This window comes from Benincasa hispida, chromosome 12 (assembly GCF_009727055.1).
Source record: "Benincasa hispida cultivar B227 chromosome 12, ASM972705v1, whole genome shotgun sequence".
NCBI classification, from domain to species: domain Eukaryota; kingdom Viridiplantae; phylum Streptophyta; class Magnoliopsida; order Cucurbitales; family Cucurbitaceae; genus Benincasa; species Benincasa hispida.
The window spans coordinates 60,826,189-60,898,277 of NC_052360.1; the positions used below are offsets into that span (position 1 = coordinate 60,826,189).

Here is a 72,089-nt window from a genome sequence, read left to right on the forward strand (position 1 = left end):
AGTAGACGATCGAGTAAGTGGAAGATATGAACACTATCTTGTAGGATTGTTTCAACAACAGCGGAAGTACAAGGATCATCTAAGCATTCAAATTCACTAATTTTGGCATAATATAAAGCATGCTTCTGTAGAAAAATGGGTTTCAAGACATACCTCTTGTAGAACTTCTTCAAAGCTTCTTCTTCAGCTGCAATCTTCTCCATATCTTGTTGTAGACCACCTCAAGATCTTCCCCACATTTCTCTTGGTGCTCTAGATTGAGTTGTGGGACTCAAAATAAGCTTGAATCAAGGGATGAAGGAGAAAAACTCACTGCAGCAACGTATGTTGAAGAACCTTTCTTCAAACCAAATTTTCTCTCAAAATTCTGTAGATTGCATGCCTGATTTTCACTCCAATCTTCTCATTATATTGCAGATCAACATGCAAAGAGATGAGCTGCATGAGTTGCAACTCATGCTTGGAGAAGACAAAGCAAATGATTTGCTATATGTGTGAGCTAGTTCAAAGATAGATAATGGAAAAATCCATTTTTCCAATTTGTGTTTTTTGTTCTTTTCCTTTTTCAATTTTATCTAAAAATAAAATTTTGATTTAAAAATCTATTTGACTTTAAAAAATAAAAAATTAATTGATTTCATAAATTAATCATTAAATAAACTTAGTTAATTTAATATCAAATATTAAATTAATTTTAACACATATCCATCTTTATATATTTAAATCATAAATATATAAATTCTCCTATTCCGTTTAATTCTAAAATTAAACATAATTATATCTCATATAATCACTAATTCCCTTAATTCTAATTTAAACTTTTCAAATTAACTTATCACGCTATTTAACTAGGTCCGTTACGAGCTAGTAGGGGACCTCGCGAACCTACAGATCATGGGCTCCAATGATCCGAGATTAATTGGCTAAACTTATTAGACTAAATTAATCTCCATTTGTTAACTAATGGGTCATTCCACTAAAGCTCACAGTTGTACTCCCCTCACTGTAGATATATTATGTCCACATGATTTAACCATAATCAGCAAGTCGACCCTTCACAGGTTGTTTATAATAACGGCTGGTCAAATATCTGTTTTACTCCCAAGATTACATCTTATTCCTCAAGTCCCTACTGATCCTCTAATGAACAACTGGTTTGTGATCCAATTACCAAACCAAACTCTCTCAGTCTAGTGAGAGGGTGGGGCCCCTTGTTCAAGACCTGGATTCAGTACTTAAGAGAACAACCTTTCTCTTACTCCTAAATCAGGTAGGCGTGAACTCCGTCTTGCACACTATATCCCTAGCTATCTATCCGGTCTTACCCCTGAAATGGGAGTCTTATTGAGCCGACGCTATTGAGCCAATCCTCAACTATGCAAATCTAAGGGCAATCCCGAATAAACAGGAGTTCATAGTTAGCTCAGGATTAAGATCGAGTTACCTAGGTCATCTAGGTGAAATAGTCAGTCTTAAATAGTAAACAACGTTATAAAGTAAGAGTGACTTATTTCTTAGTCCTGATCTTATACAAACTCATTGCATAGGACGCCCCCACTTCTCATGTCATAACATGTACAAATTAGGATTACATCGTATGTAGCACTTTACAACTCTTTGTAACAATTACAGAGTAGACCCTATCCAATGGTGTTACCAGAATAAGGTACCCAACCTCATTCATGTACCATAGATCATTTTGACTATTTACTCGAACCCGATCCACTCTTATGTCTCCACATAAAGTTCAAGTACTCATGCAATAGTCATGGGTCTTAGTTTATTGAATTTAGACTTTCATACAATTTATGAGATTAATAACAAGTATATTGATAATAGAAAATATTTATCATTTTACAAACTGCGAGTTTTATGACATAAAACCCAACATGTCTATCGTATAGACGATGTACTCGATCGTTTAGAAAATGCAAGCCTATTGCATAGAGTTTGCTAATCGGCCGTGTATCAACGATCAACTGAGTAACTATCATAGAGTCAACTCTAAGCGATCGTGGATGCTCCCAACGGCTATCACTTGGTAAAAACTATTTTTACTTGATAGCCTATTCCCATGAGAATTTCCCAAATGAATTAACTCTCTAAATTTGAAAAACTATTTTTCTTTTTATCTCACAATACTATAAAACTTCCAATAACCTCCCACTCAAATCAGTTAGAGAAAAAGAATTAATTATCATATAATTAACATATTATAAATAAATATGATAATCAACTTATCATATTTTATTTATAACCTATAGTTTTAATATTTCATCATATGAAACATATAAACAATAGTTCTTTTTCTATTTTATGGTACTTAATATAAATCATATTTATACTAGTTCCTCCAATTAATGTATCTAATACATCACATTAATTATATCACATATAATTGAATTTCCTCTTGTTAATTTGAATACTTCAAACTAACCCAAAATCTGATTTTCAACTTGAACACATTGAGCTACCATGGGGACCTCATGGACCTGTAGCTTGAAGCTCCAATGGTACGTGAATAGCTGACTAAACTCATTAGTCACAAGATCCAACATTCGTTAACTACCGGTCACTCCACTAAAGACTGACAGTTGCACTCTTCGCACTACAGATATATTTATGTGTCCATATAACCAATCAACAGTGCGATAATACTTCACAAATCGCTCTAAGTACAATTGGGCTAATTTACCGTTTTGTTCCTATAATTACATCTAACTTCTTAAATACCACTGATTTCTCTAATGACATAGTCCTACTATGACTGAGTCCTCTCTTCCAAAGAGAGGGTGTGGCCATTATGTTCAAGACTTAGAATTAGTCCTTAAGGGAGTAATTTATCTACTTACCCCTGCTTCATGGAAGAAGTGAATTCCATCTTGTGTAACTGAGTTCCCAGCTCCCAAATCAAACGAATCCCCAAAAAGGTAGGCTTGTTGAGTTTGTAATCTGGCCTCTATCACCCATACTAATCAAAGAACCGCCCTCATAGGCAGGAGTTCCCAAAACACTCAAGATTAAAGTCATGTCACCTATGGTCATCTTAGTGAAATGTAAATCTCAGTTATCAACGACCTTATATAAAGTGACTAATCATCTCATAGTTTGGTCTTATAAAAAATATTTGTATAGGACACCCCTGCTCGCAAATCTCCACATGAATGGTCAGGATCAGACCATTTATAGCACTTTACAACACTTGTAAATATTAACAAAACAGATCGTATCCGTAGTGTCACCAAGATAAGGTATCTCTCCTTTATCCTTATACTATAGACCATTTAGGTTATTACTTAAGGCATGATCCACTTGTATGTCTCACATACATGCTTAAGTTACAATAAAACCACGGATCTTAGTTTATTGGACATGAGTAAATGCAATTAAAATAACACTTATTCTATTAATAACAATGTGTGTACATAATATTTCCAAACTATGAGACCACCGGGAGAATTAGGACACCAATCCCAACAACAGCAACTTCAGGGGTCATTGAATTATATAACCAGCCGAGTAACAACTGGTCTACTGCCATCTAGGCCTCATACTGAGGATTTACCTCAGGAAACAACGTAGAGCTCGAAGCTCTACCACTTCCACTTGAGCCTCCTTCAGGCGTGGATGCTCCAGCTGCTTCGCTAGTGCGAGTATTCCTAGCTCCTGTAGCAATCGACTTTCCTCCCATGGTAGTCTGAAGGTACATTGGAGGACTGGCTTTGGGCCGGTCAAGTGGCCTTCAAGTTTGTAGCTCCTCAAAATAGGTAGGGCAAGATTTTTCCACAGCAAAAAATTGCTCCGATCCAACTTTATAGAAGTAATTTGGTTGAGGAGCTGGTTTAAAGGAGGGCTACTAAAAAAAATTTTGCTAGGGTTCAAGGGAGAGCTACCGTTGAAATTGGCGTTGACCATAATAGCTCTAATACCAAGTTAATGATTGCGGAGTAGGGAAAACGAAGAGACGAGAACACTTTAATGAAGAAGAAAATGAAGAGGCAAGAAATCCTTGGAATTCAATAATCATATTCAATCAGTAAGGCCTTAATTTATATACACCAGAGCCCTAGAATAATGAGGGCAAAATAATAAAGAATAAAGGAATATCTTGAATTTACAGACGACATGAGGAGAGAAGTGGTCCTTGACCAATCAGACAATTTCCTAACCAATTATGTTAGATAAATTCTTAACCTATTTACCTGCTGACTGTATTCAGCTATGGCGCCACTATGGCTTTACTGTTGCTGACCTAGACTTCTCTATTCTCCTCTTTAATATACATGTTGAAGGAAGTGAAAAGGGGAGATAGTATATTAGTGGACCAAACGACGATATAGGGGCTATATGATTTTCCCCCATAGGATATTGGGTCCTAAAACAGATCCTCCAAAACATATGAACTCTAGACATCTTATCTCAACTCAGTGCCCTAAACAACCCCTAAAATTTAGTTATTCAAAATTAAATTTTGTTGAAATTGGTCAAAGAATAATTATAATATTTTTTATATAAAAAAAGGATATCATGTAAATGTAATTTCATAATTTCTAAATAGGATGCTCATAGAGAATAAATTATTTAAAAAAACATTATCAAGAAACTAACTAATTTTAAGATTTATAAAAATATGAAGACTAAAATTAAACAATTGAGAATACAAAGAAACAAAATACAACATACTAAAATAATAGTTAACCATGTTTCAAGTTGTTGTTAGAAAAATACTTCTATTATAGATATGTACATGGTTGTTCAAATATATATATGAATAGAGCGGAAAAGAGACATGAGAAATTTGTTAAATAACAACAATAATTTTTAAGTAAGAAAAAAATATTATGTTATTGTATTTTCACCCATTTATAAAGGGAATGTTAGTAGAAAATAAATTGTGATTTGAAAAAAAAAATTGAAAAAAAACTAACTGCATGGACTAATATTAAAATTTAGGTTTAAATACCATTTTGATTCATTTATTGTTAAATTTGTTCAATTTTAGTCATTATATATTCAGTTGTCCAATTTTAACATCTATATTTTTTAATAAAATATTTTAGTCTCTACGTCTAGTTTATTATTAATTTTTTTAAAAAAATTGTTATCTATTATCATTTTTGTTACAAAATTTTGAAAACTTGTTCATATATTGAATTATTTAATCAATTTCGGTAAAAATTAACTTTAAGAGATTTAATTTAAAATTTGTTGAAAGTATTGTGACTAAAGTTAGTCAATTGATAGTATTGAGGCTAAAATTGAACAAACTTCAAATCATGGAGACCAAATTGATTGAAAGTATGAGATTAAAATTGTATTGTTAAAAGACCAAAACAAAATCCAACATAAATTACATAAACTAAAATAATATTTTAAGAATATTTTTATTATAGTTATGTAAATAATTGTTTAAATATTGTAAAAAAAAAAAGAGTTGTTTTCAAATATAACAAAATAAACCAAAACATTTACATGACATAACAAAATTCCATTGTTTATCTGCGATAGACCACAATCGACTACTATTTATGTTTATGTGTGTCATGATAAATATTGATAGTAGTCTATCGCGATCTATCATGATATTTTGCAGATAGACTATGATATTTGATTATATTTGTAAATATTTTCAGTAATTTTGTTATTTAAAATATTTTAAATAGAATAGAGGGGAAGGACGTTTATATAAAAGTCTCCAAGCTAATTAAATGCAAAAAACTGATCCTAAAATGGTGGATCCAAAAACACAGCCTAAGCAACAAATTGAACTTTAGCTTCAATTATTACATGCACATAATCTTCATTCATTTTCAAAATTAATTCCGAAAATGCCAACTATGTTTTGTCAACTTAATTACATAATTACACATCATATTTCTTATTTTAAAATCATGAGTTTATATAATTAAGCATAAAATAGTTTAACGTTTATAACATGTCTACTATTTAAATATCACTTCGATGGTACTGAAAAAAGTAGGTTAAAAAAATTTCATAATGAAGGAAAGAAATAGAAAAGTTTACCAAAATCTTACTAAAATTTAAAATTTAAAGTTTATGTATGAAAAAAGTTAGAATGTACAACTTTACTTTTATAAGTATATATTTAATGGGAAAATTAATTTTGATCCTAAATTGTCCATTTATATCAATTTTAATCTTAAATTTTTATTTTCATCAAATTGAATTTCAGACTTAGATAAGTGTTGCAATACTGACTATAAACATTAAACAACATAAAACATTAAAAAGCATCGCAGTTTTTATCTTCCAATAAATTTTTCTCCAACTATTGTTAAAAAAAGTTCTATTATGTGTTGAATGTATTACAGAAGCATATATGCATTACAAAATTGATAAACAAAATTTGGAGGCCATTAGAGTTGTTTTTCTTTTTTTTTTTTTGAAATTTATGAAGGTTGACCAAATTATTCCACGACTAATTTATGGATTGATCGATTTATTTTTGTGCAAAACTTTATTTTACTAAAATGAATGAGTTTATAAAGATTTTAACATTACTTTCTTTTACAGTTAGTGGTCGAATTAGTGGAAATTAAATCGATACAACCTGACAAGTTTAGAGCTAAAATTGCATCTTTTTTTTAAGTTTAGAGTCTCGTTAATGCTATTGTAAGTTTAGAGCGAAAATTAATACAACTTGATAAGTTGAGCATGTTTGGGAGTGATTCTAAAATGATCAAAATCCTTTTTGGTCATTTTCAAATTCACTTTTAAACATATTTTTAATCGTTCAATCCAATTTTGATGATATGAACATTGAAAGTTAAATTCAATTGGATTAAAAAGTGTAAAGTTAAATATTGAATTAATTTTGAGTGATCATAGATGTGTCCTAGAATGATTTTGAACACAACAAAAATAATTTTACCCATTTCAAAAGCACTCTGAAACATATAATTAAAAGTAAAAAGTCATTTTTACTTATCCAAAGTGATGAGGAAGAATCATAAGATAATTAGTATATTTAAATTTAATATTAATTTAGTGATTAATTTAGATTAATCAATGTTTAATTATTATTTTATAATTAATTAGTTATTCATGTTGTTTCTTTGTAAGGTTATAAATAGTATCTTTAGGTTTATAATAGAAAACTTATGATCATTCACTTGAATAGAACATTGTTCTTTATAAAATATTCATCCTTCGGAATGAATTTTCTTTATTTGATATGGATTTGACCTAGATAACTATTTCGCTGCATCAATTGGAATATCCAAATAAAATTATAATGTGCTCTTTTAAATATAAACTTATTATATTACTAAAAAAGAATTGGATTGATATTATTACCATCTGTTTGGCCTTATTGAAACTGTTTGTTCTCTGATACCAGCTAACTTACTAAAAGGTTAATTTATACAACAAATAGATGAATTAAACAAGTAATACTTTTTAATTTGAGATTATTTATTAGAAAATTAAAATGTTAATGCATCACCATCATATATTGTGGGGTCATGAACCTGGATTCATTCTCCCAAACACAAAAGAACCTAAATTTATTAATTTTTAAAAAATAAAATCAGTTTAAAGTATATAAATGACTTTAATTTGATTTGATATTAAATTAAATGATTACATATAACACAATGAAATGTTTTAATGATTTTTTCTTTTTGAATTTATTTTGTCAAATAGGATTTTGATTTTACTTTCGCAATTCGCGATGCCTAAGCAAAGCAAAAGCAGGGGATGCTAAAGCAGAAAAAAATATAAAGTTCACCGTGAGGTATGAAAATTTGTGTGCTTTCTAGTCCTAGCTATTCCGAGGGTTAGGCACTGAAACGTTCACGAACTGCCACGTCACTAATCGTAAAGACCGTTATCCGGTTGAGGTAGGTGATTTTATCATTGCCTTTCACCACCAATCACTTGATTCCAGCGTTTTGAATTTGAATTCTCTCTCTCTCCACAATCTAAAGAGACGTTACAAAAACTCTTTCGATTCTTTAAAAATGAATAAAAATATATAGCTTTTGAATTCATGTATTTTTTAATTAAAAAAATTAGATTTTGAAATTTGTAAAATGAAGTTAAATACCATTTTACTCCCTATTTGTCCAATTTTAATCCGTGTTATCAATAAATCTTAAATTTGATGCACGTCTATTTTGTGGTCGATTTTTAAAAAATAATTTGGTATCTATTGTCACTATTATCATAAATTTTGAAAATATATTTATTTACAATAACTTTGAAAATATATTCAGGTATTGTATTTTTTTCATAAAAAATAATTATTATATTTAGACATTTAAAATTTATTATTAGAAGCATAAGATTAAAAGATGAATATTTGAAAATAAAAAATATATGGTATTGGGACGAAAATAAAGAAACAAAAATAACGTTCTTATTTTATCCGACTCATTACTTCGGAGACCCACTTCCGCTGTGCGTCTGTAGTAACAATTAAGAGAGCTTTCGCCAATTCTCTCTCTCTCTCTCTCTCTCTCTCTCTCTCTCTCTCTCTCTCTCTCTTTTTCTCTCGCTCGCTCGACTGTAGCCGATCAGTCTCCATTTTTTCCGGCTTGCAAATCTCTGAGAATCGCAATCGTTTGAAGTACATTCTGAGGTCAAAGAAAGAGATAATAGCTAGAAGAAGAGCGCAAAGCTTTTCTGATTCGGCTCCTTATTTCTATGTAAGGTTTGGCTTTAAATCTTCTTGTTTAATTTTCGGACTGTAGATTCTCATTATTCGATTTCTATTATTCTACTGTATTATAGAGTAATTCTGTGAACAAAAACAAGAAACTTGATGGCTTAGTTTATTGATTCCCTCGTTTTGTTGTTTACCTTGAGTTTGGTGATAATATTCTATTCGTTTTCTGCATTTCTTCCTTTTGTCTTTGAATTTTTCTGACTGTTTAGTTTCTTTGAAACATATAGGTACTGGAAGTTTAAAATGATTAATCGACTTCAGTTTCCATCAAATTGGATTAAGAACCTGTGAGTCTGGAGTTTAGATGAATGTTATCGTTGTGAGTAAATCGATGAATGCATTAGGCAATAAGCATTTATAGGAGAAAGAAAGAGATAGTAGCCAGAAGAAGAACGCAATGCTTAACTGATCTTTCTTTTATCTTTAGGTTTTTGTTTCGAGATCTTCTTAACTAATTTTCGGATTCTAGACTCTCGATGTTTGGTTTCTCCGATTCTGCTGTATTTTAGGTCAACTCTGTAAACTGTAACAAGAAGTAGAATACTATTCGATTAAATCTCTCGTTTTGTAGTTTACCTTGAACTTTCGTCGGTGGCGTTATATTCCTTTTCTGCGTTCCTTCATTTTCTTTGTGATTTTACGGACGCTTTACCCTTTGAAAAAGGTAGTTAGAAGAATTTGAAAATGATTAAGTCGATGTCAGTTCCCGTCAATTTCGGATTTATAATATTGTGGTTTAGTTGAGATGTTACCCCTATGTCTATATCGATCGATGCAATAGATAACATCTTAACAACCATATATCAAGAAAAACGGGGCGCGTTATGCTCCCGATTTATCTCATCTTTGACTTTGTTTTCATCATGGGTTCGTGGATTATTTGAAAGGCTAAACCTAATGAAATTTTGGATTGGTTCAATTTTGACAGTTGCAGGACTGAATTGCAATTTTATATGCTAATTCATTAAGAAATAAACAGCTTGCAGATGCAGATGGATAGGTGGATAGAACAGTCGAATACTTTATCCTGTCTTGTTTCTTTTCCCCGTATCTGTTGAATGACCTCTGTTTTCATATAAGAAAATGGGAGTTGAGAAAGAAGGTTTGAAAAGTGGAGGAAGTTATGTTGGGGGATTCTTTCAGTTGTTTGATTGGACTGCTAAATCTCGAAAGAGATTGTTCTCTAGCAAACCGGATGTACAAGGTACAATATCAGTTTCTCAAGTGTAGAGTACGCATGTATTTAAATAAAGAAATAAAAAGTATAGAGTACGCATGTATTTAAATAAAGAAATAAAAAGTATAGAGTACGCAGAAACTAGAAAGTCTTTTCTCCTGGTTGTGTTCTCACACTCCTGTATATGTTATACTGTCTATGAACTTCATTTTTGCTTCTCTCCACAGAGCGTTCTAGACAAGGGAATAGAAGTGCTGGAAACTCGCCATTGACACAGGTTCATCTGGTGAGTGGAACAACATTTTTATTTCGATTTCTTTTCCATTTGTCTAGATATCTGGTTGATTCCTTCGAATATTTCCAGATTGATTTGGATGAATGTGGAGGAAGGCAAAGTATTAAAGGAAGCAGTGATTATAGTTGTTCTTCATCTGTAACGGAAGATGAAGGATGCGGAGTTAAGGTCCCAGGGGTAGTTGCTAGGCTTATGGGATTAGATTCATTACCGTCATCTCATTTTTCAGACTCGTACTTTACCCCATCATTTGATACTCAATCTCTTCAAGATGCTCACAGTCATAGGGAAAGTTTCAACTACCGTCATGACTGCCAAATCATGTTCTCTAGTAATTTGCTTGATCAAGTTGATGACCGTGCACCTGCCCCTGCCAGGAAACCTTCAGAACCAAAACCTCAGAAGACTCTGAGCAGGCCAATAGAGAAGTTCCAAACAGAAATCCTCCCTCCTAAATCAGCAAAATCAATTCCAATTACTCACCATAAGCTATTATCCCCTATTAAGAGTCCTGCTTTCATACCAAGTAAGAATGCTGCTCACATAATGGAAGCTGCTGCAAAAATAATAGATCCTGGACCTTCAGCAACTACCAAGAGTAGGATGTCACTGATTGGATCTTCTTCAGCACCCTTGAAATTTCAAGCTCCAAAAGAGAAGATAGATATACCACAAAAACTGCCTCCAGTTAGGTCCTCTTCAGTTAGCTTGAAGGTCAAAGAATTAAAAGAGAAGGCAGAAGCTTCTCATAAATCAACCAGGTTTCTTGAAACTTCTAGAAAGCCTATTGAATCAAATGCTTCCAGGCTTTTGAAGGGACAGTCTATGAACAAAAGCTGGGATGGATCTCAAGATGCATCATCATACAAGGTTTTACCTGATGTGGAATATGGTTGTAAGAACAAAGGAAAATCCATATCGCTTGCAATACAAGCAAAAGTTAATGTACAAAGACGAGAAAATGTGAATACCGATAGCCACAGAAATTTGACTGGCCAGAAACAACAGACTGAGGTCAAGTCAAGCCAATCCTTTAAAACGCTGGCAAGCTCTAAGAAAAATCTGCACGTGCAATCCACTGTTTGCAATGCTTCTTCTAACCAGCCACTCAAGCAGAACAACCAGAAACAGAACTGTCATGTTGACAGGGTAAGATTAGCATCAAAGAACTCAATTTCCAACTCTGAGGGCAAGAAACCGCTAATGGGAGATTCATCTTTTGGACATCGAAGAAATGCAGGAAGAGTAGTCGTTGGCTCAAAAGCTGGTGCTAGGAAGTCTAGCTTAGAAATATCTGACAGGGAAAAGGAAGACTTGCATTCTAATGCAAAAAATCTTCGTAGGAAGAAACGGTCAATAGATAGGGATCAGCGCTTTGACAAGAAACAGGCAACGGATAATATATTAACTGACAAAACCCAGATGCCAGTTCATTCAAGTAATATCGTTGACAGATCTTCTAGTACTTTGGCTCAAGAATGCAGAAAAAAGGGCACAGATGTTGTTTCTTTTACATTTACTGCACCACTTACAAGGAAGGTGCCTGGAGACACCTCTGGGCACATAGAATCAAAATTTAGAGAGACGCTTGGGTCAGATAGTTTGAAGTCATCCTCTATAGAGTGCAATGTTATTGGAGAAAATGCCTTGAGTGCTCTTTTAGAGCAGAAGCTAAGAGAATTAATTGATAAGGTCGAGTCCCCTAGCTTTGGATCTATCGTTGGAGGATCTGAGAGTTCTTGTATATCAACTTATGATCATCTTTCACCCTCTCTTGATACATTCGATACAATATCATCAGAGCTGAATGAGAAGAACCAGCACAGTTCTGTTAGCGGCAAGCTGGTTAGCCAATACAATTTTGATTGCTCTTCAGCTGATTCTTCGTCACAAGGATTAAAGCATGAATTCCCGGTATGTGAACTTTGTTCTCTACTTTTTAAAATACATTTGTTAATTTCATCCAATGCCATTTAACTAAAAATTAAAATTATGTTTCTTTTGTTTTGTTTTGTTTTGTTTTTTTTTTCCTTTTTCTGTTTTTGGTAACAGATGTCATGTTTTATTTGTTGGATTTTCCATTTTTGTAGTTCGATGGGTCTTACTTTAAAATGTCCTTGATATGTTAAAGCTCGTCTGTGTACTCTGAAACATTTTTTTTTTTCAGTTAGAACATGGGATTGAAGAATGTAGCAGTAATAGTAAGGATCCTGATGCTGGGCAGTCACTCCAAGTTCGAAATCCGAGTCCCGTCTCCATTCTTGAACATTCCTTTTCTTCAGAAAGCTGTGACTCATCAGATAGTAACGGCAGAGAAGGTAGATTATTTTCCTGCACTAGGAAGAATTTTCTCTTATTTGCATTACTCTTCACTCTTAAGTTACAGAGTCTTAAGTATTCCAATTACCAGGTAACAGGCTTTGCTCTTCGGTCCAAGGCCAAGATGTTATTGGCATAGGTTTATCTAAGTTCAATTCAGTTGAAGTTGATACAGAGTTGCTAGATTCTGCAACCTCCATATCCGAGGAAGCACCAACGTTCACTAGTTCATCTATCTTGAGAGGTTCAAAAGGACACATCAGATGGGAACTAGAATACATAAAGGATATACTCTGCGATGTGGAGTTGATGTTTAAGGACTACATATTGGGGCGTTCTCATGAAGTTATAAACCCTTATCTATTCAATATATTAGAGAATCAAAGCAAAGGATCGGAACGAAGCCGTGGTAAATCCAGGCTTAAACGGAAGGCATTATTTGATTGTGTGTGCGAATGTTTGGACTTGAGATGTAGACAATATGTGGGTGGAGGGTATAAAATGTGGGAGAAAGGAGTGGGAGTTTTGAGAAGAAAAGAACTGTTAGCCAAAGAGATATGGAAGGAGGTTTCAGATTATAGAGGAATGGGGGATTGTATGGTGGACGAACTGGTCGATAAGGACATGAGTTGCTGGTATGGAAGATGGATGGACTTTGAAGTCGATGCTTTTACGATCGGAATTGAAGTCGAGACTCAAATTCTGGATTCTTTAGTTGAAGAAGTGCTTGCTGATATTGTGATTCCTTAAAAGAGCCAACCAACCATATTTTCCAGGTATTCACTTTCCTCATCTAAATTAAATTGTATCTTGTGAAGTGTATTTCGGCTTGGAATTCAAATTATTATATCATCATTCAAGTTGTGCTCGAATGCGAATTTTGCTAAGTTAAGCACTTTAACACACGTGCACAAATAGGGATGTCGAATGGGCCGCCATTTGTGTACTTAATCGAGCCATCATTATTGGTAGTTTTTGGGAGGCACAGGTTACTGCAATTTCATTTGTATTTTCTTTTCTTTTTAGTTGGGAAACATCATAGGCCTGAAAATTTATTGAGAATGGATATGCTCTTTTCCCCTGGCTTCATCTGTCAGCTGAAAATTTTTAAATCACCACCAAACCGAAGAGGTTAAAGCCTTTTTAGTTTAATTGGTGATCTAGTATAGTATAAGAACACAAGGTCTTTGTGTTCAAATTTCATTAACGTCGTTTCCTTTCTAATTAGTTTTGATATACTTTTTGGGACTTATAAAAGACTGCAAGTAGTGGAGTGTTTAAGTATTGGCAAACTCATCTGGTTAAGCTTTTTAGAATCAACATTATTCGAAGAAGGTGGTTGCCTCTTAATAAGTCATCAAATATGGGTTTTCTTTTATAATTTTTTAATCGATGCTCAATTTAGGAGCCCTTAAACCTAGTAAAAACTTGTTATCATAGATTCTATGACATTAATAATTAAAATGACAAAAAATTAACTGTGGACCTCACGACGAAGCAACTCTATTTCTTGCTTCCAACGACTCAAGAAGTCCACAAGAAACTTGATCTATGGTGGGGTCATAAGAGATGGCTATGGTTCTGACAAAGATCCAAGTGCAGGACTCCTTTCAAATTGTCGATTAGCATAGCTTATCAACTATAGCCCCTAGTTTGACGCCATCTTGTCTGGCTATGAGAGTGATTCTACTATAGTGAGAATTTGGTGATTTAACAAAATGATTGTCCTCTAGGAAAGGACACAGGTCATTTTCAAGTAGAAAAAACAAAACTCCCATTCAATTTTCAGTACACTATAGACCTTATTACAGCAGATTTGGGAGATCCTATAGGAATAATTTTTTATTTTATATTTTTTAACGACATTCTTCTCCTTCTCCATTAGTATTATTATTAGCCCAGAACCAAGACGATGGCTCTTTGAAATTCTCACATACATTCTGACCTAAAACCCCATCACCTTCCCAGTCCCAATTCATCCATTCATTATTAAAGTTCGATGAAGAAGAAGGCCAAGCAGAGTAAAACCATTCCCCACTCTCAATAATTGTACTTATCACTCCGTTTTGTCGTTTCTCAACATCAGTCGTCAATTCCCAATTTTCTTCCTCTATTTTTGGATCCTTCGTTGTTGAATTATGACCACTTTTACTTGGTTCCTGTTCTTCTTTAGGCATGGTCGTTTCAGGTTCTTGTTCTTCCTCAGCTATGGAATTAGATTGGGAACTTTCTTTTGGTATTGTCGTCTTATTCGTCTTGTTCTTCTTGAGTATAATAGTTAGTTTGTTGTTTGGTTGGCCTCGGCTGCTGCAGCTTCGCTTTGAACCAGATTTTTGGGGAGCATCCTTTTTGGTGGTGTTGAAGATTTTCTTACTCAAATGAGAATTCCAGTAGTTTTTTATTTCGTTATCTGTTCGTCCGGGTAAATGTCCAGCAATCAGTGACCACCTATACACCAAACATACACACAAATGCATGAGCACATAAACTCTAGGGCAACGATCCTTAAAAAGAAAAAGAAAAAGAAAAAGGAAAAAAAAAAAAAACAAAACCCAGAAAAGTTCGAAAACTCCGATACATACATCATGGTACATAAAGACTGGGGCAACGTTTTTTTTTTCTTTTAAAAATTGGGGTTTTTTTTTATTTTTCTTTGAAATGTGTCCAAAGAATTAATAGACAGCAATTTGCCAATGCAATAAATTTTGCAAATTTTCGAAATCCTTGGCTTACTCTATCCCTAATAGGGAGTAAGATATATTCACAAATTCTTTATTAGTCTTAAATGTACATAACTAAATTTACCATCACTCAAAACCAGTGATTTAAACACAAGAAAGCTTAAGGAGAGAAAATGTTGTTGGAACAATTAATTATTTGGGTTGGTTTTTAAAATCATGTTCGCCATATAGCAATTTTAATCATATCTTTTAAGAAAACAAAACCTGCCAAGTTCAAAGGATCATTTTCACCCTTTCAAGGATGGATATTTCTAATTTAAGCCTAGTTTAGTGTGTACAATGAAAGGAAACGTTAAACAAGCCCGAGCTTGTTTGATTTGAATGTAGGCCATATTTAGAGACCTTTAAAACTGATTGGGTTTAAACTCCCGATGGGAAAAAACAGAATATTGATAGTTCATGTAAGCGTTTATTTCATTTTAATAAAGGGGCAATTATAGAAAACGAAACTAATTGACATGTGTCATATTAAATTTTAAATTTTAAAATGAGCTATATTGAGGATTTAAAAAAATACGTTTAGTAGAAAACAAAAGTCAGTTTGGTAACCATTTCATTTGTTTCTATTTTTGAAAATTAAGTCTACTTACGCTATATCCACATCCAAATTTCTTCATTTGTTATTTTTCTTTTTTACCATTAATTGAAAAATCCAGAGCAAAATTTGAAAAAAAAAAAAAAAAAAAAACCTCAACATTTTACTTGAAAAATATGCAAATTAATAAGAAATAAAGTAAATATACTTAATTTCTTATTAATTTGCATATTTTAATAAGAAAAGTAAATAAAATTAATTTTCAAAAACAGAAATAAAAATCGAAATGAGTACATTTTCAAAAAACGGGTCAAAATAAATTTAGTTTGATGTATGGTTTGGTAACTACATTTCTCGACCGCTGGAACTCTACTCAAAATGGGTAGGAAAAAGACCCTCTCAATTTACATCAAACAAAGGTACAGTTAACAGTATCTATAAAAAATCCACATAGTCCAAGAGTGCTGTGTTATGTTTCTAAGCCCAATTTACTAACTTTTACGTTTCGTTTTCTTAGCTACAATAACACTAAGACACGTTTCAAAAAGTCTCCACCTGAAATTAATACACTTTCATCAGAATTGATTTTATAGTGATTTTAAAATTGACAAAAATGATTTAAACCATTTCTATCCCTCTAAAATATGCCCTAAAAAGCATTATCACATTAAAAAAATTACTTGAAGTTTGAAACGTATATATGCAAAGTACATGTATCATGAAATTGATATATAGCGGTCAATCAGAAAAAGGAAGGATAAATTATAAAAACTACACTTAAAAATATAATAATAATTATAATTATATCTCAACCTTCAATGATAAAAACTGAGTTCCCAAACTTATATACTTCTAGAACTCAAAATTTATTAAGAAAATAAAAGATAAAAGTCTATGACTTCTAGATCATTTACTGAACTAAGTAATTAATTCAACTGCCCCATTACTCTATAATTAGCTGGCATTCATGAATGAGCTAGGCACTAAATGACCAAAGACTAATTAATAAAAGAGAAACTTATGGCCTCCAATATAAATAAAAATACGAAAAGTCTTAATGACATGTTTGTTTATATCTAAAGGTGGATGATGGGACACGCAAAGTGGAAAGAGCATGAAAATGATGTATTCTTTCTAGCTCTAGGCCCGTGAGCCCAACAAAAAAAGGAAAAATAATGCCATTACAGGGAAAATGTGTTACACGTGTTTGTGTCCTTTTAATTAAAGTAATTTTTATTATATTTATTCGATATCGTCAGTCTGAAAAGAAAATACTAATTAATTGGGAAAAAAAAACGGAAGCAAATTGTTTTAGAGGAAAAAAACTGAATATTAAGTAGGTGTTTGGAACAAAGACGCAAAAACTTTGTTACATTATTTACTATTTGTTATCATTTTTATTACTTTACATTTATCATTTTTTATTATTTGTTACAATGTTTACTATTTTCTTCTCAAACTAAAATGGTTTACACCTCAAACACATATTATTATAACTCAAACTAAAATAATCTACACGCCAAACACAACCTATTATAACTCAACTATAATAATCTAAAACTATAATAACTAACTCCTTCTAAGTTACAAATTTAACCCCTCAAATTTGTAAATTTTCAACTAAAATCAATCTACTTCAAGCGATATAGTATTTACACAGTCAACTTCAAAATCAGAAATTCGATTCTCACATAAAGTACTACAAAATAAAAAACTAAATAAATAAAAACTTACCAATTTTAAAATTTAATCTATAAACTTTGATTTTTTTTTTTTAAAAAAAGTTTACAATCTGTTAGAAGATAGAACACAAAAATTGGAAGTATGAGGTTCCAGTAAACATAAAATTCGTACTCTTATGTTAACTATTTTTTTTTTTTGGAATTTATGAGGCGAAAAATTGAAAGTTTCTTATTGGATACAAAATTAAAAGCTTATAAATATATTGAAAAATGATAAAATAAATGAAAATTTCAAAGTCCAAAAACTAAATTTGTAATTTAAACATAAGTAAAATACTATTTTAGTTAAACTTTAATCTCATTTCAATTTTAATATTCAAATTTAGTTTATGTATTAATAAATCTTAAAATAAGTCTTTTCTTATAAGGTTGAAGAAAACTTTTGAACTTTGTAAAACTAATAATAATAATAATACTTTTTATTTAAGAAAAAAGTAGGGAATATATTTTTAAAATTTAGAAGATTAATAGAGCATGTATTTTTTAAAGTTAAAAATAAGCTAATACGTACTAGTTGTGAGATTTAACGAAAGAACTTTAAAATAAAAAAACAAATAGAATTAACACACCAAAGCACGGTAAGCAAATTGTTCTTTAAAAACTGAAAACTGAATTAAAACAACTCGGTTACTAGACAGAGAAAATAATCTCTAAAACAGTATATTTTTATCGTACACTTTCAATTTAATTCAAAGAGTTATACATTTTTATAGTAGTTTTTTTTTTAATTACTTTTTCGATTTTTAGTTTGGAATCTTTTTCAAATTGTGTTTGATTCTCATTCTTCAAGTGTAAATTCATTTTTGTTGTCGTTTTCTATTGCTAGGTTTTAGAATGAATTCTATGTTATTATTCTCAGATGAATTTCTTTAAATTAGTACTTGGGGATACCAGGATACCCTATGAGAAATTATGAAAGAATATGTTCTATAAAAAATTACATAAACATTTTTAAAATGTTCCGAATAATTTTATCGTTTTCTGTTGATAACTTTGACAAAATTCTTTGATACTATAAGTATTAGCGATGGATTTTTTGTATAATAGTATTATAGAATCACAAATGAAAAGGAAATTACAAAAAAAGAAAAAGAAAAAAAAGAAAAAGAAAAAAGAGCGAGATCAAATGTGCCAAAAGAAACTGATTATGATGATCAAAAGACGAGAACGATGTGGACAAGAAGCCAGTGAAGCTTGAAATGATCAGAATCTCAAAAAGAAGGATAAGGAGATAAAAATTAAAAAGGTTGGAATGCGCCAAAAAATTGATTATAATGATCATCAGGAAAATAACGATGTAGCCAAGAACGACAAGGCTGAAATCAGTCGTAAAGCTTGAAATGAAAATCAGAAGTGGAAAAATGTATGCAGAAAAGATCATAAAAAAATGAAATTAAAAGTTCTAGCAAGAGGAAAGCGATGCAGACTCAACGAAGCAAAATGTCGGTTGTGAAGAATCAAACGGTGATTTACTGATACAAGTGCCATTTATTCGAAATTATATACTCCAATTAAACCTTAAATGATGCATTTCGCCGATAATTAAAAACCGAGGAGCATAATTATTTTGAAAACGAATGGCGAAAAAAACTGCCCGAAATTCCATGCTATGAAAGGGGAAAAAAAAAAGAAAAAAGAAATATGCAAGACGAACCGATTTCCGAGAGTCGTATGCAATTTGAGAATAGTTTCGTCCTCTTGAGGAGTGATATTCCCTCTCTTCAAATCTGTTCTCAAGTAATTAATCCATCTCAACCTGCAACTCTTTCCGCACCTCAACAGCCCTAGATTTTCACACAAACACCTTCAGATCAATTCATATCTCAGATACATAGAACTAGAAGAAGCAAATTCAGATCAATTCGTAATCTAAGATAGAACTAGAAGAAGCACAAATTCAGATCAATTCGTAATCTCCGATAGAACAAGTAGAAGAATCGCAGCATTTAATCGCACAGAAAACAAATCAAAATCAATCTCACCAGCATTCTTCGGTAACGATCTCCATGAACCTTCGCCGTTCGCTTCGATATACTTCTTGAGTTTATCGTCTTCCTCCGCTGTCCAACGGCCTCTTCTCAGTCCCTCCTTCTCACAGCACGGCGTTCTCCCCATCCTCTCTTAAACAGAACACTGCCTTCAAAGGAGATCGCAAAAACTTCCTCTCAACGCCTTACATAGACTCCTCCTTCAACTTCCTTCACAAACCGCATTAATGGAAGATCCCTCCCTCTCCCTCTCCCCCTCTCTCTCTAAATTCTCTGTGTAAAATAGTGGAGATGCTCGTGAATGGCTGAGACGGCAGTACCGCTGTACGACTAAGCTTGTGCGATAAAAATGGCTACGCTATGAGTCTATGATTCTATAAGCCTATTTTTCTGTATATATATCAGTTTTATTTGGCAGCGCCAATAAAGCTGTGAGAGCCTTATTTCAAAAATAAAATTAAAAATAAATAAATAAATAAAAGTTGTAACGTGAGAGAGCCTACAAATTCCGGATGTCAAATTTGCCCTTCTATTCTAATTTAATTCCAATCTGACATTGGAGAACCCCTCTCCACGTAATCACTGTAATCAAATTGCTTCCACTGTAACGAATTTATTTTATTATTCATAATTCAAACAATATGGTTAACTTGTACTATTTAATTAGACCGACTTTTCATATTAGGATTGATTGATGGATTACGTTTAACATCGAAGTAAACATGACCTTAGCCTCAATTTAGAAGAATATGTATTTTTTGTTTCGTATCTTTAGTTTTCTTATTTTTTTTAAATATGTATATTTGATTTCTTAATTTTCAAAATATATATTTTTAATCCTCTAATATATTAGAGTAGGTTTAAAATATATTTAAAAAAGTGTTTGAGCAAGGTGTGAAGTTATGAAATCATAGGTCTACATTCTTGCTATAAATACTGTTTTGTATTATCCAATTAATTATAGTCAACACTATTTAAAAATCCTCATTTGCTATTTTTTTCTACAGTGTTTACTATTTCCTTCTCAAACTAAAATATTTTACACCTCAAACGCATACTATTATAATTCAAACTAAAATAATCTACACTAAAAAACACAAGTTATAATAACTCAAACTAAAATAATCTACACCCAAAACACAAATTATTATAATTCAATTATAATAACTTATGACTATAATAATCAACAACTTGTCCAAACGTACCTTAAATGTTTGAATTTTTATTTGTACGTGTTTTTTTCGCTGAAAAAATATTTTATGTATGTGTGTGAAATGAAGCTAGATATATTAAATAGTCTAGAACTTAAGTTAAGACAATTTTAATATAAGTAGAATTCAAAATTTCTAAAAGTGAATTAAGACTTTTAATAACAATTAACGACCATTGATATATTTGGAGTTGAAATTATGTGAGATTTTTTTTTTACATTTTTCTTAATCACTCATTTTCAAATACTTTTATGCGTTTTTTTTTTTTTTGTCATCTTTAATTTAAATTTTTTTAAAAAAAAAACTAAGGAAGAAGAAATAAAAAAATAAACTTATTCTTCTTTACAAATCGTGGAATGGGAAAATAGAATCTCGTACTTCAAGATCGATGACATAAACTTTATATGAATTGTGTTATATTCATTTTGAAAAGTAAGAAGACGATTAATTAAAGTTGATGAGTGAAATAAACATCCATTTTAATTGTCATGGTATGTATTTTGGAAATAATTAGGTAATATGAGATTACATTTTTACAAGCATGTGTATTAAAAGCAAAGATGAAAATACTCATGGATATATCAATATATTCGTAAATCAAAGGGTTTGATATCAATATTAAATATCCATGAATATCTCCAACATCTTTTTTAAATGTTCATAAATATAAAATATGTCAAATATTTAGTCCAATATGAATATGACTACTAATGACAATATTCATAACTTAGTTTTGGAGTAAAAACAACTTAATTATTAATCTAAATAAATTTTATGCATTTCGTGTCTTTATAGAAATATCCGTCGATATCGATATTTTATCCATATATCCGTAAAATTGAAATTTTTATATCGATATGGACATCAATATTTTAAAACCTTGATTAAGAGAAATAAGGAAAAAAATCGTTTTGTTCCCATAAAATTTGCGTTAGATAATTAAATCATAAAGGAAAAAAAATACATTTTTGGTCTTTAGGGTTTGGGTCTAGTTTCTCTTGAGTTCCTAAGTTTCAAAATATTACACATTTAGTCCTAAAGTTTTGAGCTTGGTTTCAATTTAGTCCCTAGGTTTTAAAATGTTACAAATTTACCCTTAACATTTAAGTTTTACTTCAATTTGGTCCCCTATGTTTCAAGATTACACTTTTAATCTCGATTATTCAGTAAATACTCATTTTCTGTCTTTAGTATTAATTTATGTTAATAAATTAAAAATCACTAAAAGAGTTATAAATAATTAAGTTTCATTATTTTTTATCAATTAAAAATTTCACTTTATAATTATTTTTAATTAATCAATAGAAATTGACGTCAATGATTGAAAGTAAGTATTTAATTAAAAATTAAGGTTGAAAATATAAAATCTTGAAACCTAGAGACCAAATTGAAACAACAGACAAATCTCAAGAGTAAAATTATAATATTTTGATAAGGTCTAAATTGAAACAAAACTCAAAATTTAAGGACCAAATATGTAACATTTGAAAACCTATGAACCAAATAGAAACTATACCCAAAACTTAGAGACCAAAGACATTTTTCTTTAAAAAAAAAAAATAGTTTTATGTATATATCTTTTACTTAAAAAAATATAAAATAAAAAATAATGATTGTGTCTTTGTTTGTGATGATGCCATGTTTATCACCCATATTAATTTTTCCCCCAAAAAAACCCTATATAAAAACAACAACAAAAATCTAGAAAACGTGCAAAAGTAGCATTAAAGTTATTTTCATAAAAGAGTACATAAATTTATAATTCTAGAGTCAAAAAAAATTAAATGGTATTAAATTGAGTTATTAACACATCTAACCTACTATATATAAAATTTCGTGGATTTGAAATATGCAACAAAGATACTACAATAAAAGAATTAAAGTTATTTTAGATTCACAAATTTTATACAAAATTGAAAATCATTTCTAAATTTGTTCATTCAAACGACTTTCTTTTCTTAAAAAGTTAAATACAGAAAAAAGTTAAATTAGGCAATAAAACCACTCAAGATAAGAAAAAATGAGAAGAAAAGAAATTTATTCTTCCAAAACCTTAGTTCGCAAAAGAGTGCACGGATACATTGTAACAGAGATGTATGATAAATAGAAAAGCAACTCTACATCTTGCATCCAGAGCTTAGCTTTGTTAATGAAGAATGATACTTTAGAGAGGTCCAATGATATATCATTAAGTTAGTCTAGTCAATCTGATTCGACTATGATATGTTTGAAGTTACATAACTGTATACTAATAAGCCCTAAACGGATGGATCATCGCTTCTAGGATCTTAAGTTCTCGACATCTGGGAACTTATTCCAAACTAGCAAAACACATCCGTTCCAAGTGCTCGCAAAAGCATCCAATTCAACCTACAGGCTTCGCAACCCAGAGTCCAATTGAATCCTTACATCATTTTGACCATTTTATCTCATAATTTAATTATCTTTTCTTTTATTATAATTACGATTATTTTAAAACTATTCTTAACTGTCATTCAATTCATTAGAAAAAAAATATATATTTTTCAATAACAATTACACTTTTCTGCTCATATTTCTTTTCTAAAAAAATGCAATATTCAAAACCTGATCCTCATTCTACAATTTTTTTGGTTCCATTTTCTTCTATTTTCATTCTAATTAAACTAAATGGCTTTAAAATTGTGGACTACAAGCTTTAACCATTTATGAATAATTGCGTATTAAATTATGGAAGTAATTGGACAGCTGTCCAAAATTACTGGTGCCACGTCCTCCATTGGTTTGAAGATCAAATTTCATTATTGAATTGAATTCCCATTAATCTCGTAAGGCGGTTTGGATCGTGGATATAGATTTATGGGTGTGAATGTTAAATACCTTAAATTTAAATGTGAATAATTAATATTTGTGTTTGAATTTACTGAATAATCAATATCTTGAAGTTAAATGAATTTATTTGATTGATCAATTTTATATATAGAAATTAAAATTAAATAATTATTTAGTCAGATGTATGAGAACAAGTAATAGTTATGATTAAATTTAATTATTATGAATAATTTTTAATTAAATATTATTTAAATTATTTTATTTGATTAACAAAAACAATTAAATAAATATAAATTAATAGAATATTAATGAATATTTTATATTAAATAGTTAAGATAGCATAAAATATCAATGATAAATGTAGTAGTTGAAATTTATTAAGTCTAAATAATATATATAGATATATCCAAACACAAATAATAATAATAATAATAATAATAATAATAATATTATTATTATTATTATTATTAAAATTAATAGTAATTATTAATTGATACTAATTTATTAATTTAGTAGGCTAAAAATCCAACATGTATAGAGGGTATTAAAAAAAATTCATGTCATATGGGTTTTAAAGTTTCTTGGATAATAGTATCCTGAATTTTAAAAAATAAAATACTGTAAAACAAACAAAGGTATTAAATATCTGTCTAAAATTCCATCAAATTATCTATGAAATAAATACGCAATTATAGATTTATTATTCCCACTCGTCAATATTATTATTTTTTTCAAATAATCCATTCTTAGCTACTCTTTAGACATTAGCTTTTCATTAAATATTATAAGAAAAGTTAATCTCAAAGATTAATTTAAAATGCCAAGAGATGAGCCATTAAATATAGAGCTCATTTGATCTATGATAAATCACCAACATATTCAAATAAGCATCAAGTGATACATTCAAAATAAAATTGAATTTTATGTCTAATACAATTCTTAGTCTCATATGTCCATGAATTAAAAAAAAAATGTTGAATAGACTATATTTATTGAATACAAAATTAAAGTTCATGAATCTATTTAATACAAAATTGAAAGTTTTAAAGACCTTGTTTGACGAGATTTTAGAAGAAATTTAGTTCGCTACATTTGAACTTTGTATTTGTATTGATTTGTTGTATATGTAGGTACAATCTCTAATATATGTTCTTTTGATTCTTTCTCTCGAAAGTAACAAGAAGTTTAAGTCTTCCAAATCTTCTTAGAGCTTCAACTTCGAAGTCTTTAGGAGCTTGGAGTCTTAGTCTCCTAAGTTCTCAGTCTTCAAATCTTTAGTGTTATTAGGCTGATGACCCTTCACAAGTTCTAAATACTCAAGATCAACGTTGAAGAGATGAAGAAATGGCTTAAAACAATTCTGCCAAATCCTAGATACTCGGAACTCGATGCTGTTAGGGATGATGCCCTAAACTCTCGTGTCTTGTAGTTTGTAAACACAGTTTTGAACAAATGCTTGTAATGTATGATATATGATATTTTTTTTCACTTATTGTCTATGAACATTGGATGTTTTATTTGCTCTACTACAAACCAATAAACTAAAATCTTTAGTTGTCATTATGTAACTTAAGCATGTATGTAGAGACATACAAGTGAATCATGTCTTAAGTGATAACCAAAATAATCTGTAGTATATGGATATAGGAGGGAAACCTTATCCTGGTAACACTACGAATATGGCCCGCTTTGTAGAATAGTTATAAGTGTTGTGACTTGCTATAGATGGTATGATCCTGATCATTTATGTGGGGACATGCAAGCATGGGCGTCCTATACAAAGATTTTGTATAAGACTTGATCAGGAAGTGTTAACGTCACGTCATATAACGCCGTTCATGACAGAGACTTCACTTCACTAGAATGACCATAGGTAACATGACCTCAATCTTGAGTGAGTTGGGAATTCTTGCCTTCGAAGGGGGTCCTTTGATTTGCATGGGTGCGAGTGGCAAGGTCGCCGACTCAAACCTACCACTTTGGGGATTCGTCTGATTTGGGAGTTAGGAACTCAGCTACACAAGATGGAATTCACTCCTTCCCCGAAGCAGAGATAAGTAGATAGATTGCTCCCTTAAGGGCTGATCTCGGGGCTTGAATGATGTGGCACCACACACCTTCTCATGGCTCGAGAGGTGTCCACACATAGTAGGATATGTTGTATTATTCATTAGAAGGATCGGTGGTACTTAAGGAGTTAGATGTAACTATAGGGGCAAAACGGGAAATTGGCCCAGCTGTACTTACGAGCATCTGTGAAGGGTTATCGTACTGTTGATTGGTTATATCTGATGGACACAGACGAGTGGCAGATTTTGATGGAGTCTCTCTTTGATGCTGGGGAGATCCATAGACTGTGGTAAGAAGAGTTCAGTTGTCGGTCTTTAGTGGAATGCCTAGCAGTTAACGGATGGTAGATCTCGTGACTAAAGAGTTTAGTCAGCTATTCACATACCGTTGGAGCTTCGAGATAGGTCCATAAGGTCTCCTCAGTAGCTCAATAGATTCAAGTTGAGAATCGTTTTTTTGGGTCAGTTTGAAATGTTCAAATTGACAAGAGGGAGTTCGATTATATATGATATGATTGAACTAGTTAATTATATATGTTATGGTTGACTTTATGTATGAGATACATTAATTTGCAGGAAAATGGATATAAATATGATTTATATCTAGTGGAGGAGAAAACACTATGATTTATATGTGATATTAAACTATAGGTTAATAAATATAATATGATTATATTTTTTTTAATTGGGCAATTATGGGATAAATGGGCCGGCGTTTTCTCCATAACCATGTGTTAGTGGGAGGTTTCAATAAGTTTTCATAACTGAAAAATAAAATGAAAATCGTTTTTATTTTGCAAAAGATCACGTAATTTGCTCACGAGTTGTATACAGCCTATCGCATAGCAAACCAAGAGACTACACGATAACTCATCATTGCTACACAATCATATACACATGCGTCTCTTTCTAAACGATCACCTAAGTTTTACAAAATGATCATCTAGCGCCCGAGCATTTACTAAACGATCATTTATACGATCGCAATCTATTTACTACATGATCGTGTACATTCTTCTAAACGATCAAGCATTGGCTATACGATGTTCGTGTGGAGGTCATTGTATACAATCTTCCTTCCTCCCACCCTCTACCAAATTCCAAAAGAACCCACAGTTTGGATTCTCACACCGAGAATACCGAGGGTTCTAAGTAGTGGTGTCATCCTCATTGTTGCGGTGTTCGTGTAGAGGCCATTCGTGAGTAGACGACCGGAGATTTGGTGAACGACTGCTTGGACGTTCCAACGAGAGCAAGAGCAGTAGTTCGTATGGAGAGAAAGAGTTTTTGGTGAAGGAGTGTTCTTCAACTGGTACGTATTTCTTGTTCTCTTATTGTTTAGTTTTAAAAGCATGCCAGTAATTTGTAGTATATTGCATATATGTTCTGTTAGAATGTAAATGTGGTAATTATGTAACAATTTATTTGGAACGATCCACTTCTGCTCAGAGGTACTCTTGTATAAAAGATCCTTTAGATGCTCGATTGCTTGCTACTCGATCCTCGATCAGAATTCCCTTCTTCGTCTGACTAGTCTCTATTAAATCCTCGATGCAATTCAATGACAATAGAACTAATACTCGATCATACTCGACGGTTCTTGAACGATACTCCGTGCAACTCAAAAGTGAAAACTACTCGGATTAGTGTCCTAATTCTCCCGGTGGTCTCGTAGTTTGTAAACATTTTGTACACATATTGTTATTAATAAAATAAATGTTATTTTAAAGCATTTACTCAAATCCAATAAACTAAGATCCGTAGTTATTTCATGTAGTTTAAGCATGTATGTGAGACATACAAGTGGATCATGCCTTAAGTAATAACCTAAATGGTCTGTATTAGATGGATAAAGGAAAGATACCTTATCCTGTTGACAATACGGATACGACCCGTTTTGTAGATGTTACAAGTTTTGTAAAGTGATACAAATGGTTTGATCTTGACCATTCATATGGAGACATGCGAGCGGGGGCATCCTATACAAAGAGTTTGTACAAAACCAGACCACGAGATGATTAGTCTCTTTATATAACGCCGTTGATAATTGAGACTTACATCTCACTAAAATGACCATAGGTGATATGACCTTAATCCTAAATGAGTTGGGAACTCTTACCTATAAGGGCGGTCCTTTGATTTGTATGAGTGAAAGTGGTCAGATTGCCAACTTAACAAGCCTACCATTTTGGGGATTCGTCTGATTGGGGAATTGGGAACTCAGTTATACAAGATGGAATTCACTTCTTCCCCGAAGTAGGGGTAAGTAGATAAATTACTCCCTTAAAGACTGATTCTGGGTCTTGAACATAGTGGCCACACCCTCTCCTGGTCCGAGAGGACTTAGTCATAGTAGGACTATGACTTATTGTTCATTAGAGGAATCAATGGTACTTAAAAAGTTAGATGTAACTACCCGAGGCAAAATGGTGAATTGGCCTGGTTGTACTTATGAGCGATTTATGAAGGGTCATCGCACTGTTGTTTGGTTATATGGACACAAAAATATATTTGTAATACAAAGAGTGCAGCTGTCAGTCTTTAGTGAAGTGACCAACAGTTAATGGATGGGTAGATCTCGTGATTAAAGAGTTTAATCAGTTATTCATGTACCGTTGGAGCTTCAAGCTATAGGTCCATGAGGTCCCCTTGGGAGCTCAATGGGTTCAAGTTGAGAATCAGATTTTGGGTTAATTTGAAGTGTTCAAATTAACAAGAGGAAATTCAATTATATGTGATATAATTGATATGATGTATTAGATATATTAATTGGAGGAATTAATATAAATATGATTTATATTAAATACCATAAAATAGAAAAAGAACTATAGTTTATATGTTTCATATGATGAAATATTAAACCTATAGGTTATAAATATAATATAATAAGTTGGTTATTATATTTATTTATAACATATTAATTATATGATACTTAATTATTCTTTTTCTCTAATAACTGAATTGAGTGGAAGGTTATTAGAAGTTTTATGGTAACTTTGAGATAAAAGGAAAATGGTTTTAAAGAAAAAATTAGATTGATGATTCATTCGGAATGATCTCACAAAAAGGCTATCAAGTAAAAAGGTTTTACTAAGCGATATCATAGAGAGCATACATGATCAAACTACGAGTTTACTATACGATAGTTACTTGCTTAATCTTTGCTACACGATCGAGTAGCAAAGTCTATACGATAGGCTTCCATCTTCTAAATGATCGAGTATTTTGTCTATACGATAAACAATCTTCATCTCCCACTTGCTCGATCGTCTACTCAATCGTCTAACTCCTGCTTTTCTCAATCCAAAATCATACAGAGCCTACAACTTCTAAATTCTCACATCGAGAATACCAAGGTAGCCATTGTGGTGGTGTTCTAATTTCGTTCAAGGATCGAGTTGGATTCAACTGGGATCGAGGTTCATTCAGACTTTCGTTGAGATCGTGTTCTGATCACTACGTTCGAGTTTGTGCGAATTGCACGATTTGCTAGATGATCAAGGGATACTTGAAGAAGAGTTGTAATTTCTATCCCTATTTGTTCCTTTATAAGGTTTGCATACTCTATCCCTGTTTGTTCCTTTATAAGTAGCATGTTGTAATTTTTAATTATGCATAATCGGTTATTCTTTCTCAATGGGATTTGGAATGATCCGCTTTCGCTCATTAGACGTCTATTTAGATTTCCTTAAAAAATGATGTACTCGGAGTTACTCGATAGCAATGAATCAATGCACAATTGACTCGATAATCTGAATACTCGATACGATTTGAAAAGAAAACGATTGATGCGCGATTTGCAGTAAAGAATTACTTGATTGAATAAGAAAGATAAGGGAAGAAGAAAAAGACACAATGTTTACGTGGTTCGGCAATAATGCCTACGTCCATGGGAAGATCTGAATTCTTTTTACTTAATGAAGATTGCTGACAGATTTTGATGTTTGTAGAAAACTAAGAAAATGATGATAACTCTGTAATTTGAATTTGAAATCAGTGGTATTTATAAGAGTATACCAGCTGACCGTTACAAATGTTAGTTATAACAAACAAAACCCTGAGATATATGAGTCAAAGTTTCTTCAAATTCTCCACCTTGACTCCAATGCCTTGCAATCTTCATGATCTTCCTGATTCTGACTTGTTTGTCTAACCCGTGTCTGGAAGCTCAAAACCAAACTGTTCTAAACATTTAAACAATTTAAGCTTCGTAACAGGTTTTGTTAACATATCAACTGTATTGTCAGAAGAATGGACTTTTAAAATTTTTATCTCCCCTGTCTCAATTTTATCTCTAATGAAGTAATATTTGATATCAATGTGCTTTGTTCTAATATGGAATTATAGATTTCGAGACAAACATATAGCACTTTGGTTATCAAAGTAGAGTTTCACTACTGTTTGATCTATTCCAAAGTCTTTCAGCAGTTCTTGAGCCACAAAGCCACTTTGATTGCTTTAGTTAGAGCCACATATTTAGTTTCAGTTGTAGATAAGGCTACTATAGGCTATAGTGATGCTTTCCAGCTGATTAGATTAGGACCAAAAAGGAAAAGGCAACCTGTTAAGGACCTCCTTTTGTCCAAATCACTAACATAGTCAGCATCAATATATCCATAAAGCTTTAGTTTTAGTTCAGCTGACTTTTGATAGACTAAGTTAGAGTTTTTAGACCAAACTAGATACCTTAGGATCCATTTAGTAGCCTCCCAACATATTTTACCAGGATTAGACATATATCTACTAACTAAGCTAGCTGAATATGAGAGATCAGGTCTAGTAGAAATCATTAAATATATTAGGCTTCCAACAGCTTGACTATAGGGTATGACAGCCATTTGTTTTTGGTATTCTTGGTCAGAATCCTGAGGAGAGTTAGCTGGGGAAAGCTTAAAGTGCTGGGCAATGGGTAAAATCACAGGTTTGGCATTATTCATGATGAACATTTTAAGGATCTTTTCACAATAATTGGACTGGTTGATGCTTAGAATAGACTCCTCTTTATTCCTATGGATCTCTATTCCTAGGACCTTGCTTGCTTCTCCTAAGTTCTTCATATCAAACTCTCTTTTTAAGAGGTTTTTAACATGAGTTAGATGTTCTTTAGACCTACCTGCCAGCAACATGTCATCTACATATATGAGTAGGTAAACTTTGTCTTTGTAAGAACCCGTGTTTACATAAGCACATATGTCAAATGAACTTCTTTTGAACCTAATGCTAGAAATATAGTCATTGAGTCTCTTATACCAGCATCTAGGTGATTTTTTTAACCCATATATAGACTTATTGAGTAAGCAAAAGAGATTTTCTTTTCCTTTTAACTTCAAATCCTTTAAGTTGCATCATATAGATTGCCTCCTCTAGATGTCCATGAAAAACAGTTTTTACATCTAGTTGATAAAATTCTAGATTATTTTGAGCAACTAAGGATAGAAGAAATCTTATGGAAGTCTGTTTTACAACAGGAGAGAAAATCTTAGCATAGTCTATTCCTTCCCTTTGAGTGAACCCCTTTGCAACCAATCTAGCTTTAAACCTAGGCTTTTGATCACATGATACTCCTTCTTTAAGTTTAAAAATCCATTTAGATGCAACAGGTTTATACCCTTTTGGTAGAGGAACCAAAGACCAAGTGTCATTCATCTTTAGTGAATGCATCTCCTCATTCATTGCCTCGAGGGTATAGGAACCAAGGACCAAGTGTCATTCACCTTTAGTGAATGCATCTCCTCATTCATTGTCTCAATCCAATCCCTTGCATTAGCACAATTTGTTGCTTCCTCAAAGGTTGTTGTTCTTGGCTAGAAGGAGCTACTACAACATTTAAAACTAGATTCATATAATTCATTTTAGTATATCTAGCTGGAAGTTTGATAGTTCTTCTTTGTCTATCCCTAGCTAGGACATATTGGCTTAAACCAGATTGCTCACATGTTGTCTCCTTATGTTCCTCTACATTTTCCTCAATTGTTATTAGGATGGCTAGTCTTATTTGGCTGCTCATATGGTAACTCCACCTCAAAACTGGTGTTGGATGACCCTTCTTCATCCTCTACCTTTTTCTCCTTTTGTATAAACATCTCCTCTTCCCTAAAGGTGATGTCTTTGCTTACTAAGAACTTCCTCTCAATAGGATGCCACATTTTGAACCCTTGACACCTTCTGTAAAGCCTACAAACATACACTTGACTGCTTTGGCCTTTAACTTTTCCTTGTTTTGGTGTACAAACCTTACACATCCAAAGACATTGAGGTTATTTAGGTTAGGAGGATGATTAGTCCACTTTTCCTCAGGTGTAAGCAAATCTAAAGTGTGTGAGGGCACCTATTTAAGGTATACACGGTATAAGATGCAACTTCTACCCAAAAACTTTTCCCTAAGATAGCATCAAATAGCAAACACCTAACCCTTTCCATTATGGTTCTATTTAACCTCTCGGCAACCCCATTTTATTGAGGTGTAAACCTCATTGTTCTATGCCTAGTTATACCATTCTCACTACAAAATTTATCAAAATGTCCATTGCAAAATTCAAGCCCATTATTGGTTCTAAAGTATTTTAACCTTTTAGATGTTTGATTTTCTATCAGTCTTTCTATTCTTTATACTTTACAAATACTTGGTCCTTAGTTTTAAGAAAGTATATCTAGCTTTTCCTAGAAAAATTATCTATAAAGGTTAGAAAATACCTTGGGCCATTAAGGCTTGGTGTAGGAGATGGTCCCCATAGGTCAGAATGGACATAGTCCAAAGCTCTTTTGATGGTGTGCTGAGATTTTATGAAGCTTTACTTTGTTTCTTTACCTAAAATGCAATGCTCACAAAAGAAAAGGTGCTCACTGATACCTTTGGGCAGAATCCTTGCTTGGACAAAACCTGCATCCCTTTCTTACTAATATGGGAGAGTCTTTTGTGCCACAAGTCAACCTTTGTTAAGCTTGTTGTTGAAGCTGTGTAGGCACTTGTCATCATCTCTACTCCTCTCACAATGTAAAGGTCATTGACCTTCTCACCAACCAACACAACTTTGAAATCCTTGATCACTTCAATAACTCTACCTTTTCCTCTACATTCACACCCAATGAAGTCCAACATGCCCAGAGATATCAAGTTTCTCTTGAACAAAGGTACATATCTAACATTTCTTAGAAGCTTGATTGATCCATCCTTTAACTTCAAGGACACTGAACCAACCCCGTTTATTTTGCAGGCTTCATTGTTGCCTATGCACATTGATTCTTCATCTATTTCCTTGTAAGCATTAAGCCAAGGTCTGAAAGGTGTCATGAGATAGGTACATCCGGAGTCTAGCACCTAGTCATGCTTCCCAAGAGGACTAATTTGGTTGGTTTGATTTCTGGTGGAGGCTAAGGCATCAAAGTAAAAATAGGAACCATCAACCACTGATGCTTCTGGTTGTTTTCCCTTCTGATCCTTCTCTTTTTCTTGGTTTTTCCTTTTCAGACTGTAGCAATCTCTCATTAGGTGACCTTTCTTCTTGCAGTAATTGCATCTCAACTTGGTTGTAGGCTTGTGCTCTTCACCTGACTAGTTTTTGTTCCTCTTAGACTGGTTCTGCTTGTTCTTCCCCTTGACAAACAACCCCTCTGCAATAGGCTGCTCCTTCTTGGCTGACTGAAGCTCTAACTCTCTTGTTCTTAAAGCTGAAATGATGGCATCAGTAGTGACTGATTCTCTGCTATACTTTAGAGTATTCTTTACCTCTTTATAGGATTCTAGTAGAGAGTTTAATAACACAAAAGCCTCATTCTCGTCGCCAATTTTCTCACCAAGGCTCTTGAACTCTGAGACTATCCTCTTGAATTCATCCAAATTTTCTGAAAGAGGCTTGGCATAATCCATCTTGAACGTGAAGAATTTCTCCCTCAGATACATTTTGTTGGGGAGATCCTTGGTGGCAAAAAGACCTTCTAGCTTGACCCACATCTTGTAGGCTATGTCTTGATTAATTACTTGCCTCAGAATACCGTTGCTAAGATTCAAAACCAGAGTCCTATATGCTGTAAGTTCCATGTCTTCTCTTTCTTATGCTGATATAGTGGTTGGCAGTGTTGATGAGTCCAAAAGGGCCTTGTGTGCTCTTTGATATCCAAGAATGGTTTGATTTTGGCCTTTCATAGGCCAAAATCGCCCTTCCCATCAAACTTCTTAATCTCATACCTTGCAACGGCCATTTCTAATTCAAACGAGTATTGAGTCTTCATTTCTTGAAAATCTTGAAGCTCCAAGAAAGATGACCTTGATGACCTTTAAATGCTCTGATACCAATAATTGTTGGGCTAATGACCCTTGACAAGTCCCAAATACTCAAGATCAATGTTGAAGAGATGAAGAAATGACTTAGAACAATTCTGCCAAATCCTCCATACTCGGAACTTGATGCTCGACTGCTTGCTAGAGATGTCCAATTTCTTCATGGGGACGGGGCCCAACGGGGCGGGATTCCCCAATTAGGTGGGGAATGGGGGAGGGAGTGGGGGAGAAAAATTTCCTGTGAGCTGAATGGGGACGGGGAATGCATTCCCAGTCCTCGGCCCCACCCTGTTCCCTGTTCTCGCCCCGATTAGCTTTTACATATTTATTTAGTATAGTTATTTAATGTTATGTTATTATTATTTTTATATAAATATTACATTTAAATTTCAAATTTGATTATTTATTGGGAAAGATAATGAATATGTTTAAATTGAATGTTTAAATTTCTACTAAAAAAAATCAATTAGCTTTTTAGGCCAAGGTTTGAGGAATTTATCTTTAAATTAAAATTTTCATATAAAAGTAACCATAATAAATAATTTGGTGATAAAGTTAATTATTTAATTAAAATTTGCTCACATTAATGATTTAAATTAATTTGTTATTTTACAAAAAAAAAAGGTAACGGGAAAAAAATTACCCGCGGGGAACCCGATCCCTAAGAATTTCCCGCGGGGAATCCCCGCCCCGATCCCCGAGGGAAATTTCACGTGGATGAGGAATGAAATGGGGAATGGGGACGGGGATGGGGAATGACATCCCTAGCCCTGCCCCGCCTTATGGACATCTCTAGTGCTTACTACTCGATCCTCGATCAAAATTCCCTTCTTTGTCTAACTAGTCTCTGTTAAATCCTCGATGCAACTCGATGACAACAAAACTAATACTCGATCATACTCGACGATTCTTGAACGATACTCGATGAAACTCGAAGGTGAAAATGATGTACTCAGAGCTACTCGATAGCAATGAATCGATACACGATTGACTCAATAATCTGATTACTTGATACGATTTGAAAACAAAACGATTGGCACACGATTTTATTGTTAGAGATTAGAACATTAAAACATAATTTTGGGGAAAACAATCTTTTCACCTTTTCTCTAAGAGATTTTATTGTAAAGTTCATCTTTCCATGCCACCCATTCTCATATATTGACTGTGGTGACAGTTTGCCACCATCTTCTCGCTTAAAACCCCTTTTCTCAAGCTCAATCATGTCTTTGCATCGTTGCAAATTCTAAAACTGACAACTCTATCCATTCTGTCACCATTATTTCCTTCCTCGGAGCAATTAGACTAGGTCTAAACACTAACGTTGCTGACGCCCTAATTCTCAAGTGGCAAGGTGATGGTCGTGGTTATACTTGTTAGCTTTAGGGCTTCAAATTTTTTGCTTCTTGTCTTAGTTTTTTTTTTTTTTTTAATCTTTCCAAATTGCATGATTTAATTTTTAGTGTGTTATTTAAATTTATCCTTGATTAAATTGTCTTTAAATTTGAAGTTATCATAGTTTGCCTGATTTAAGTTTTGTCTTGCATAAATTTTCTTTAATCTAATATTAGTGGTTAGCTATTATTGAGCATTGTTTAGAGATAAAAATTATTTTAGAAAAAAATTGGTGTCAACCCTATTCACCTTCTTCTAGTGTTGCCTTTAGATCCTCAAATTGGTATCAGAGCGGGTAGCTCGGTTTTCTTATTTCAAAAGGTTTTGTAATTTTTTTCTTGATTTTCCATTCTGTTTTTTTAATCTTATTAAATCTGAAAATTTTCTAATTTTTGCAAAAAATTTTGAAAAATTGAGTTTTAAAAGCTGTTTTCATTAGAAATTTTTTTCTTGAAAATTGGTTATTAAAACCTTTTTTTTCTCTATTCTTTTAATCTTTGAAATCTTTATTAAATCCAAATTTTTGGAAAAGTTTTCTATTAATGCTAAAGCAATGAACTGTCTGTTTTGTGCTTTATGTCCTGATGAGTTTAATCGAGTCTCTGCATGTAATTCTGCTTAAGAAATTTGGGATATGCTTAAAGTAACTTATGAAGGAACTAATCAAGTTTAAAGAGTCAAAGATTAGCATGTTAGTTCATAATTATGAATTGTTTAAAATGGATGCAAATGAAACTACATCTGAATGTTTACTAGGTTCATATATTTGTTTAATGCTTGGAAGGATTAGAAAAATCTTATACCACATTTGAAAATGTGAGAAAAATTCTTAGATCATTGCTAAGAGTTGGGAGCTAAGGTGACGGCAATCCAAGAAGCAAAAGACCTCTCAAAACTTCAACTGGAGGAGCTCGTTGGATCTCTCATGACACATGAGATGATCATGAAGGCCAATGTGGAAGAAGATGTCAAAAAGAAGAAGAGCCTCAGCATTAAAGTCCACTCAAGTTCAAGAGGACTCTGAAACTAAGCTGAACTAATGATGATGAGGAGTTCGCTATCTTGACAAGAAGTTCAAAAAGCATTTTAGGAAAGGAACTCTCAATAGAAAGTCAACAATCAAGAAGGCAAGGAAAAAAGAGCAGCAGAGATACCAATCATCTGTTATGAATGCAAAAAGCCCGGACACGTGAAGTGGGACTGTCCTCAAAGAAAAGCCATTTCAAGAAGAGCAGGAAGGCCATGAAAGCTACTTGGACGAAAGCGATGAAAAGCGAATCTGAAAGCAAGGAAGAAGTACCAAATCTGTGCATTATGACTTTGGAGATGACGACGACGATGAGGTAAGTCTAAAAACTTACTTTTTTGATGAGCTCATTGATGCATAGTTAAAATTGAATTTGAAAAAACTAGGTTGCAAATATATGTCTCTTAGGAAGAAAATGCTAAATTAGCTCTTGAAAATAATAATTTATTAATTGAGCTAGATAATCTAAACGAGGAAAATGAGACATTAGGAAAGGATCTAGATTTATTAAATACAATTTGCATGCTTTAAAAGAAGATGTATAAATTATTAGAAAATAAAAATGAAGATATTTCAGCTACTCTTTTAAAGTTTACAAATGGAAAAGAATTTAGATATCATGATGGGTAAGCAACAATGAATATTTGATAAAAGTGGCTTAGGTTATAAACCTCACCAAAACAAAAGAAATTTACAAACTACTTTGTCAAAGAAGTGTCTATTATTTGTCATGCATGTAGAAAACATGGTCATAAAGCTTATGCATGCAATTTAAGAAAATCAATATTATGAATGAAAAGAATGGATTCTAAATTTTTGTTAGCTAACGCCCATGGACCCAAACAAATTTGGGTACTAAGGTTACATCTTGAGAATTAATTCTCTCAGGTATGTTTGAGATCTATAAAGAATAAGTGGTACTTAGACAGTGGATGTTCAAAACATATGACTGGGGACCACACAAAATTCACATACCTAGAAAAGAATATGGAGGATACGTTACCTTCGTGACAATAAAAAGGGTAATATTGTTGGCAAATGTAATATTAGTAACTTCTTCGAATTTTCTTATTGAAAATGTTTTATTGGTTGATGGTTTAAAACATGATTTATTAAGTACTAGTCAATTATGTGATAAAGGATATAGAGTAATTTTTAGTGATAAAATTGTACAATAGAAAATGCATGTGATGGAAAATTCTGTTTGTAGGAAATAGAGATAAAAATATTTATACTATTGATCTATTAGATTGTCCAATTAGAGAAATAAAATGTTTATCTGCATTACATGAAGATTTGTGGTTATGGCATAGAAGGTTAGGTCATGCTAGCATGTATTTAATTTCAAATATTTCTAAGAAATTCCTTGTTAGAGGTCTTCCAAAATTAAACTTTGAAAAAGATAAAGTTGTGATGCTTGTCATGGGTAAACAAACTAAGTCTTCTTTCAACCAAAGAAAATGGTTTCTACTTCTAGACTTTGCAACTGTTACATATTACCTTTTTGGACCTACTAGAGTTGCAAGTCTAAGTGGAAAACATTATGCGTTTGTTATAGTTGATGATTTTTCGAGATTTATTTGGGTTTATTTTTATCTCATAAGGATAAAGCTTTAAAATCTTTTATTAGCTTTCAAAAAAGAATTCAAAAGAAAAAGGTTTTATGATTTCGAAAATTAGAAGTGATCATGGAGGAGAATTTTGAAAATACTTATTTTGAAAATTTTTGTGAAGAAAATGGAATTTCTCATGAGTTTTCCTCTCCGAAAACACTAAACAAAATGGTGTTGTAGAAAGGAAAAATCGATCTTTACAAGAATTAGCTACCTCCATGCTTAATGAATATGATTTACCAAAATCTTTTTGGCTGAAGCTATTAATACTGCATCTTATGTAATGAATCATGTTTTAATAAGACCTGTTTTAGATAAAATTCCTTATGAGCTTTTTTAATATAAAACTCCAAATATTAGCTATTTCAAAGTCTTTGGTTGTAAATGTTTTATTTTGAAAACAAAGGAAACTTGGAAAGTTTGAGTCAAAATGGGCATTGGCATATTCTTAGGATATTCTACATGTAGTAAAGCATATAGAGTTTTTAATAAAAGAACTCATGTACTTGAAGAGTCAATGAATGTTGTTTTTTGATGAAACCACATGTTGCCAATAATAAAGTTTATGAATAGAAATACCTGTTGAAGATCTTAGTATTAAAGATAGGGAAGCAGTATCAATTGAATCTTAGAAAGAGCCAGAAAAATCCTCCCTCAGGATTGAGATTCTCCACTCACCATCCTTAGGAGTTAATAATATGTGATGTTCTCAAGGGGTAAGACTGCTCTTCTTTAAATGCTTTAAATAATGTTGCTTTCGTGTCTCAAATTGAACCAAAGTCTTTTAAGATGTTGAATCTGATGAGTTTTGGTTAATTGCTATGCAAGAAGAATTAATCAATTTGAAAGAAATATGTGTGGGAACTAGTCCGCGTCCTAGTGATCATCCTGTTATAGGTACTAAATGGATATTTAGAAATAAAATGGATGAATCTGGTAATATTGTTAGAAATAAAGTTAGACTAATTGCTCAAGACTATAGTCAAGAAGAAAGATAGATTATGAGGAAATATTTGCTCTCATTGCTAGATTAGAATCTATTCGCATGTTGTTTGCATTTGCATCTCATAAGAGTTTTACTTTATTTCAAATGGATGTAAAAAGTGCTTTCTTAATAGTTTCATAATGGAGGAAGTGGTATGTTGAATAACCTCCTGGTTTTGAAAGGCTTTGATAATCCACATCATGTTTTAAATTAAATAAAACATTTTATGGTCTTAAACAAGCTCCTAAGAGCTTGGTATGACCGTTTGAGTAAATTTTGCTAGAAAATGGTTTTAAAATGGGACTTATTGATACTACTCTTTTTTATCAAAATTAAAGATATGATAGTTATACTTAATGTGATAATTCTATGTAGTAAGAAATAGTATACATTGCGTGGATATTAATCTTTTGGATCCTTTGTAGAGAATATTTCTAAGTGTATGTCATAGTGAGTTTGAAATGAGGCATGATCAAAGAACTTAAATTCTTCCTTGGGCTTCAAATTAAACAACTTGAAGATGGAATCTTCATAAATCAAGAAAAGTACACAAGGGATCTACTCAAAGGTTTAAGTTCGATAATGCAAAAGTAGCAAAGACTTCGATGAATACACACATAAAGCTTGATAAGGATGAAAAAGGTAAAAATGTAGATATTAAAGCTTATAGAGGTATGATCGGATCCTTGCTTTACTTAACTGCGAGTAGGCCTGATATTATGTTTAGTGTATCATGTGTGCTAGATTTCAATCATGTCCTAAAGAATCGCACTTGCATGCTGTAAAAAGAATTTTTAAATATTTGCTTAGTACCGTTGATTTAGGCTTATGGTATCCTAAAAATGCATCTTTAAATTTGATTGCATATTCTGATGCTGGTTTTGCTGGTAGTCTAACTGATAGAAAAAGTACTAGTGGAACATGTCATTTTCTAGGTAGTTCTTTAGTATCTTGGTATAGTAAAAAGCAAAATTCTATTGCATTATCTAAGGCTGAATATATTGGTGTTGCTAGTTGTTGTTCTCAAGTTTTATGGATGAAACAAACGTTGCATGATTTTGGTTTAAATTTTGAACAAGTACCAATCTTTTATGATAATACTAGTTCAATTAATTTAACTAAAAATCTCATTCAACATTCTAGAACAAAGCATATAGATATTAGACATCATTTTCTTCGAGAGCATGTGCAAAATAAGAATATTGTCATTAATTATGTTAATATTGAGAACTAGGTAGCAGATATTCTTACAAAGGCTTAAATAAAGAAGCCTTTTGTAAAAATAAACTTGCACTTGGTATTATTAGAATTGCCTAATTATGTTTGATAGGGGGAGCATTATTCATATTTCTATGAATTTATGTGTTATAATTTATTGAGGGGGAACATTATTTGTATGATTAAGGGGGAGAAAAATCACTTGTATATCTTTTTGTTGATAACAAACGGGGGAGAAGTATTTTTGGTATATGGTGGTTTGTCATCATCAAAAAGGGGGAGATTGTTAGTTTTAGGGCTTTAATCAAACCAAGTATTTTGATGATAACAAATTCAGATTTTTATACTAATTTTTAGTGTTTCAGAGTCACTCTCTTGTAGAGCTCGGAAAGATGATTCCAACGCAATTTGAATCACTCAAATCGGAGTTCAAACGAGAAAGTTATAAGCAAAAGAAAATTAGAGAGGAAATCCAACATGGCAGTGACACGTGGCACCTTGCTGACGTGGCATCCGACGTGGCACACAAACGGTCAATATTGATGACATGGAAGCTGACGTGGCACATAATGTGGAGGTGACGTGGCAACTGTAGACGAATGAGATAATGACAAGTTGCACAAAAACCTGTCTCTTATACACATCTAGATGTGTATAAGAGACAGCAAGTTGCGGTCACCTAGCTTCACGCGCGGACGCGCGCGTGCGCCGCACGTGCCTGTGGTTTCTTCACAGAATGCGGCGCGTGACGCTCAATCTCCTCTCCTGTGCGCGTGGTGCTCATATCATCTGGCTATTTTTTATTTTCATTTTCATTTTCTTATTTTTCTTTAATTTCTTGATCCAATTTTCTCCAAATTCTCACCAAATTTCAGCATTTTCAAATTTGATTTCCTTTCTAAATTTTCATCATTCAAATCCTTTTTATTCTCAAAATCTCAATAATTTCAATCTTTCAAAATTCCTTTTCAAATCCTTTCATTTTCTATTTTTATTCAATCTCCACCCTTCATTTGTAATCATATCCAATGGCCAAAATTTATCCCCATCGCCTATAAATTCGACTTGATTTTACTCTTCATGGACACACAAAAAAGCTATCAAGTCTTAAGCTCTCAATTCTCTCTACTCTCAAATTCTTGTCCTCCTTGCTCCTAAATTGGCCTAGAGTTATTTTTGTGAGTTATTGCTTTTTTTTTAAAAAAAAAAAATTGGGAATTATATTAAGGTGTGGGTACACTTTGGGTTGTGAGAAAAAGAAATTGGTTTGATTCTTAACCAGTAAAAAGGATCTTGGGTTTCTTAGTGAAATACCTAAGAAGGAATCTTGGAGGGTAGAGTAGGCAATTTACCGAACCACTATAATTCTCGGTGTTTTCTCTTCCTCCCTCTCTTTTATTTCTTGTTTTCAAATTTTTTTGCTTCTTGTCTTAGTTTTTTTTAATCTTTCCAAATTGTATAATTTAATTTTTAGTGTGTTATTTAAATTTATCCTTGATTAAATTGTCTTTAAATTTGAAGTTATCATAGCTTGCATGATTTAAGTTTTGTCTTGCATAAATTTTCTTTAATCAAATTAGTGGGTTAACTTTATTGAGCATTGTTTGAAGATAAAATTATTTTAGAAAAAAAAAAAATTTGGTAGTCAACCCTATTCACCCCTCTAATGTTGCCTTTAGATCCTGATTTCACTAAATCTAGTGAAATCTAGTGATGGCGGTAAGATCTTGAGATTTGAGGCCAAGAGAGAATCCAATTGAAGAGTCAATTTGGTTGATCTCGAGTCCGAATAGATTTGAGAACACATTAGATCGACAAAAATAATTTGCTTTCAAATTGTAGGAACCAAATGTCGATTGTTTGTTATGTCGTGCAAGATCCAATGTCTTGAAAGAAAATTTGATGCTAAATCGCATATGCCAGTCGCTCCCCAAGGTTAACACAACTCCAAGCTCAAGTGTGCACTCGTCGGAGAAAGGATTGGAATTATTGGAAGAGTATGCTCAGAACAATATAGAAAAACAGTAGAGAAGAAAAAAATAGATTCATGTCCACTATTTGTGAAGAAGATGAAGATACCAGCTAGGGCATTCCAATGGACAAAAAAACGAAGAAACCATTTTAGATCCAACCATTATGATATAATTTAATGTACGACGTTTTAATCCTTTCCCTCTTTACTTTTGCTATAGACCTTGGCCTAAGTCATTCCCAACTACTGTTAATTTGAGAAATGACAAGTTGATTCGTGATTGATCAAAATTTTTCATTCAATAGACCTATTAAACATTTTTTTTAATAAGCTCATAGACTAAAGAGATGCACATATAATTATTACGGGTCATATTCACTTGTTAAAGTTTAAAAGCTAAATAGGTTGTAATTTAACCTAAGGCTACTAATAAAATGCAATCGAATCGAAAAGACTCGACATTAGAAATGGCAGGAAAAAGCTATACTGTGGACATTCGCATATTTTAGAAAATGTATTTAACTTCTAAATATTTATATAGTCGAAAATACTTTTAAAATTTTTTGTAAGAAAAACATTTCAAATTACAAGAAGAAATTTTCTCAATTTAAAACGATTTCCAACGAAAGTTTCCTCCAGCAGTTTGAAATGCTTTCTGAGAGTTCTTTAAATTTCGATTTCAGGGGGAAAAACTTTCAATTATGATGCAAATAGACGAATAAAGGCAGATAAAATTGAAATATTAAAAAATTGAACTTTAAAAGTTGTTAAAAGAATATTATTTGAGGGTTCTTTCGGAAATTGATGCAGCCACAAATGTATAAAAGCTAAAATATTTGTGACATTAATTACAGCACCATTCACATAATTTGATGCGACAGATGCGTAAAAATTCGGTGTGTAAATAATTTATGATATGTTTTTAGTTGTTACTACAATTTAAAATTTTCAAAAAAAGAAAAAAAAAGAAAAAAAAAGAAGGAATCTTCATGTAATTTTTATAAATAATCACATACAATCAAATTTTTACTGAATTTTACATGAGCTATCGTGTCAATATGGAACTTTCTTTTTAAACCAAGGCTATTTTCTATTTGGAAAGAAGTTTCTTTTTCAACCCAGGGTATTTTCTAAATCAAATGTGAAACATTAAAAGTAAACATGAAACTTCTGAAATTTTAGTGGCATAATTGAAAATGTATATTTTCCATATTTTAACCAAATTGAAAAACAAAAAACAAAGTTTTCCTTTCATCCCAAAAGAAAAAAAAATAGAGACAAATAATATTTTTCTTCTTTCATGTTTGATGGAGATGGCAACCATGAGAGGGAGGGAGAAAGAAGAGAAGAGGAAAAACGGGAAAAACGAATAAATTATATACTGAAAAATATCACAGCTTTCCCTTAGGAATTAAGGGAAAACCTAATAGAGGTCCTCCTATAAAGCAAATCTCAGAAAATAAAATTGTTGAGCTTGAAACTTCACGAAACCAAATGCAATCTAAATCAAAACCTTACAGACCATAAGTGTATTTTTCTCTAATAAAACTTAGGCATCAAAGAAACTCATAATATGAAATTCTACGTAGTAGGATCCCATAGTGAATACTCCACTGGTATGAAAAGTTCTTAATGTTAGTTGGTACCCATACCTACGGTAGTTACTTGTTTCGAAGCTATATTAATGATGAGGAACACAATTTTGCTATTTTACTAACACTTGTACTTCCTATTTTACTAACACTTGTACTTGCTTAGCTATTCCACCTGAGCCTCAAGAAAAAGAACTACTACCCCCTTCTGGTATTCCAATCAAAGTAACTATAAACGGTCATCGTGAAATTGAACTAATCCCCTCAAATTCCTTTATTTTAAAAGATTACATCACAAAAATAGGGAAGAAAATTTAAATCTATAATTTGTTGGAGAGTAGAGATGCAATAAACCCCAAAATAATACCATATCACAAATAATGTCCACAACAGAAGTTTACATGTAAAGATGGTAAAAACTGCCCCAGAAAAGAGATGAAGTTATCATGTACATTATATAACTTGAAGCTATTCTTTCAACAAAGAGTAACCTTAATCTAAGAGATCTTCGGCACAACAAAGGCTTATTATAGCCACCGTCCGAAGTCTCGCAACAATGCCAGTAACTCAATTGGATTTGCAAATTACAAAATTTACAGAGCGGTTGTTGGAGTGTAAGTCTTCACCTATTTCCAGGGTGCTATACAAGTTCCCTTAAATAGTGTCAGCAATCAAAATTTTACCTCAGATCGATAACGTCAAACTTTGCGTTTGGATTCATCAAAACATGAGAGCAGTGTTCATAGAGTGGACTCCCATCTTCAGGCTCCTCGTGGGGATGAAATCCACGCTGTTGACAGTTGCGGATGACCGACACACCACCTGGATCAGACAGATGAAATATTCCATATGGACTGCAACAGTATTGACAAATGTTAGCCAATGTTACAAATACAAGATCGGAGAAATGAGAACGGTTAGTTGAATAAATGGAGGGGGGGAAATGCACCTTGACGCATCAGTTGGAGCCATGACGATTGCAATTGCTTCTGGTAGCATAATCTGAAGAAGCCAAAATTTCCTTAGAAGAGGCAGAAGAAACTAGAACAGGAAGAAAAAAAAATGCAAACCGGCAAAACCACAAAGCTTTTCCGTTAGTTGTGAAGGTTAAAAGTTTTCACAAGTTAGCACTCCTATTTCATGATGGAACCTTTTACAATATGAAAATAACTAAGGGTTTGTTTGAATTGACTAGAGAAAAATAGTGTTCTTTTAAAGAAAAAACATTTTTATTTAAACTCTTTTGAGAAAAACTATTTAAAATACACTTTGAAAGTATCTCAAAAGCTATTTTGAGTGGTTGCTAAACACTTCAATTTTTTCTAAAATGATTTATTTTGAAAATTAAATACTTGAAAAGTTAAACCAAATACATATCCTAAACCTATTCTGTGAGTGGATACTCAGAAAAAATAGATTGTTCTGAAGAGCAAAAATTAGTAGAATTGTTATCTTACCTGGTATGAGTAATGCGTGTGCAAATCCACAGACGACATGAAACAGGTTTGTGATGGATGTGTCTGAGAATCAAACCAGAATCAGAAAGAGGTAAAACAGAAGGTTCTTGAACAAATAATACGACCAAATAGAAACTTTAACGCCAAAAAATCATATATTCTCGAGAAAATATATAATGGAAGTTATATCCCACTGTTCTACTTTGCATTTTTATATTTATTTTTTAAGAATCCACACTTTAATGGAAATAAATAAAAGAATATACAAGGCACACAAAAAATACGTCTAAAAAAAAAAGTGCAACCCTAACTTTAGAAAAGAATAGGACTCCAATCCAAGAGAATGAGACCAAGCTCATAATATTACAATAAAAAACCTAGTGACTGATGGCCACAAGGAGTAGCTAACCTAGCTATCTCTCAAGCTTTTTTCACCCGCTCTCTCCACTTATCTAAATATTTTATTGTTCCTCTCAATCTAAATGCCCCACAAGACTGCATACCAAGTCAAGGCATCACTGCATAGCCAGTCAACTTAAGTGAAATAATGCAAGGTATTAATTATAAAGAACGGTAACGATACTCTCTCCACTTCTTATTAATGACAGTAAGAAGTGCATGCCCAATGCACACTAAAGTCTCCCTATTTACATATTGCTTGATGTTTGCACATAAAATTGCGAAGAGTTGGAAAATATTTCCCAAGGAAACTCTACGAATAACATCCTATCAAGGAAATGTTTTGCTTTCCATCCTTGGACTGAATATAGTCCGATGAGTATTCTACGGTAACCCTATAAGATGAGAAGATAAGCACCATGCAAAAACGCAAGGATCATAAAGAAGACTAGAGGCAGGAGAGTCTTTTGGATAGTTATGAGCAATGTTTTAAAAGGCTAAAGCTGGACTTGAGGCTTTTTCTCTCGAAGAGGCGAGGTGGTATGAGGCATAAGCCTGAAGTAATGAATTAAAAACATTTTACAAATCATAAATTGGTACTAAACTTGATAGTCATATAAAAAGTATAAATAAAAAAATTCACCCCCATAATTTTCACTTAATCAAATATTTCTAAAAGCCTCTATGCATTTTCAAAAAGACACAAGTCTCGAGGCTAAAACTGTCTTGCCTTGAGACAAGCCTCAAGGTGTAAGCCTCAATAGCTTTTTAAAATAATGGTTATGAGCTGTTGTGGGTAGTTATGGGCAGTTATGGATGGTTATGGATGGTTATACTTGTAGGTAGCTGCATTGTCTAATGTTATGTTTGTCTATATGTGGAATGTGGTTTGTCCATGGGCAAAAATGAGTCAACTTTGGTGAGAGAGTAGAGTGTCAGACCTCTTGAATGTCTATCTAGATTGTGACCTTTTCTTATGTGCAAGAGAATATTACCGCAATTTGTCTTCTGTTCTATCTGTATCGTAAATCATAAAGGGACTATGGAGAGCATGCGATGAACAGTAAATACAAAAGCAAATTAATTATGAAGCACCAATAGAATTCAGATAACCAACTTTTCTAATTTTGTGTTCCCAAATTCTGGAAACAAAGATTCTTTTTTGGTAATAATCAGATTCATAAACTATCTATTGCATAGAGAGCCAACAAGCTTACATGGATCCAACCAAGAGGGAAAAGTGATAATCTGTCTTGAACTTCAAATATTTCCTCTTCGTTCAACGTCTGACACTGAACATTACAAAAAAAGAAAAAATGCTTTCTAAGTATTGATTAAAGGCAACAGTTGTAACTAACTTAAGCTTAATCAAGTAATCCTCAAGTCAACCCTTACCATATATGAACCAGCAGCATAGGAATGTACATAAAAGTAATAGAACATGCACAAGACATAAAACAATTCTACGTATTGATTAAAGGCAACAGTTGTAACTAACTGAAGCTTAATCAAGCAATCCTCGAGTCAACCCTTACCATATATGAACCAGTAGCATAGGAATGTACGTAAAAGTAATAGAACATGCACAAGACATAAAACAATTAAAACTCAAACATATGCACAACCTACTTCAGCTTACATGTTCAAAGCTACAATCACCAGTCAAATGAAAACCAAACATTCAAAGGCAAGGAAAAACAATAACATGGAATGCATGGCTATTTAAACTTGAAACAATTGAAAAGTAAATATAATCTTACGGAATCTGATGTTGATTCTTGCTTTGGGATTATGAGCGTAGATATGTAAAAAACCCTGTTTTTCTGCAATATATAACGATGTATGAGAACAATATTAGAAAATCTTTTTTAAAAAATTACATTAAAGTTTAAACCATTAATTTGCTCTTACCAGAGAGCCAGCTAAAACACCACAAGTCTCCAGATTCTTATTTGTATTTTCCCGAGCCAATCTCAAGAAATCATCAAGCATTTTTACTGGCTGCAGCAATAAGTAAAAGTATGTTTGCAGATAGACATGGCAAAAGGAATCACTACATAGCAAAGGAACGTAGTGAATAATTAATTGCTTTCTGAAGTTAAACAATGATGAAAAAGAAAATGCCTACAATGTGTAAACGTTGAAATGATTCAGATTCATCCAGAGATTGTTTTGCCACTCCAGGTCTTGGATCCGCAACTTTAGATGGGGGAATCGTCGCATACTCCTGCTGAACCTTAGCAAGAACAGGAGGAGGAGAAGGTTGTTTGACCAATGGGAAAGGATCCTCCCTTGCTTCTGTTATCAACGGAGGAGTAGACATGTCTGCGGGATGAGGCCATCTACCATCATCTAGTGAGAGCACTGACTCCATCATCGACATAACACCTCCTGGACCACTATCTTTATGTGCCACTAGATCACATTGTTCAATTTGATTCAGTCTGAAAGAATTCGAAGGTTCCAGATAAAACATTTCAAAAAAAGATGATCAAAGGAAAAGTTAACAATACCAAGATATTAATATCATTACGTGTTTGTCATCAGGAAAGTAAATATTCAAAACACAGAAGACAAGGATTTTAAATATTCAGATACTAATATGAGTTATACACGCCTCTAACCTTGAATCCTCAGGCGTAAAATCCTGATTTCTTGGATATTGAATCTGTAAAGAACAATAGGATTAACCTGTTAATGAATTTCAGAGTCGGCAGAAACAAAAGAAACAACATAAAAAATAATAATAATAATATGCAATAACTCACCTTATCTGTACTTGGTCCCTTCCATTGGCCCTGAAGACCACTGGGTCCCAAAATAGAATGTCTAGACAAAGTTTCGGGTTTGGGGAGCGGTACATTAAGAGACCTGCATATTTCCAGCACCAATAATCAGATCCTTCGTCCGTATTTACTAAAATTGGTGACGAGATGAGTATGCCTACAATTTTATTCTTATGGCCTCCATTCAAGTTATGACAATATATTATTTATAGCCCTTGTACTAAAGACACAGTCTTTCAATTCAATCTTGAGACCAGCGGCAGAAGATCTTTGACATTATCAACATACTTTCTCATTTTCAGTCAACTATGTTCAGAATGCAACTTGTAGCCAGTGTCATTCTATCTTCTACTCTCTAACTAGCTACTTGAACTACAAAATGACCTCTTCTGGCTTACACTAAAATATGAATATTGGAGTGATTTATCTCCATACATCATCAAGAGAAGTATTTGTTTTTTGCTTCTATGCCCTTAATGGATTTCTATAAGCATGCATGAAATAAATGGGCAAGAAGTATACTCACAGGCTAGAGAACTTATTCTCAATCCTTAAGGAATTTGATTGTGAAACATGACCTCGGTCATCACCGTACCTCCATGAAGATTGGGGACGGGAATTCGAATGCTATGAAACAAGAGGAGAGGGGAGGATGTGAATTACTAAAGTTAAATCACTAGCAATAGAACAACAGTCAAATGTCTATGGAGAAAGTTTGAAAGTAATCATAAAATAGAAACTGTAAATAACTGGTAGAAATTCCATTGATAACTGATGCATTTACAAGAGAAGGAAGTATCATTAAAAAAAAAAAAAAGGTTGATACCTGCTTTTGATCCAAGACCAACGAATAATTTCCATTCGCGTATGGCTGTTCCATAGAAGAAGGCCGCAGACTGTTTGAAACACTTCCCTGCTCGTCAGGTGGTGGAAGACGAGGCCTTCCATACACTTTCTCCAGTTCATTCACTCGACGATCAAATTCAGGCTTCAAGGACTCAAGTTCATCTACTACACTCAATAGTTTCTGGCAGGACAACATGAAACAATATTAACAACATTCATACACCATTCTTGAAAAAGGAGCGAAATATGGAATTTTAACTCACCTTCTTATAAAATATCTTCTCCTTTGGGAAAAATGCTTGATAATCACGATGCCGTGGTATAGTTTCAGAAACCAAGCTGAGAAAATAAGAACAAGTTGAGAAGCGAATTCCTCCACAAAGAATCGACAACCCTAGGCAATGGAAAATACAAGTATGAACTAGACCCTTACCTTGAAAACCTAAGAAGTATAATAAACAAATCCACAACATTATTCTCCTCCCGATAAATATCAGCCTGCCATTTTAAGAAAACAACTCAATAATATCAAAATACAATAAGAAGCACGTAGGAAAAGGATTCATGGCAACCATAGCGCAATTCTAGTACTTAAACCACCGATAAAGAAAACTGCAACGAAAATCAATTCAAAATCCATGTAGAGAAAGAAAAAATTAAAAAAGCTTCGAATTAATCGTCAACCATTAACAATTCAACATCGATAATCAATCGTAACAATCGAAAACAACGGTTCCAGAAAGATCACCTGTTTTAAGAGATTATCGGCGATCCGGAAGTAATTCCGGAGGGGAATTCGATTATCAACGGCAACTTTCCGCGCCTCCCTATCGATGTTGATCTTCATCTTCAATTGAAGACAAAAGATAGCAATAAATCTGAAGAAGTCCCAGTAGAAACTCCTTTATGAACGAATCGGTGTCTCGTAAACCAGATTGATTTGCTTAAGCGCGAAGAATCAATGTGGGACCGAAGAATTGAAGTTGAAGCTGGAACTGGAATGTCGACATGATGAGGTTGCAGTCTTACAGGAGAGGGCTCAGGGCTTTGGCCATGAAATTTTCGAGAGGCGAATTCACAAGCACGACTCGCTACACGCAATTCTTCCTTTACGCAATCTGGACGGTTCGTCGATTTAACGATCTGTCGTATCATTTTTCGACATGTAGTTTCGTGCATAAAATCCTCCTCTCTCTCTTGTTTGTTGTGAAAATATATTTTTGTCTTCAGTTGTATGGGTTTCTTTTATATATATAGATGACCTAAAATTTGAAGGCTTTATAATGCCATTTGACCAAACTTTGAAAATAATGATGATCCTTTGTAGTTGTCAAAGTTCACTAACCGCGTCGGATACTGTATTCAATATTGTAAAGGACGACGATCGAATAAATGATCAAAACAGAACTACATTAGAAAAATGACCAAATAGAATTTTGTTTGTAAAAACGATCAAACAACTCATTTAGATCCTATTTAAATTTTAGCAATGGATAAAAATACCTTCACTGCCAAATTCCCATGATTATTGTGTTTTTCAAAAAAAAAAAAAAAATCTAACTTAGATCTCATAAACTAAACCACTCCAACACTCCTAAACTTAAATTTTGAATATACCTATTGTGAAGCAAATAAAAAATAAATAAATTTACTTAAATCATGGAATTGTGAAATCGTGAATTATAAAATAACAACTAAAATAAATCTTGAATAGAAACAAAATCAAACAAAATTGCATGAATAAAAAATCATTCAACTATAAAAAGGTCAACAAAATTACTAGTAATTAAATTTGTGTCCAATCGATTTAGAAGGATTATAACAATCGATATTTGATTAATCTTCACTTAAAAAATCTATTTTAAATTGATTAATAATAATTTAATGAATTTTATAAGAATTACAATGTGTAATACAATACATGGTATTTGCAATGATAATTCACCAACACGGTAGGCACATAGAGGCAAAAATATTTAGCACATGGTTTTTGTAACTTACTGAAAATCTAAGGCCCATGCCGTAACCATTTGATTTTTTTGTTTTTATTTTTAAAAATTTAACCTATTTCATCTACATTTCTTATGCATCTTTCTTGAATACAATGATTAATTCTTAACTAGATTCCTAAAGAAAAACAATTTTTTAAAAACAATTTTTTTAGTTTTCAAAATTTGACTTGATTTTTTAAACCTTTGGTGAAAAGTAGATAACAAATAAATGAAGTTTAGAGTTGGAAGTAATATTCATAGGCCTAATTTTAAAAAACGAAAAGAAAAAAAATAAAAGATTACCAAACAGGACCTAAGTGTTCATGTGTTGGAATAACAAAAGGTAAAAAAAAATAATGTAAAGAAGACCTTAATAGATTTGAGAAAAATATGCAAATACTTGATTTAAAATTCACTTAAAATTGGAAAATTGGTAGAAGAATAATAGAGGCAAAAACATTTAGTGCACTCAAATACTTTGTATTTGCAACTCATCCAAAATCTATCCAGTGTTGGAATAACAAAAAAAATTAGTGTTAATAAGGCTTTAACAAATTTGGAAAAAAAAAATGCAAATACATGTGTTTGGAATGTTCCATTGAAAATCTCTTATCAATAACACAATTTATTTCTATAAGAAGGATAATGACACATTTCTTCCATCTTCAATTCTTTTGGTTAATATTTCAAAGATGTCTACATATTTTCAACGAAATTAGGAACACTTCCGACGCTATATTCTTGTAAGTGCTAGTATAAATAATGGGCCCTCAAATTTGTCTAACCCTTCAGTGTGTTCACTCATGACCACGATCAAGCATTTGACAAAATACTCGACAATCATAATGTACTTTTAAAGTTTTTCTTGACCCTACAAAACTCAAATCGCTCACCCCACCCTGTATTCTTGAAAACAATCAACATAATAACCTAAAAATTGTTGTATTACGTTAAGGGGGAAATTTGAAGGGAAGTCATGAATGAGAGTTGACAAAACATCATTGTATCAGGATATGCAAGTGAATACAATCATAGGTCTTCGACGACCACAACAAAGTTATGCATTTCAATGTTGTGTAGATTGTTATTACACTTGGTTTTGTAGTTTATTAATTAGTTGAAGAAGTGAAAAGACTTGATGATTAGGTAAAGGAATACAACTCATGGATGTAAAATGATGCAATTTGCGAAAGACTCACAATCCATGAATGTAAAATGATGCAACTTGTGGAAAGTCACATGTCAATCATTCACACATTGAATTATGCTTAGTGGCTCAAAATAGGCTTTAAATTTGGTAGTTTATTCTTGTATATGGAGAAATTTTCTACCTTTTTTCATTGTTTTTTGTTTTATCACAAAACAATTAAAACTAAAAAAAACATACAACTATAAATTTGCATCACGAGACATAATCATAAAAATGACTTGTGATAAGGAGTAGAAAAGAGGGAAGATTATTGCTCCGCTAAACCCTTATTTGTCAAAGAATAATACGCCAACGCATTTTGATAGCGACGAATATGTGAGAAAGAAAGAACCTTGAAAGCACTGCACTATAGCTTGGCCTCCTCAATGATACAATTGTTGAGAATTGTACCCCAAATCTCGTGGTTTGTAATGTATAAACGACAATATGCATTTATTTAATAAAATAAGAAATTATTTTATTTGACATTTAGAATTGTGTAACTCAATCCAATAAATAAAATTTGAGGTTATTTAATATAACTTTAACATGTATGTGGTTGACATATAGGTGAATCATGGTTAAGTAATAACCTAAATGATCTGTAGTATGTGGATAAAGTTGGGTGCCTGATCCTGGTGACACTACAAATACAACCCACTTTGTAATTGTTACAATTATTTAAGTGTTACAAACGATTTGATCCTAATCATTCATGTGGAGAGATGTAAGTGGAGATATCCTATACAAAGAGTTTGTATAAGATCGGACCACGAAATTATTAGTTTTTCTTTATAACATCGTTACTTGAAAAGACTTACATTTCACTAGGATGACCATAGGTAGTGACCTCAATCCTGAGTGAGTTGTGAACTCCTGTTTATGAGGGAAATCCTTTGATCTGTATGGGTGAGAGTGACCTAATTCGTCGATCCAATATGCTTATCATTTTGGAGATTTATCTGAGTGGGAAGCTGGGAATACAGTTATACAAGATGAAATTCACTCCTTCCCGATCATAAGGTAAGTAGATGAATTGCTCCTTTAAGGACCGATTCCAAGTCTTGAACGATGAGATACCTCACCCTCTCACTGGCTAAAGAGTGATCTAGTTTATAGTTGAACTATAACTAATTGTTCATTAGAGGGATCAATGGTACTTAAAGAGTTATATGTAATTACAGGGATAAAACAATAATTTTGATCCAACTATAGTTATGAGTGATTCGTGAAGGGTCAACTGATTGTTGATTGGTTATATCCATGGACACATAAATATATCTACGATGCGAAAAGTGCAGTTCTCAGTCTTTAGGGGAGTCACCGACAGTTAATGAATATTGGTTTAATTAATTAATCTCGTATCAATGAAGCTTCTAATTTGTTGGTCCATTAGGTTCCCTTACTAGCTCACTAAGGATAAAACAATGAATAAATAGTTTTGGAATAATTTGAATTGTTCAAATTATTTAAGAAAAATTAATGTGATTAATATAAAGTATAATATATATTGATACATTAAAATACAAAGTTAATTATGAATATGATTTATAATTAACACTATGCATAAGGGAATTAATATAGTGTATATTGATACATTATAGTGTATTATGAATATGATTTATAATCAATAAAAGAGATAAATGTTCGAATGAGATTCAAATTGATACATTATAACATATAGTTAATTATAAATTTGATTTATAATTAATACTATATAATATATGAGAGTGATATGTTTGAATCTATTTATACAAATGAGACTTATACAAATACTATAGGTTAAAATTTAATTGTGAATATGATTCATATTAAAACTATAGGTTATAAGAGAGAAGTGCATTTCAATGTGATTAAAATGCATATTGTAAGATAATTAAGTTAGTTAATTAATCATATAATATACCCTATTATATGATAATAATGTATATTGAATAACTCCTTATTACAGGGGAGTTATTTTCATTTCACGATGAATGGAAGTTAAAATGACTCTCATCCTCCTTTTTTCTTCACAATCCGTATTGTGAATGCAAAAGTGTAGGTTTTTTTAACGTGAAAAATGATTCTCGCGAGCTCCTTCACTTCCTCTCCAACTCTCTATCATTTTATTCTTACAAAATAAAGGATCTTACAATCTTTATTCCTTGTTAGAGAATAGCAAGGAAGTTTTTTCAGTGGTGTCTATTGCTCGTGGTCAGTGCTGTTTGTAGAAGTTTTTTGTTTGAGGGAGATCAAGTTCGAAATTGTTCGAGCCTTGGAGAGGAAACATCATGAAGAGGAGTCTTTAAGTGTAAGTTTCTCATGATCTTTTTTCAAATCTCAGCAACATGCTTATTAAGTTGTTTTGTTTTGTTTATTCTTCTCTATATTTCACAATTTCAAATTGTATGGTGTTCACACGCTTCTACAAGAAATTCGATTACTTCAATAAAAACATCAGAAATGTCTGTCGTACCATTATTCAATAGGTGGACCACTTCCAAACAATCAGACTCAACCAAGAGATTAGATTTAAGGATTGTGAAAATGCTCTCGAATCCAAGGCAAATTGTCATGGCTTAACAAACCTTAACCTCATAGCATTTAGGAATGAACTTTGATCCACCAATATGAACTCGACCAAGGTGATCTTAAATCACCCATCCCTAAGCCTCTTGAGTTAGCAATAGGATTTTACACAATATCAGTGTTGAGTTTCCACAAGGACATTGCAGGAGGCTGCCACCTAATAAGAGGAGATGAATTTAGGTCATGTTTACCATCTCGTTTAAGATTTTGGTGTAATTGTATTTGTATTGTAAAGTAATTGAAATGTAATAGTAAATGGATTATCTTTGGTTGTATTTATGAATATGTAGAAACAGTGGACCCAAACATAATGAGATTACTTTTGATTATGTTTACCTACCTGTGTAATTGTTAATAGAAAGTGATGTTTTACCATAATACCCTTAAAATTTTAAAAGATGTAATACTCAAACTAAGGATTTATAAAAAGAAACAATAATAACTTTAAATTTCGTTAATCTAATTCACATTTTTATTTCATTGTAGATCTATTCTTTCAAAATAAGTTTTTTTAACTGATAGAATATTTCTAATAGATATTTTCTAGTTGATTATATATATATATATATATATATGCACACATAAACAAAATATTTAATTATATAATGAATATTATATTATTTTTTATGTTTAAAAAATAATAATAATCTCGATCTACAATCTTAAACTAGAACTAGAAATATCTAACGTGCTTGGTTTTTATAGAGTAAATTGGAGCGAGAGCAAGATCAAGCCTGAACGAGAGTGAGAGGAATTTATCGATGAAATCACATATTTGGAACTTGAATTCAAGTTTTTAAGCCCAAAAAATAACAATAATCTCGCTCTTCAATCTTAAATCAGAGCAAAAAATACTTAGCGTGTTGGGTTTTGTTCACATAGAAAGGATTGGAGAAAGAGCGAGAGCGATATTTTACTTGAGTGAGACCGAGAGCAAGATCAAGCATGACTAAAAGTGAAAATGCAGTGAAAATGAGGGATTCAGGAAAAGTGCTTAGATGGAAAGAAAATATGTGTATGAAGTTTGATATTTTTGGGGTTTTTTTTGCCTTAAGAGGAAAGAGTAGTGTGTTTTTGCTTAAATTGAGGTATATAAACTGAGGGAAGGCAAGGCAAGGTATGCCAAAATCCAAGTAGGTCCTATACGTTCATCCATTGTAATCAGATTGACACCTCAAGTGGGAGCAATTAAATTGCAAGAATGTGAGTAATGTTAAAACGTGGGCTCTACTAATGCTTTACATTTATAGAATTGGGTAAATGTCATAAAAGTAATCAAGTGAGTGCTACTTCCATGAACTGAACTGCAATCCTTCATATTGCAAGATAATAAATGAGGCCTCGGAGGATGGGTCTTCTCTGAGCCTTTTCCATCAAAGCCATCCACTCCAAGGCAATTCTTATACAAGTGCTTGTCTATTGATCCATAGATGGACTCAACGTTGGCTGATTGCAATTGGAATAACATCTTATTCTTAGCCTCCCAAAGCTATCAAACAATGATCACAATTTTATCCACGTCCTGGGATGAAGCACGATCAAATAGCCAATGCCAACGATCTTGATAACTACACAATAACCTAACATCATAAAGAGGATGGATAAGCTTTTAATAATAATAATCATAATGGTGCAGAGTCTTAAAATAAAATAGGGCTAACAAGAAGAATGACATATTTTAACTTTTCATTTGTAAAAATAGTAAATCAACATTTCATTTGTAAAAATAGCAAATCAACATTTCATTTGCAAAAATAGAAAATCAACATTTCATTCGTAAAAATAGCAAAACAAATTAAAAAAAAAAACTAATTTATAAAAGTCTAAACTGCCCCCAACCATACAAATGAGATTACAATTGACTTACTAATAAATATTCGTAATTACACTGTAATTAAAACTAACATCTAGAGACTATCCATGTCTCTCTTGGGTAGGCTGTGAGCACTGCATTGACCTCTTCTCCAACCAAGTCTCAGCCATTTTCCTTTTCAAAATTGGCTCCTCCACCAATAATGACAATACCTCTAATTTCAGTTATGTCTTCATCCTTGCTCAGACAGATGTGGCTCCTTCTCCTTCCACCATAACGCCACCACTAGTTTGTTGGGAATGTCCTAAAACTCGCAGTTCGTAAATGATGGAAACATATTCTATCTATCAATAAACGTATTATTGAGTTATTCATTCAATAAAAGGTTATTGATATTGCACTCTGTTATTCCAATAAACGAATCCACGACTATAATATGAATACTTTAACTTTATGTGAAGACATAAAAGTGGATCAAGTTTTAGTATATGGCCAAAATGATCTATAAGTATATAGATAAAATTGGGTACTTTATCCTGGTGACACTATTGGATGCGACTCACTTTGTATACTGATACAAATGATGTGATCCTAAAATCATTCTTGTAAAGACATGTAAGTGGAGGCATCATATGCAAAGGATGTTTGCATAAGACGGGACTTCGAAATAGTCACTTTTCTTTATAACGACTGTTAACTGTTAAAATTGACTATTTCAAATTCAATGACCTAGAGTAACTCGATCTTAATCTTGAGCTCACTATGAACTCCTGTTTATTCGGGATTATCCTTTGATCTGCATAAGTGAAAGTAGTTCAACAATACTACTCAATAAGCCTCCAATTTTAGGGATAAGACTGGATAGATAGCTGGGGGCATAGTCTTGCAAGATGGATTCCACTCCTACCTGTTTTAAGTTTAGCAGATAAGTTGTTCCCTTAAGTACTGATTTCTGGTTTTGAACAATGGGGCTTCGCCCTCTCATGGTCGAGAGGGACATGGTTTACTAGTTGGACTATAAACCAATTATTCAATAGATGATCAGTGGGACCTTAAGGAGCATGATGTATTTATAAGGGTAAACAGTAATTTTGGCTTAGCTGTAAATACGAACAATCTGTGAAGGATCGATTTACTGATTATGGTTAAAGTGGACAGAAATATATCTACAGTAAGGAAAGTGCAACTATCAAGCTATAGTGGTGTGTCCCTCTACTAGTTTGTAAAATTATACCTTGAATTAGTGAATTGAGCGGATTTGAAATGTTCAAAATTGAAATTAGGGTTTTGAATTTGAAAGGTTCAAAATTCAATTTAGGGTTTGGATAATTATATTTGATATAAATAAACGTTTAATTTATCAAAATTAAACGTAATCAGAGAGATTAAAATATTTAAATATTAATTTAAATATTAATTAATATGAATAGGATTCATGTATAAATTAGGTATTTTAATTAATTTAATATTCGATATTAAATTATTAATTAATTAAATTTGTTTACTGAAACATTTTTCAATTTTTAATTCAAATTCATATTTGAATTTGGTTATTATTTATTTTGGTGGAAACTAAATTGGAAAAAAGAAAATTGAAAATGGAAAAGAGGAGTTAGTGGCTGCATGTTATTACTAAATAAAAAGCCTCAATTTTTGAAGTTGAGTAGTGGCTGCATGTTATTACTAAATAAAAAGCCTCAATTTTTGAAGTTGAGCACTTCAAGCAGGTTCAATTCCAGAAATTCTGAAATCTCTCTCAAACCCTCCTCACTTCCTTCACTTAATTGACCTCAATCTGAGATTCCACTTCTCAATCTAAGCTGTAGAATAGTAGAGAAGATCATATTGATGGTCCATGGTATTTTGAAGATCCAATTTGTGGAGAGGTGCTGGAATTGAAGAGTTTCATAAAAAATATTGAATTCTTGAAATCCCCTTCTTTGTAAATGGTTTCCATGCATGCTTTTAAACTCAAATTAAGTGTAATTAGAGTGCTTATTGATTTTGATTTCTTCCGTTGCATGTATGTCTACACTATCATAGTCAGCTCTTTCTCAATCGTTTTCATTTATTGCTTATTCGGAGCCACTAGTGATCACTCTAGTACCATCTTCTTCTATCTCAACTCCTCTGACACATGCTCCACTGTCGACCTCAACCCCTAGCAATGGTGTCTCTGAATCTCTCATTGCAACCATAATTTTCTCTACTCTACTACTTTAAATGTGATTGGTCCGTCTTCAATCTTCACTCTACTACTTTAAGGAAGCCATCAACATAAAGAAGAAGATGGGGAAAGGGTCTGCAACATTGTTGAGTTAAAATAACTTAAGTTTTCTTTTTTAAAAACAAAAATAGATTAACCGGCATTATATATATTTAAATATGATATTTGATTGTATAAATTTTTCAAACTAATTTAAAAATAAAAATGCAAAAAAATAAAAATAAAAATAAGTTGAAAAAAGATTAAAAAAACGAAAATATCAGTTTAGAAAGTGAAGGTTGGACTGACCATTCATGAAAAAAGAAACCAATTTAGATTGGAGTATGAAAATCTCAATTAAAAATTGTCAATTGAAATTACTAACCAATTATGATGTGTATTGATGCCAATTGTGGAGATCTCATGAACGGAAAAGAAACAAACAATATTTGACAATGGGACATCCTTCCTTGATTGAATCTATTAAGGTAGGTTTAGACGGCCAAGGCAAGCTAGTTGATACCAACACTATCCATATGCTTGGCCTACCTTTTCATGGTGGCTCGATAGGAATTAGTTTGGAAAGAAGAGATTTTACAACTTGAACTCTTGGTCGATGGTCGATTAAGTCGAGCCTTCCATCTATGCACAAGTGGATTTGATCGATTAAGTCAAGCCTCCAAATTAATTAAACTTGTCGTTGACTAAGAGCAAAAAAATAAAATAAAATTTAAAAATTAGATAAAATAAATCACAAATCGAAGATAAGATCAAATATGGATTTTTTTTTTTAAAAAGATCACATTCGATTTTTAAAATTTAAAAAGTGTAAGGAGATAATTTAGGAGAAAATCAAGATTCATGTTAAAAAATCTGCAAAGGGCAGAATTACTTACAGTATAATTGAAATTCCAGATGAGGACATTTTACGGTTAAAAAAAAGTGGGAACACGTGAGTGAGAGTGTGTTTACTAGAAATTTGATGAAATTTCTATTTTTCTATTCTTCCTAACATAATCTTTAAAATAAATAATATGATTCAATATTTTAAACTATATTTTCTGATATTGCACGTTTATAACAAAATTATAATAAAGATAATCATAGAAAAATTAAAAACGTATGATTTAGTTTTCGTTGAAGAAGAAATTTTGGACCAATAAAAAATTGTCATGTCATTTCTCAAATTAATGACAAAATTATAAATCATTAAATTTGAGACTAATTAAAAGTTGATATATGTACCAAAATTGAAATTGAAGATATAAATGGACAAATCTCGATGATGCCACATGTTTTCATCATGATCGTTGGACTGAATAAAATTAATTTAGTCTAATTTGATATTATTAGTTGCGCTTGTTAGGTTTTATGCCCTAAAACTCATAGTAATAAATGTAACATTTAACCGATCATTTATAAAGTGTTATTAATGTTTATTACAATATATAGTTATTGTTTATCTTGTATTTATCTTGCCTAACTAACCCTAATCCAATAACCAATATTCAAGACTATTGTATGAGTCTTGAATCGTATGTGGAGACATACAGGGATCAGTGTTCAAGATATAGCCTAAAGGATCTATAGTATATAGATAAGGTTGGGTACCTTATCTTGTGACATTATGGATACGACCCACTTTGTATTTGATACAAATGCAATGATCCAACGCGTTCATGTAGGGGACATGCAAGTGAGGTATCCTATGCAATGAGTTTACATAAGACCGAACCTCGAAATAGTTACCGCTAGATGTAACACCGTTGACTAGTTAGGTTTCTATTTCACTAGGATGACCCAGACAACTTAATCTCAATCTTGAGTGAGTTATTGACTCTTGTTCATGAAGGATTGTCCTTGGATTTGTATGGGTGAAAGTGGCCAATTTGCCGACTCAATAAGCCTACAATTTTGGGGACAAGATCGAGTGGTGAGTTGAGAACATACTTTCACGAGCTGGAATTCACTCCTTCCCGACTTTAAGGTAAGCATATGAGTGTTCTCTTAAGTGGTATCACCGGGTTTTAAACAAAAGCCCTTACCCTCTCACTGTTTCGAGATGAGTTTCTATTTAATGATAGGACCATAAACAGGTTGTTCCTTAGAGGAGCATTGGTACTTAAGGATGTAGAGGTAACCCAGGGGTAAAACGGTAGTTTGACGTAACTAGAAATACGAACACTCGCGAAGAACAAACTTGCTGTTATTGGTCGATATTCGTGGACACAGAAATATATCTGTAGTAAACTGCAGTTGTGGGTCTATAGTGGAGTGTACCCACAATTAGCGAATATTGATTAATTTGGTTAATGAGTTTAGCCAATTAATCTCATATGTTTTGGTGCTTCTGATCTGTAGGTCCATTAGGTCCCACTAGTAGATCATAAAGGCTATTGACATAATTATAATAATTTGAAATGTTCAAATTTACTAAAGGAAAATAATATAATGTATGGAGATACGTTATAATATAAAGTTTATATTTTAATTAAACTTTCTAATATAAATCTATTTTGAGTTATTCTAGCATGTCTATAGGAATATGAGTTATTCTAGCATTAGAGTTAGCTGAGAATTGTCTCATTTCAGAGGAGTAGTTGATCACCCTTCGGTGGTTGTTGCTCAAAACCTCTCAAGCATCGTTGCAAAAGTAAATTAATAGTTTATTAGGGTTTCTATGATTGCTTATTTTTGTTAAATGATTGGATTCCTTGCACTTTGTTTGCTTGTGTAATGGGTTAAGAAAAAAATAACTAATATGGTCATTGTTTGTTTAATTTCAACAATGTCTTCCTCAATTATCACATTGCTTAAAAATGAAAAGTTAATCGGCAAAAATTACTCTATGTGGAAGTCCAACTTGAATACGGTTCTAGTTGTTGACGATTTACGGTTCATCTTAGAATGTCCTCCGTGATGGAATTGGTGAAGATCCAGTGCGAGAGCGGGGATCGGTCCTAAAAATTATTTTCACAGAACAAAGAATTTTACAAAAATCAAACAGGAAAAATTATGCATAAATTCTAAATTTACAGCATTTCTAATGAATAGGAAAAAGAAATTTAGGGTTACAAGAAACCCGTACCTTTGAAGAATAACCTTTTTCACGAACACTCTTCTCTGGAATTGATCACGAACTGCAACGTATTCGAAATCTTAATGGTCACCACCAGTTGGAGCCTTCTATACTTTTTAGGATGAGAATCACATGAGTTTGTGGGCTCTGTGATTTTTGGAGAGTGAAAGAGATGGAAAGGAAATTGAGAGGTAAGAAAAAAAAAACTTTTTGTCAATCTTTCAGAGAGATACAAAAAACATCGTCAAATCTATTATATATAATAACTACCTTATATATATAGAGAGAGAGGTTACATGACATAAAACATATAACCTATGGTTCAATATTTTATCACATACGATATTACCTATAGTTTTACTTCTCTCATTGATGGTATTTAATATAAATCCCATTTATATTAAATTTAATTATATAAATCAAGTTCATATAATAAATATATTTCTTCTTAAATAAAATTTATATTATAATGATTATAGTAATTATATCATATATAATTAAATTAAATTAAATATATCACATATAATTAATTATCTCAAATAATTTGAACAATTAATATTATTCAAAAAATGATTCTCATAAATTCCCTATTGAGCTACAGAGGGGACCTCATGGACCTGTAGCTTGAAACCCCAATGGTACTTGAATAATTAATTGAACTCCTTTAATTAAATTATTCAACATTCATTAATTGTCGGGTACTCCACTAAAGACCGACAATTGTACTCCTCGCACTACAGATATATTCATGTGTCCATTGGCGAAGGAAATCGAATACGAGGATTTTCATGAGCAGCAGAAGGATCATTCCAAATTACAATCGTCTATGAACTTTACAATTACAATCACAAACAGAAACAAATGGTTATGCAAAATACATAAATTATAGCATGCTACACAAAAGATCAAGGACAAGAACAACACACTTTAGCAGACTCATCTTCAAGCTCCTTGATCACGAACGCTCGATCGCGGCAACAAAGAAACACACGAACGCTCGTCCAACACGATCGCTACACTACACAAACACCGCGCGCTCGAACTAAGTGATCGCCAAGGTCACGAACACCCCAAACACCACGAACAGCTTGCACAGAACCTCGCCAGTGTCAAGTTGAGTATGACACCACCAAGAAGGTTACCTTGGTATTCTTGGGGTGAGAATCCAGAGGGTGGGCTCTGTGTGAACTTGGTTTGAGGCAGAACACCGGAGGAACCACAATCATGTAAACGATTGAGTAGTGGGGGATGGAAGAACCTATCGTATAGATCGATACCCAATCGTTTAGAAAAATCTATGCGATCGTCTAGCAAAAGCTATGCGATCGTTTAGCTCATCGCTTAGCTAAGTGTTTATCGCCTAATAACATTCCACGATCGTTTAGTTCATCCAAGTTGTGGCTTAGTAAATTTCATTTACTTGATAACTCTCCATGAGTATTTTCCGGGATTGGAAAACTCAAATTAACTTCTTACTAGAATTAGGAAAACATTTTTCCTTTTATCTCACGGTTACCATGAAAAAACCAATAACCTTCCACTCAATTGGTTATTAGAGAAAAATAGATAATTATCCAATAATTAATATTATTCTAAATATAAATGATAACTAACTTACCATAATATATTTATAACCTATAGTTATAATATTTCATCTCATGAAACATATAAACCATAACTCTTTTTCTATTCCATGGCATTTAACGTAAAGCTCATTTACATTAATCCTCCACTTGATGTATCTCATACACCATATCGATTATATTATATGTAATCGAATTACCTCTTGTCAATTTGAACATTTCAAATCAACACCAAGAACTGATCTTCAACTTGAATTTATTGAGCTACTAAGGGGACCTTATGGACCTATAGCTCGAAGCTCCAACGGTACGTGAATAACTGACTAAACTCTTTAGTCACGAGATCCACCATTCGTTAACTGTCAGGTACTCCACTAAAGACCGACAACTGAATTCTCCTTACCACAAATATATTATGTGTCCATCTTAACCCTTAACAGATCGCTTATAAGTACAACTCGGCTAATAATCGTTATGCCCCTACAGTTACATCTAACTCCTTAAGTACCACTGAATCCTCTAATGAACATAAGTTATAGTCCTACTATGACTGAATCCTCTCTTTCAAAGAGAAGCTGTGACCACTATGTTCAAGTCCCGGAATCAGCCTTTAAAGGAGCAATCTCTCTACTTACCCCTGCTTCAGGGAAGGAGCGAATTCCATCTTGTATATTGAGTTCCCAACTCCCAAATTAGACAAGTCCCCAAAAAGATAGGCATGTTGAGTTGGCAATCTGGCCACTCTCACCCATACTAATCAAAGGACTACCCTCAAAGGCAGGAGTTCCCAAAACATTGAGGATTGAGGTCGTGTCACCTATGGTCGTTTAGGTGAGATGTAAGTCTCTAGTATCAACAGTGTTATATACAGAGTTTAGTCATCTCGTGGTCCGGTCTTATACAAATTCTTTGTATAGGACACCCCCGCTTGTATGTCTCCACATGAATGGTTAGGTCTTATACAAACTCTTTAACCGTATGTTTCTGTTAATAACTGTAATTTGTAAAGTTCATACATGACTGGAATTTGGAATGATCTTTCCGCTGCTCATGGAAATCCTCATGATCGATTTCCTTCAATTGGTATCAAAGCCAGGTTGTTTTGATATTCCAAATTACAAGTCTGTTTTGAACTTCATTTTACAGTCGCAGTGGGTTTCTGCATTTGTGTTTAATTGTTAAGTGCATTTGTGGATGGAGTTGATAAATGTTTCGTGTTTAATTGCCTTTAGTTAAAACTTTCTTCAATTACAAAGTGTTAATTTGTAAGGGTCCCTATTTTTTGGGTGTAATTAACTTGCAATCGAGTCTGTAATCCAAAGAGTTTGAGTTAGTCGAGTCGTTCATGATGAAATTTCGAAGCATGGAGATGTGGTTCTCAATGATGAAGAAGACCAAGCATTGGTTGTATCGTGTAGCCTAAAGTAAACGATCGTTGGGATTTATCTAAATGATCGTGTAGTTTTTTCTATACGATCGTGTAGTATTTACTACACGATCGTTTGGCTAATGCTAAGTGATGGGGTAAATCGTTTACTCTATCGCGTAGCGTTGGTTGCCCGATCGCGTAGGCGCTGGGGGTAGACGATCGTAATGGGAGCATGTGATGCTTATCGTTTAGTAAAAGACGCGTGCTAGATGATCGTGTAGTTAGCAAGCCTCATCGCTTAATTACTACCTACACGATCGCATGTATACGATATGGAGGTGCTAGCTAAGCGATCGTTTAGGCGATGGTGCTTTGCCGCATTGTAGTCATTTAGGCGATCGCATAAGGGGGGGTTTGCGGAGCGACTAAGCGATCGCATACCTCAGGCTTCATCGCTTAGTAAAAGTTACACGATCGTGTAGTATTTGCTAAACGATCATTTAGCTCTGGGAGTGTTGGTAAGTGATAGAACGAAGCGTTTATTTTATCGTGTAGACGATGGCGGGGAGTTTAGTACACAATGGTTAGAGACGCATTGCTTCGCCCAGACGATTCAAGACCCGGTTCGCCTGTTTGAACCGAAGACTCCTTATCTTTGTAATAGTTATCTTTAATTTTGAATTTAAGGAAATTTCACTTGGTTCATCAACATTTATTTTTTTATACATGTGATGTATGGTGCTTATATGCCAAAGTGTTTGACATATAGTTTAAAACCCACCTTAGGTTGTGCAATTATTCATGCATCATGTATTATAAATGTTATAATATTGCATGAAGAAATTATTTGAAAGCATGCACATGCATCATGAAATATAAGAGTGATATTTTGCATGCAGTGAGCATTATCAGACATCATCCTTTTATTATAAGTGTTATAGTCTAAGGGTGAGTGGAAGCACGTTTTGCTTGTTTCATTGTTGTTTTGTATAAGTGTTATATAAAAGATCAAAGTGAACTCCAGAAATGGATAGGGTCGCTTTAGGTTTTGCCTCAATCAGATTTTTTCCCTTCGAATTGGCTTTTTGAAGCAGATCCTTAGGGCCTAAAATGGTGGGTCACACTTGTGGGAGATTGTTTAGTAAGTTAATGATCTCTTGGCCAAATCAATGATGGCTAGTCGTTATTGGAGCAAGAGTTGTTCTGGTATTAATGACTTATTGAGAACTTCTCAATTCATAGGGGGGAGAATCGACCTCCCTTCGGTGGCTTTTGTCCTAAACCTTTGAAACGTCATTGTGAAACTAGATGTCACACAGGGTTCATATTAGTTTTGCTAAAACCTTATTGGATATTATTTTGTTTTACAATAGGTATTTGCTTAAAACTTAACGTAGGTCAATGTGTTTTTCATTTCAGTAACTCGTTAGTATTTTTGTTTAGTGTTTTTAATACAACCGACTACATATAGTGGAAAGAATCGTGTGAAACGTATCTCATGGAAAACGACCTCATATTTTTCATGGTTGAGGAGTGTCCTCAAATCCCGACCCTTGATACACTGCGAAGTGTTCGCAATGCATATGAGGTATGGATGAAAGCTAATTCGTTGGCCAGACTTCACATTTTGGCTAACATACCTGATGTTTTGGCCAAAAGGATTGAGAACATGGTCATTGCACGCGAGATCATGGACTCACTGCAAGATTTGTTTGAACGTCAGTTCTTAATTTTCGAGCATAAAGGGATGGACGACAAACAAGTAGTGTCAGTTGTTTTGACACTAATCCCACTCCTCTCTAAAAAAGGAGACAAGACAGTAAATCTGATTTATTGGTCTTGGAGATGTGTCTGGTAGAGAATGATGATTCTGCCTGGATCCTTGATTCAGGTGCTACCAATCATATCAGTTCCTCTTACCAAGGATTCAGTTCCTAGAAAACTTTGCCACATGGAGAGATGACTCTTCGAGTCGGCACTGGTGAGGTTGTTTTAGCTGTTACTGTAGGCAAGCTAAAGTTATTTGTTGAAAGAAACATTATCTGTTACTGGATAATTTTTTTGTAGTTCCTAATATTAAGAGGAACTTAATCTCGGTTTCTTGTCTCATTGAACAAGGTTATACCGTCTTCTTTTCTGAGAATAAAGTGTTCATTTTTAAAAATGGAATGGGGATTGGTTATGGTTCAATGGAAAGTAACTTATATGTACTAAGGCCGTTAGTCATAAAAGTCTTGTTTAACATTGAAATGTTCAATATAACAACAACAGCTAAAAAACCAGAGGTTTCTCCTAAGGAAAACGCTCATCTTTTTCATCTTCGGTTAGGTCACATCAACTTCAATAGGATTGAGAAGTTGGTGAAATGTGGACTTCTAAAGAGTTTAGAAGAAAACTCCTTGCTGGTATATGAATTATGCCTCGAAGGCAAGATGACCAACTGACCTTTTACTAGAAAAGGTTATAGAGCCAAGGAAGCCTTGGAGCTTGTACATTCAGACCTTTGTGGTCCGATGGATGTTAGAGCTTGGGGTAGGTATGAATATTTCATCTCCTTCATAGATGATTATTCAAGGTTCGGGTATCTCTAACTAATGCAACGTAAGTCTGAAACCCTTGACAAGTTCACGAAGTATAAAGCTGAAGTTAAAAACTTGTTAGGTAAAAAGATAAAAAACACTATGATCTGATCATGGTGGAGAGTATATGGACCTGAAATTCCAGAACTATATGATAGAACAAGGAATTACGTCCCAAATCTCGGCCCCTGGTACACCTCAGCAAAATGGTATATCATAAAGAAGAAACAGAACCTTGTTGGACATGGTTCAGTCTATGATGAGATATGCTCATCTTCCAGACTCGTTTTGGGATTTTGCAGTGGAAACTGCATGCTATATCCTGAATAACGTTCCCTCAAAAAGTGTTTCTGAAACACCTTTTGAGTTATGGAGATGCCGTAAAGGTAGTTTACACCACTTCAGGGTTTGGGGCTGTCCGGCACATGTGCTAGTGACCAACCTAAAGAAGTTGAAACCGCATTCGAAGGTTTGCCTCTTTGTAGGCTACCCGAAGGAAACGAGAGGTGGATACTTCTATGATCCAAGTAAGAACAAAGTGTTTGTCTCTACAAATTCTATCTTCTTGGAAGAAGACCACATGATGGATCATAAGCCACAGAGTAAGCTCGTTTTGTGTGAGATTTCTAGTGAGACTGAGACTGCTGAGGGTTCAATAAGAGTTGTTGAATAGGCCAACAGATCAACAAGAATTGTTGAGGTCGGGACATCTAGTCAATCAGCTCAAGAGTTTAGACTGGCTCGACGTAGTGGGAGGGTTATGAACCCACCAGATCGCTACATGGGCTTGACTGAAGCTCAAAACGTCATGATGAATGATGGGGTCGAGGATCCATTGTCTTTTAAGAAAACAATGAAGGATGTTGACAAAGATGAATGGGTTAAAGCCATGAACCAGGAAATGGAGTCTATACTTCAATAACGTCTGAGAGCTTGTTGATCCACCTGACGGGGTAAGACCTATTGGGTGTAAGTGGATCTATAAGTGAAAGACAGTTGATGGAAAGGTGCAAACCTTTAAGGCTAGACTTGTGACAAAGGATTATACCCAGGTTGAGGGAGTTGACTATGAAGAAACTTTCTAACTTGTTGTCATGCTCAAGTCTATCCGGATTCTCCTGTCCATAGCCACATTTTATGATTATGAAATATGGCGAATGGACGTCAAAAATTTCTTTCCTAATGGTAATATTGAGGAGACCATCTGTATGACTCAACCAAAGGGGTTCTAAGTTCCGGATTAAGAGCAAAGAGTTTCAAGCTTAATAGGTCCATTTATGGGATGAAACAAGCATCTAGATCTTGGGACATTAGATTTGACACTGCTATCAAGTCGTTTGGCTTTAATCAAAACGTTGATGAACCTTGTGTATACAAGAAGATCATCAACAGCATAGTAGCTTTCCTAGTACTGTATGTGGATGATATCCTACTCATTGGGAATGATGTAGGGTCTTTGACTGACATTAAGAAATAACTAGCTGGCCAGTTCCAAATGAAAGATTTGGCTGAGGTATAGTATGTTCTAGGGATCCAGATCATTCAAAATTGTAAGAACAAACGGTTCGCCCTGTCTCAGGCATCGTACATTGATCAAATGTTGATCAGGTACAGGATGTAGGATTCTAAGAGGGATTTGTTACCTTTCAGGCATGGAATTGTTTTGTCTAAGGATGTATCCTAAGACACCTAAAGAGGTTGAGGAAATGAGACGGATTCCCTATGCTTCAGTTGTAGGAAGCTTAATGTATGCAATGTTGTGTACCAGACCCGACATTTGCTATGCAGTAGGGATTGTCAGTCGGTAATCAATCGAATTCCAGATTTAATCACTGGACAACGGTTAAGACGATCCTCAAGTAATCTACGGAGAACGAGGGACTACATGCCTGTGTATGGAGATAAGGATCTGATCCTTACAGGATACACGGACTCTGACTTTTCAGATTGATCGAGATTCTCGTAAATCAACATCGGGGTCAGTTTTCGAGTGGAGAGGCTGTAGTGTGGCGAAGCATCAAACAAAGATGCATCGTGAACTCCACTATGGAAGCCAAATACGTAGCCGCTTGTGAAGCAACTACGGTGGGTGTTTGGCCGAGGAAATTTGTTTCAGGTTTGGAAGTTGTTCCAAATATGGAATTGCCTATCACTCTTTATTGTGATAACAACGGGGCCATGGCAAATTCGAAGGAGCCTCGGAGTCATCGTCGGGGTAAGCACATAGTACAGAAATATCACCTGATAGGGAGATTATGCATCCCTTTATAAAGGCCCTCACAGCTAAAGTGTTCGAGGGTCACCTGGAGAGTCTAGGTCTGCAGGACATGCGACATCTTGTCTAAGGCAAATGGGAGATGATATTGGGGTATGGGTATGCCCTAGTTTATTGTATGTACATGTTTTTTTTATTATATTGTACATTAGTCTCCCGAGTCATTAGGACAAGTGGGAGATTATTGAGATTGGTATCCTAATTCTCCCGAAGTCTCCCTGTTTGTAATGATACACATTGTTTGATGAATAAAATAAATGTTATTTTATTATGGCATTTACTCATATCCAATAAACAAAGCTCCTTGGTTATCTTATGTGAACTTAAGCATGTATATGTGATATACAAATGGATCATGCCTTAAGTGATAACCTAAATCGATCTGTAGTATAAGGATTGAGGTAAGATACCTGATCCTAGTGACGATTCAGATACAACCCGCTTTGTAGAGGTTTGCAAGTGTTGTAAACTACTACAAATGGTAGATTCTAACCATTAATGTGGAAAGGTGCGAGCAAGGGTGTCATATACAAAGAGTTTGTATAAGACCGGACCACGAGATGACTAGACTCTGTATATATAACGCCGTTAATACTAGAGACTTACATCTCACCTAAACGACCATAGGTGACACGACCTCAGTCCTGAGTGTTTTGGGAACTCCTGCCTTTGAGGGCGGTCCTTTGATTAGTATAGGTGAGAGTGACTAGATTGCCAACTCAACATGCCTACCTTTTTGAGGATTTGTTTGATCTGGGAGTTGGGAATTCAGTCCACAAGATGGAATTCACTTCTTTCCTGAAGCAGGGATAAGTAGAGAGATTGCTCCCTTAAGGGCTGATTCTGGGGCTTGAACATAGTGGCCAAAACTTCTCTCTCAGAAAAACTCTCATGGAAGTTGTCAAGTAAATAGGATTTACTAAGCGACAGCTTGACTAAGGTAAACGATCGTATAGTGTTTGTAGGCGACAGACACACAGCTAAGTGATGAGCTAAACAATCGCTTAGCTTTTACTAAACGATCGCTTAGCTTTTGCTAAACGATTGGGCATCGACCTATACGATAGGTTCTGCCTCCTCCCACTTGCTCAATTATTTACATGATTATGGTTTCCTTCGTCTTCTGCCTCAAACCAAGTTCAACAGAGTCCACCCTTTAGATTCTCACACCGAGAATACCAAGGTAGCCTTCTTGGTGGTGTCATACTTAACTCGACTCCGTTGAGGTTCTGTGGAGGCTGTTCGTGTTGTTGGGGTGTTCGTGACTGAGGCAATTGCTAAGTTCGAATGCACGGTGTTTATGCTGTGTAGCGGTCGTGTTGGACAAGTGTTTGAAGTTGCTGTGTTCGAGCGTTCGTGATCAAGGAGCGTGGAGACGAGTCTACAAATGTGTGTATATTTCTCCTTGATTATTTGTTGTATCGTGATGTAATTTCTGTAATGAATGCATAACCATATGTTTCTGTTTATGACTGTAATTTGTAAAGTCATACATGATTGTAATTTGGAATGATCTTTCTACTATTCATGGAAATCCTCGTGATCGATTTTCTTCACATGTCTCCGCATGAATGATCATAATCATATCATTTGTAGCACCAGTATAAGGTACCTAGCCTTATTCATCTACTATAGACCATTTAGGTTATCACTTAAACATGATCCACCCATATTTCTCTACATGTTTAAGCTACAAATGATAACCTTGGATGTTGATTTATTGGTTTGTGGGTTTAATGCTACTAAATGTCAAAAAAAAAAAATCTCATATTTTATTAAATAAATAAAATGTTTGTACAATACAATTACAAACTATAGAACCCTAGGACATCAACTTCAACACTCTGGCCCTTGCTCGTAACGCATCCCAAGCTTCGAGGGATGCTTATGATTAATAGATAAAGGCCAACGAAAAGGCCCACGTCTACATCTTGGTAAGCTTAACTAAAGTTTTGTCCAAGAAGCATGAGACCATGGAAACAACAAGGGAGATTATGAATCTTTATGAGAGATGTTTGGACAATCATCCTATCACCTTCACCATGATGCTCTCAAATACATTTATAACTACTAAATGAAAGAGAGCCATCTGTTTGGGAACATGTTCTGAACATGATGGTCCAATTTAATATGGCAGAGGCAAATGGAGGGATCATAGACAAGCGCAGTCAGGTCGCGTTCATCATGGAATCTCTTCTGAAGAGTTTCCTACAATTTCGCAATAATGCGATGATGAATAAAATCCAGTATAACCTGACTAGTCTCCTTGATGACCTGTAGACTTAACAG

The 72,089-nt window shown here is 33.2% G+C and overlaps 3 protein-coding genes across 6 annotated transcripts; 1 reads left to right on the plus strand and 2 right to left on the minus strand.

Moving 5' to 3' along the window:
- Nucleotides 1–8,427: 8,427 nt before the first annotated feature.
- On the plus strand, nt 8,428–13,505 carry LOC120067142. Of its 4 annotated transcripts, none has more exons than XM_039018586.1 (6): nt 8,428–8,674; nt 9,618–9,893; nt 10,094–10,152; nt 10,231–12,075; nt 12,329–12,479; nt 12,572–13,505. In XM_039018586.1, exons 2-6 carry the CDS (start codon nt 9,773–9,775, stop codon nt 13,228–13,230), a joined length of 2,835 nt encoding a protein of 944 aa, XP_038874514.1. In that variant the 5' UTR covers nt 8,428–8,674; nt 9,618–9,772; the 3' UTR covers nt 13,231–13,505. The 4 variants fall into 4 exon arrangements, with proteins under 4 accessions (XP_038874514.1, XP_038874516.1, XP_038874513.1 ...); XM_039018588.1 differs by having other exon boundaries at nt 9,669–9,893; XM_039018585.1 differs by having other exon boundaries at nt 8,428–8,669.
- A 684-nt stretch (nt 13,506–14,189) lies between these two features.
- On the minus strand, nt 14,190–19,851 carry LOC120067143 (transcription factor MYB111-like). The gene is made up of 3 exons (XM_039018589.1): nt 19,481–19,851; nt 19,153–19,282; nt 14,190–14,928 (listed from the first exon to the last, which is right to left on the minus strand). Exons 1-3 carry the CDS (start codon nt 19,611–19,613, stop codon nt 14,337–14,339), a joined length of 855 nt encoding a protein of 284 aa, XP_038874517.1. The 5' UTR covers nt 19,614–19,851; the 3' UTR covers nt 14,190–14,336.
- A 24,150-nt stretch (nt 19,852–44,001) lies between these two features.
- On the minus strand, nt 44,002–50,307 carry LOC120068122 (AMSH-like ubiquitin thioesterase 3). The gene is made up of 14 exons (XM_039019819.1): nt 49,894–50,307; nt 49,579–49,643; nt 49,409–49,484; nt 49,126–49,326; nt 48,826–48,926; nt 48,282–48,384; nt 48,138–48,181; nt 47,642–47,957; nt 47,425–47,514; nt 47,274–47,336; nt 46,731–46,805; nt 45,115–45,177; nt 44,607–44,659; nt 44,002–44,511 (listed from the first exon to the last, which is right to left on the minus strand). Exons 1-14 carry the CDS (start codon nt 49,990–49,992, stop codon nt 44,337–44,339), a joined length of 1,524 nt encoding a protein of 507 aa, XP_038875747.1. The 5' UTR covers nt 49,993–50,307; the 3' UTR covers nt 44,002–44,336.
- Nucleotides 50,308–72,089: the final 21,782 nt, after the last annotated feature.

Excerpts from the sequence above, each read along its gene's own strand:
- LOC120067142 (XM_039018586.1), top strand. The coding sequence starts at position 9,773 with ATGGGAGTTGAGAAAGAAGGTTTGAAAAGTGGAGGAAGTTATGTTGGG. Across the intron at positions 12,076-12,328 it reads GATTAAAGCATGAATTCCCG|TTAGAACATGGGATTGAAGA; the intron begins GTATGTGAACTT and ends TTTTTTTTTCAG. Across the intron at positions 12,480-12,571 it reads AGATAGTAACGGCAGAGAAG|GTAACAGGCTTTGCTCTTCG; the intron begins GTAGATTATTTT and ends TCCAATTACCAG.
- LOC120067143 (XM_039018589.1), bottom strand. The coding sequence starts at position 19,613 with ATGGGGAGAACGCCGTGCTGTGAGAAGGAGGGACTGAGAAGAGGCCGT. Across the intron at positions 19,283-19,480 it reads ATCGTTACCGAAGAATGCTG|GGCTGTTGAGGTGCGGAAAG; the intron begins GTGAGATTGATT and ends GTGAAAATCTAG. Across the intron at positions 14,929-19,152 it reads CATACGACTCTCGGAAATCG|GTGGTCACTGATTGCTGGAC; the intron begins GTTCGTCTTGCA and ends TTTGGTGTATAG.
- LOC120068122 (XM_039019819.1), bottom strand. The coding sequence starts at position 49,992 with ATGAAGATCAACATCGATAGGGAGGCGCGGAAAGTTGCCGTTGATAAT. Across the intron at positions 49,327-49,408 it reads AGAAGATATTTTATAAGAAG|AAACTATTGAGTGTAGTAGA; the intron begins GTGAGTTAAAAT and ends TTGTCCTGCCAG. Across the intron at positions 47,515-47,641 it reads CATTTCAACGTTTACACATT|CCAGTAAAAATGCTTGATGA; the intron begins GTAGGCATTTTC and ends TTATTGCTGCAG.